Source organism: Impatiens glandulifera, chromosome 2 (genome assembly GCF_907164915.1).
Source record: "Impatiens glandulifera chromosome 2, dImpGla2.1, whole genome shotgun sequence".
Lineage (NCBI taxonomy): Eukaryota > Viridiplantae > Streptophyta > Magnoliopsida > Ericales > Balsaminaceae > Impatiens > Impatiens glandulifera.
Window position 1 is genome coordinate 56851268 of NC_061863.1, and position 61997 is coordinate 56913264.

General features: G+C 31.2%; 8 protein-coding genes across 9 annotated transcripts; 5 read left to right on the forward strand and 3 right to left on the reverse strand.

The window, feature by feature from the left end:
* The first annotated feature begins 2732 nt into the window (after positions 1–2732).
* On the forward strand, positions 2733–9371 carry LOC124925375 (kinesin-like protein KIN-5D). Of its 2 annotated transcripts, none has more exons than XM_047465360.1 (23): positions 2733–2917; positions 3236–3445; positions 3529–3658; positions 3742–3897; positions 3993–4469; positions 4550–4647; positions 4762–4918; positions 5013–5082; positions 5210–5286; positions 5379–5432; positions 5521–5601; positions 5694–5805; positions 5936–6022; positions 6118–6293; positions 6379–6540; positions 6614–6721; positions 6826–6984; positions 7221–7304; positions 8019–8224; positions 8338–8439; positions 8519–8628; positions 8710–8861; positions 8932–9371. In XM_047465360.1, the coding sequence occupies exons 2-23, from the start codon at positions 3264–3266 to the stop codon at positions 9172–9174; spliced, it is 3183 nt and encodes a 1060-aa protein (XP_047321316.1). In that variant the 5' UTR covers positions 2733–2917; positions 3236–3263; the 3' UTR covers positions 9175–9371. The 2 variants fall into 2 exon arrangements, with proteins under 2 accessions (XP_047321316.1, XP_047321317.1); XM_047465361.1 differs by lacking the exon at positions 2733–2917 and adding an exon at positions 3038–3141.
* A 7882-nt stretch (positions 9372–17253) lies between these two features.
* On the forward strand, positions 17254–18696 carry LOC124926156 (putative respiratory burst oxidase homolog protein H). Its single transcript, XM_047466335.1, has 4 exons — positions 17254–17444; positions 17537–17585; positions 17671–17784; positions 17849–18696. Exons 1-4 carry the CDS (start codon positions 17284–17286, stop codon positions 18680–18682), a joined length of 1158 nt encoding a protein of 385 aa, XP_047322291.1. The 5' UTR covers positions 17254–17283; the 3' UTR covers positions 18683–18696.
* Positions 18697–19156: 460 nt separating this feature from the next.
* On the forward strand, positions 19157–21020 carry LOC124925018 (putative respiratory burst oxidase homolog protein H). Its single transcript, XM_047464994.1, has 9 exons — positions 19157–19300; positions 19378–19493; positions 19584–19686; positions 19881–19975; positions 20053–20212; positions 20311–20448; positions 20543–20671; positions 20744–20822; positions 20911–21020. The coding sequence occupies exons 1-9, from the start codon at positions 19157–19159 to the stop codon at positions 21018–21020; spliced, it is 1074 nt and encodes a 357-aa protein (XP_047320950.1).
* Positions 21021–23718: 2698 nt separating this feature from the next.
* LOC124925019 (WUSCHEL-related homeobox 3) lies at positions 23719–24587 on the reverse strand. The gene is made up of 2 exons (XM_047464996.1): positions 24132–24587; positions 23719–24054 (listed from the first exon to the last, which is right to left on the reverse strand). The coding sequence occupies exons 1-2, from the start codon at positions 24585–24587 to the stop codon at positions 23719–23721; spliced, it is 792 nt and encodes a 263-aa protein (XP_047320952.1).
* A 10176-nt stretch (positions 24588–34763) lies between these two features.
* Positions 34764–36678, reverse strand: LOC124926216 (50S ribosomal protein L17, chloroplastic). The gene is made up of 2 exons (XM_047466407.1): positions 36295–36678; positions 34764–35287 (listed from the first exon to the last, which is right to left on the reverse strand). Exons 1-2 carry the CDS (start codon positions 36539–36541, stop codon positions 34878–34880), a joined length of 657 nt encoding a protein of 218 aa, XP_047322363.1. The 5' UTR covers positions 36542–36678; the 3' UTR covers positions 34764–34877.
* Positions 36679–42185: 5507 nt separating this feature from the next.
* Positions 42186–44092, forward strand: LOC124926732 (bifunctional bis(5'-adenosyl)-triphosphatase/adenylylsulfatase FHIT-like). Its single transcript, XM_047467016.1, has 5 exons — positions 42186–42399; positions 42479–42589; positions 43356–43502; positions 43608–43706; positions 43808–44092. Exons 1-5 carry the CDS (start codon positions 42196–42198, stop codon positions 43922–43924), a joined length of 678 nt encoding a protein of 225 aa, XP_047322972.1. The 5' UTR covers positions 42186–42195; the 3' UTR covers positions 43925–44092.
* A 3019-nt stretch (positions 44093–47111) lies between these two features.
* On the forward strand, positions 47112–55541 carry LOC124926271 (ATP-dependent DNA helicase RecQ-like). The gene is made up of 20 exons (XM_047466465.1): positions 47112–47259; positions 47781–47893; positions 48004–48079; positions 48157–48299; positions 48977–49063; positions 49313–49396; positions 49894–50101; positions 50972–51057; positions 51239–51470; positions 51802–51925; positions 52280–52416; positions 52901–53009; positions 53084–53126; positions 53304–53457; positions 53652–53722; positions 53956–54049; positions 54366–54584; positions 54659–54868; positions 54955–55227; positions 55306–55541. The coding sequence occupies exons 1-20, from the start codon at positions 47242–47244 to the stop codon at positions 55429–55431; spliced, it is 2607 nt and encodes an 868-aa protein (XP_047322421.1). The 5' UTR covers positions 47112–47241; the 3' UTR covers positions 55432–55541.
* Positions 55538–56705, reverse strand: LOC124926272 (calcium uniporter protein 5, mitochondrial-like). The gene is made up of 2 exons (XM_047466466.1): positions 56241–56705; positions 55538–56155 (listed from the first exon to the last, which is right to left on the reverse strand). Exons 1-2 carry the CDS (start codon positions 56664–56666, stop codon positions 55697–55699), a joined length of 885 nt encoding a protein of 294 aa, XP_047322422.1. The 5' UTR covers positions 56667–56705; the 3' UTR covers positions 55538–55696.
* Between the last annotated feature and the right edge of the window lie 5292 nt (positions 56706–61997).

Consider the following 61997-nt stretch of genomic DNA (forward strand, 5'->3'; position numbering starts at 1 on the left):
TTTTAATAAAAAAAAAGGGTTAAATTTAGGCCATTTTATTTGTAACACCATTTTGGTAGCATCGTTCATTTTACAAACTACTTTTATTAATATCACTTGCCTCTAAATTTGATAAGGATATATCATTTACTTTCTTGCACTTGAAGGTGTAAGATATAAGTTTAGGCTTTGTTTGACATTTATACCGATGTTGAAATGCATCAACTTCTCTATTCCTCCCTCCCAAGTCCCATCTCACCAAATGAGTGTGTTCTTGGGGTTGTTCATTTGCAGTATTTTGTATTTTAAATCAAATTGTTATAATTTATTAGAGATCCAACTTATTTGGAGGTTCAATAACTGTTTTGTGCTCTCAATTTATTTTATTTTTGTGCATCATAATAAATTTCCTTTTTCAATAATTAAGAAAAAGAAGATTTGTATGAGTGATTTATAAAAAATTAAATTATACGAGTTTAATTTTCACTTAAAACGTCTTAAGTTGAAGTGGAATTTCATTTTTTTAAAAATTATGTTAGTTACTAACGTTTAAAAAAAAAAAGGTGACATATTAGACACATTTTAAATTTTCTTACGTAATGAGATTGCAATAAAAAAATTTCATTTAGCTATGGCTTTTTAAAACACTTTTTTCTCCCGTGTTTTTTTTTTTCTTTCATTCTAAGTATATTTCTAATGTTTAACTATTTTTATTAATATACTAACTTTTTTAAAGAGGTCAAAAGTATTTTTACTTCTTAGCCATTTGGATCACTATTTTTTAGTTACAAAGTTAATTTTGTGATTTGTTTAATGTGACAGGTTATTCATATCAAATCTGTTTGTCATGATTTTTTTTAAATTAAATAATATTTTTAATCTTTAGTGAATTATTTGTTACTCAAAATCTCTTATGTTTGTGCTGGTTTATTTGTTTGTCTTCATTTTACTAACAAACGAGAGTATTTGAATTCAAACTTATTTTTTATTCGTAAATAAATTGAATTATATTTAGAGGAGAATAGTAAAATAGGGGATTACTTTTAATTTGTACAATTCTCATCGATTTTTTTAAGAATATATTTTCATTTATTTGACCAAAGGATTAATCAATTTTCTCAGTTAAATTAGGTCGTATTTGATTTATCTTAGTTTGAAGTTCCGATACAAAATAACTTTGTTACTTAACCAGCAGACTAGGAAATTTGATAACACCTAAATTGGAAAGAAAATGCGCATGTGCTCCTTTTGAATCAATTTTTTTCCCTTTCAAATCGTTAAATTTTCTTTTATTGTAGTTAAAATCTTATACTAAATTTTCTTACATCAAGAAACCACATCAATGAGATATTTTAAAAGATATATATTTATATAATAGTTAAATTTTATATTAGAAAATAATTAGTTAAATCGGGTTCTAATATAAAAAATATAAGATCATAATTCAAACACTATTTTACTTAAGAAGCAAAATGCTACCATCTCCTATCATACTTTCCAAACAAAAAAAATAATAATCTATTTTAATGACAAATTGAACTATTATTATTCAACTATGACAAATTTTTTATTTAGAAAAATAGCATTTTTTAAAATTTTCCTTACATATAGAAATGACATTTGGAAGCAAGACCTACCCACCCCCGCTCCTCCTCTTCCCATCGGCCGGAATATGTGGGCCCACTATTTTGTTGGCTTACCAAATATTATAACAAAAAAAGAAATTTAATTCAATTTCAAAATAATTTGATGATTGGGAAACTGGTATTTTGAATATAGTTCAAATAGTATACTGATCTTTCAAAAGAAGTTAAAATGTCCTATTACATTCAAATTTTCAAATAATTTTTACTTAAAGTCAATTTACTAGAATAATTATGAAATTGTTACATAAATTAAAGAGGAGCTAATGCGAGAATACTATTTTTTTTTTGTTAACGAAAGAGTGTAAACTAATTGATTATACATTCTCAATTGAACTTTATTCGTTCTTAAATTGAACCGAAATGATCTACTATTTTTAAGTAAGATTTTTTCCATTTTAGACTAGGGATTAAGAATGAATAATATTTTGTTAAGTAATTTTTTATTCGAGTGGTCTTATTTGGGACAGTTTTTATTCGATTTGACAGATTAGTTGACTGATGAAAAAGATAAGTATATTATTTATTTGAACACTAATAAGGACAAATAAATATATATATATTTCATTAGTTTTTTTTTTTTTAATAATATGGACTTTTAATATATTAGGCTATATAAAAGATAATTTCATATTAAAAAAAATATAATATATGATTTTTCAAAATCAAAGGAAGACAGGGTTTTGTAGTGAAAAACAATTTCCAAAATAGAATATACAAGGATTGTAATTTGTAAGTTGAACACAGTTGGTAATTTGAATTTTTTTAAAAAGTTCAATTGTCTAATTAGACCTTTCAACAAGTATTTGACTTAATAAATAAGCAATAAATAATACATATTTAGTAATATTAATGGAACTAATGCCGGGCAATTAATGCATAAAACTAATAACTAAATTTCAAAATTTAAGTATTTTGATTAGCATCGGAAGATCTAGTAACTGTAATTAATTAACACCTGATTAAATCATTAAGAACATTAATTAGGAAAATACCTATCAACTTTCAAAAATAAAAAAAAGTTTGTCATCAACGGTCATAATTGATGGTAACGGATTGAAAATTTGAGTTTTTTTGCCCTTTTTAATTCCTACTGGCTTCTTCTTCTTCTCTCTCTAAAAAATATTCACCATTTCAAGTCTTCATCGGATTCAGCTCTCGCTCTAAACACACTCTCGTCTAGACGACGCCATTGTTGATTCTTGTTCAAGATTTTTCAAGCATTTCAAGAACAGAGTCGAGTTTTTTCAGGCATTTCAAGATTAGTATCCGCCGGCCGCCGGCACATCGATTGAGTAAGAATCGAACTTCTGTTTTTGTTTCCAATTAGGATTACGACTGGTCGCTTTCGATCCAACGCTCTTTCTGTCTTTTTTTATCTTTTTGTACATTTTCGATTGCCTTAACATATTGACGTTCCAAGGATGTGAGCTGTGTTATCTTCTTTCTTTTCACTTTCATTTCGTCCTTGATTTGCTTGTTGTCCTGTCTCTCTCATTCTGTTCAGACTTTTCTTCAAGTAATGGCTAGCCGTGATTATTTTCCCTGAAAAATAGGCTATTGCTTTAGTTTATTGCTCAAGTTATAGATTTAATTTGAATCCGTTGTTACAGGTTAGATTTTAGGTAGATCAAATTAGGTATGGATTCAACAATGTCGCAACAAATGAAGAGGGTAGGAGCAGCTATGGTTTCACTTTCACCATCACAGACGCCACGGTCAAGCGATAAGGCGGTAAGAGATACACGATCAGGTGAAGGGAACTATAGTGGTAAGGCTGACAAGGAGAAAGGCGTGAATGTTCAAGTTATTGTTAGATGCAGGTGAGATTGTATTTGAGATTTGCTTATAATCGTATCAATTGAGTTTGATCTTGTGGTTTACTGGTGTATTTGGCATTTTGCAGGCCAATAAGTGAGGATGAAAGTAGATTGCATACTCCGGTGGTGATCACTTGCAATGAGAATAAGAGAGAAGTTGCTGCAATTCAGAATATTGCAAATAAGCAGATTGATAGAACTTTCTACTTCGATAAGGTTTGTTCTTTTCCTTATTATAACCCTGCTTTCAAATTTAGTAAAACCAAAATGTTATATTCATATCTTATAACTTCTTGTAGGTTTTTGGTCCAAATTCAGAACAGAAGGCATTGTTTGATCAGGCAGTCTCCCCCATAGTGTTTGAGGTATTAGAAGGTTATAACTGCACTATTTTCGCCTATGGTCAGACAGGAACAGGAAAGACATACACCATGGAAGGAGGTGCAAGGAAGAAGGTTTGATTCTCTTCTCCCTCCCTACCCATGTAGTTGTGTCATACAGAATGATCTTAATTTGCTATAACTGATCCTTTTCCTTTGACCTTTCTCAGAATGGGGAATTTCCAAATGATGCAGGAGTTATCCCAAGAGCAGTTCGTCAAATTTTTGAAATACTAGAAGCCCAACATGCTGAGTATAATATGAAAGTCACATTTCTAGAGCTATATAATGAGGAAATAACTGATTTATTGGCTCCAGAGGAAATTTCAAAATTCATAGACGACAAATCTAAGAAACCAATAGCTCTCATGGAAGATGGTAAAGGAGGTGTTTTTGTCAGAGGTTTGGAAGAGGAGATAGTTACTACTGCAAATGAAATCTATAAGATCCTAGAGAAAGGTTCTGCTAAGAGACGTACAGCTGAGACTCTACTCAATAAACAAAGCAGTAGATCTCACTCAATTTTCTCTATCACAATTCACATCAAGGAGTCTACTCCAGAGGGAGAAGAGATGATCAAATGTGGGAAGTTGAATCTAGTTGATCTTGCTGGTTCTGAGAACATCTCCCGCTCTGGTGCTAGAGATGTAAGAATAAATATACATGGCTATATAATTTTTTTTCAGTAATTTGAGTTTCAAAATACATGTTCTTATTATATTTGCAGGGGAGAGCAAGAGAAGCTGGTGAGATAAACAAAAGTCTGCTCACACTAGGTCGTGTCATCAATACACTTGTTGAACACTCTGGTCATATACCATATAGGTATTGTATAGTTGTAATAAGTTTTTTGATCAAAAGTTATGTTGACTGCTCTAGGTTTTAGCTATATTTGTGTTTAATTGCTGCTGAAAAGCTTCAACTTACTTGGAATATCAGGGATAGTAAACTCACAAGATTACTGAGAGACTCTTTGGGAGGTAAAACTAAAACATGCATAATTGCAACAATTTCACCCTCCATCCACTGCTTGGAAGAGACACTCAGTACACTAGATTATGCTCATCGTGCCAAAAATATTAAGAACAAGCCTGAGGTCCGTGACCTTCTTAATACATATGCAGATTCTAGTACTGCTGCTTTTCAACATCTAGAATACTATTAAAATTTTATGTTGGATGCTGGTTCAGGTTAACCAGAAGATGATGAAGTCTGCTGTTATCAAGGATCTGTACATTGAAATTGATAGGCTCAAGCAAGGTTAGTAGCTACACCTGGACTCTCTCTATCACATTTAAATCCACAAATGATGCATTTTCATCTAAATGTTTATGCAACTGAAAACTTTTTATGACCCACCCTCGTTATATTTTATATTGATAACCAGAGGTATATGCTGCCCGTGAGAAGAATGGTATCTACATCCCACGAGATCGGTATCTTCAGGACGAAGCTGAGAAGAAGGTTTGGCCTAAGTCACAGAAGTGTTTTCTTTTGAGGGTCTTCTAGGTAACAGTTGAATTACCACTAAAATTTTCTCCTAATCCTATTGTCAGGCAATGTCTGAAAAGATAGAGCGGATGGAACTTGATTTTGACTCCAGGGACAAGGTGCATTAAATATCTGATTTAACTGCAGTATATTTATGTTGGATTCCATTTCTTGAGAACATGACGGTTCCTTTTTTTTTTGTTGCAGCAATTAGTGGATCTTCAAGAACATTACAATTCTCAGCAGCTGTTGACTGCAGAGTTAACTGATAAACTCCAGAAAACTGAGGTAACAAATGACAATCTCTCTTTCTGTGTACCATTTTGTATTTTCATCATTTCCTTTTAGCAACTATTCAACAAAATTTTTGCATCTTTCAGAAAAAGCTACGCGAGACTGAGCACACACTAATTGACCTTGAAGAACGACATAGACAGGCAAATGCAACTATAAAGGAAAAAGAATATTTGATTTCGAATCTTCTCAATTCTGGTAAGTAGTAAAGCACAATAGTGTATTTTCTCATACTGAATTTCTTGGACTTTTTTTTTGCTCTTTCATCCTATTTGGATAGACTGCTACTGCTAGATATCTTAATTTGATGTTTGATCTCATTTAACAGAGAAAGCACTGGTGGAGCGGGCACTTGAACTTCGAGCAGAACTAGAGAATGCTGCGTTGGATGTCTCTGGATTGTTTACTAAGATTGGTCCGTTTGACTGTTAATTGTAAACTTGGCTTGATCCCGCATTATATTTCAACCTAACAATTTTCTATTTTGTCTATATTTTTTTCTTGTCACAGAACGCAAGGATAAAATAGAAGATGGAAACAGAGTTCTTATACATCAATTCCAGTCCCATTTAACTCAACAGCTTGAAATGTTGCACAAAACAGTTGCAACTTCTGTCACACATCAAGAACACCAATTAAAAGATATGGAAGAAGACATGCAGTCATTTGTATCAACTAAAACACAGGTATAATGAAGCTAAATGAAGAAGAGTTTGTTTTGCGATGGAGGATGTACTGATGATTATACGTTCCATTTTTGAATTCTCTTAGGCAACTGATGAACTTCGAGATCGTCTTGCAAAGATGAAAAACATGTATGGATCTGGCATTAAAACATTGGATAATTTAGCTGAAGAGCTTGATGGGAACTCAAGATTGACCTTTGAGCATATGAATTCTGAAGTTTCAAAGCACTCTTCCGCACTTGAGGAGGTAATATAATTTCCACTATAAGCATTTATTTCAGTTTGTTATCTCTAATCTTATATGGACATATTCATCACAGCTCTTCAAAGGAATCATGTTAGAAGCTGAGACGTTGCTTTGTGATCTTCAAAATAGTCTTCAGGATCAAGAACAGAAGATAACTGATTATGCACAACAACAACGAGAGGTTAGACTGCTGAATGATGTATTCTTGAAGTTTCTGAAAAAAAAAACATGGAACTCATCTGAGAATAATAATGTTTTTCTTTTCTGCAAAATCCTATAAAACAGTCTCATGGCAGAGCAATGATGACCACCCGTTCAATATCAGAGATTTCAGTTGACTTTTTCCATACTTTGGACATGCATGCTTCAAAATTGAGCCAAATATTAGAGGAGGGACACATGGTCAATGATCAGAAGTTGACAGAGCTTGAAAAGAAGTTTGAGGTGAGACACATGCATATCTTTTTACCTGATTTAGAGCTTTATAATCTGAAATTTTGGAAAAAAAATAATTTATTTGATGATTTGAATAATATCCTTTGTATTTAATATTTTAAATTGTTGTAAAACTAAAGTAAAGGTATTTTAGTTGATTTGAATGATGAACTCATTGATGATGGAAAAAGGGTTGTTTGAATTAGCAGCAAATGGGTTTCTTATGTGAAATTTTATCGTGTTAGGATTGTGCTGCAAATGAGGAGAAACAGTTGTTGGAAAAGGTTGCAGAGCTACTAGCAAGCTCTAATGAGAGGAAGAAGAAACTGGTAAACCTTTTCTTTATTAGAAATTTTATCTAAATTTCAACAATACATTTCACCCCATTATTCTCCTAAAGAAAATCATTGATAGACAACTAAATCCATTCTGAGTGCAAATAAGATCAGTGTTTTCTTCTACCTACATTGCATGAATCAGTCTGTAGAGAATCACCATCTCCAATACACTATTCTAATTTATCTATATGGTGGATATTCCTTGTCACAATTTGATAATACAACTTATAACTTACCACTACTTTACGGTTAAGTGTGATTAAGTGCTTTTTTGAATTAAGTTCACTTAATAATTGTTACTTGATATCACTTAATTATGTAGATTCATCTCAAATTTAGTTAAAAAGTTAAGCTATAAAATTTGGCTTAATTCGGTAAGTTATTAATGCCTTAAACAGTAAGAGCTTACAAAAGACAGCTTTAAACTTTTCCTTATTTTTTTTTTTTTTATAGAAACAGCTTTAACCTTGTCAATTAATCAAATTAGTTACTATATATATAAAGGTAAAAATAGTATTTACTTTCCCATGATATTAGTTTCACATTTTATCCATCAATTCCATACAAATTACTTCAAATTCAGATAACTTTATTCAGTTTATTCAACATTTTACAAATTTAGTATTTCGCATTCTAACACTTAATTTTTCACATTTATAATGATTGCTCATTTAAGGCGTTTTATGTTCTTCTTACCACCCTCAGGTTCAAACAGCAGTCCATGGACTACGGGAAAGCGCAACAAGTAGAACTAATAGCTTACAGGAAGGGATGACAACTATGAAAGACAGTAGCTGTACCATTAAAGAGCAATGGACAACTTACATGAAGAAGTCAGAAGATCATTATCTTGAGGATACTGCTTCTGTAGAAAAGGGCAAGAATGATTTGGCAGAAGTTCTACAGAGATGGTATAAACCCCATTATAATCCTTTTTTTTTTCTGGTCTTCATATAATATAATATAATATAATATAATCTAACACTTCGTTGGCTTTCTTCTCTCGTATCGTAATTTTGAGTAGCTATGAAAAGGCTAAAATGGGTTCAGAGCAATGGCGGAATGCTCAAGGTTCAGTTTTCAGTCTAGAGAAGAGCAACGTTAACTCTCTGGATGAGATAGTCAGGTAACATGCAAACTGATGAAAAGAAGATGCTCAAATGATTTTTTCTTTTCTTTTTTCTCACTTTTATTAAATGGTGCAGGGGAGGAACAATGGCTAATGAGAAGCTGCGAGCTCGAATTACTTCTGCTGTATCGTCTGCTTTACAGGATGCAGAAGTGGCAAGCAAGGATCTCCTTTCATCCATCGATAGTAAGTATCCATCGAGATTGATATATACAATCCGACTGTTTTTCCCTTATGTTGATTTTCTTATATATTTCATAATGGCAGATTCGTTACAACTCGACCGCGAGGCTTGTGAAAATGTTGACTCCATGGTCGTGCCTTGCTGCGGAGAATTAAGGGAATTGAAGAGCGGGCATTACCACAAAACAGTTGAGATAACCGAGAATGCTGGAAAATGTCTCCATGATGAATATATTGTAAGAAGTTTTTGATTTTATTTGTTAAAAAGGGATTGTTTATTATAATATCATTGCATTTTTTGAACAGGTTGATGAACCGTCTTGCTCAACGCCCAGAAAGAGACCATACAACTTATTGAGCGTGGCATCAATTGAGGATCTGAAAACGCCTTCTTTCGAGGAGCTGGTGAAGTCGTTCTGGGATTCTAATAAACATTCGAAAGAATCATCAAACGGCGAGGTGAAACAGAGTGTTGCAGGATTGTACTATGATGGTGGTAGTGCACATTCTTTGAGAGATCCAAGACTTCCTCTAACTGATATCAACTAACTAACTAATAAACTGAAAAAAATAAACTTGTGTTTTATTGTACAAAAATGATGTATTATTATTATATGTTGGTTGGTTTACCAACTCTTGTTTGTTTCATTAATTGTTTTGTGGAAAAAATATGGTTTTTCCATTATTCGTTGGAAGATAGATATAGTGATTGTATGAATTGAAGTCCCTAAGTCTTGGTTAAGAAATATTTGTTGGTGTTTGTTTCTTCCTTTTATTTACTTAAAATCAGAATAGAAATGAATGGGATTAAATACAATGTCTTTTTATTTATTTTTTATTTCCTAATTCTAGTTTGTACTTTTCATTAGAAAAAGAAAAACCCAATTGGTTTTAAAACATTTTTAAATTGGAATATATTAGTTTTTTTTTATATTAATGATACATTATTTCAAGAGGTAAGATTATAATAAAAATAATTATATATGATTAAAATACAATGGGTTATTCATTCTACTGTTAACAAATTACTTACAAAAATGATAATAATATTTTAAGCAAATAATAATAGATAGTTATAGCATAAAATTATATTGGCATATTAGAGCATTTCCAGCCCCTGCAAAATCACACTCAAAATGAGTTTTCCTCCATAATTATACCCAAATCCAAAATGGGTTTTCTAACCATTTTTTCTCTAACCGACACCCATTCTTAAACCCAAAATGGAGTTTGGGTAATTTTTTTTCTTTTGCAAAAGTAAATATGCGTTTGCACTGTTCACAAACGATATATATATATTTTTTTAATTTAACCCCTAAAGATAGTTTATGTATATTTTATATATTAAACTTATTTATTTTATTTATTTATAATCTTAAAATCTTTTTTATAATAATGAAGAATATTTAATGATATTTTTTTTAATAATGTTTGTTTTATCCAATAGTATTATTTTGTATAATATTTTTTTTATAATATATATATTTTTTATGTATTATTGAATTTTTATAATTAATTTACAATCAAATTTAAAATAATGAGGTATTATTAAAATATTATGGTATAATTTATAACATTGAAAAATATATGAATGATATTAAAAAGTTATAAAAGTTGATGTAAGAAATAATATTATAAGAATATTCTGTTGAATTTGATAATTAGTTTTTCGGTTGGAGAAAAATTACTGTTTGATGTGGCATTTACACCAAAATGAGTTTGAAAATCATTTTTTTTTAACGAAGGAACGTTCTAAAACCGAAAATGAGTCTCTCACCTCTAAACGCAAATATGTGTATTTACTATTCAAATACTAAAAAAACTTTTACAAAAATAAATTAGTCCTCTAATTAGTGATATTAGTTAATTTCGTATATTTAGTTTTTTATATAATTTATTTATATGCTTAACTTTTTATTATTATTCTATATTTTTTATTCATACTTATTTTTATACATCATGAATATATAATAATGAACAACCTTGGTAAAAAAACTTAAAAAATAATCAAATAATTTTATTGAGTTAAATTTGTAAAGTTAATAAATATATATATGTATTATTGAAAAAGTTAAAAAGTTGGTATAAAAAAAATTATTATGAAAATATTTTTGTTGAGTTTGAAAATATTTTTGAAAATATGTTTTTTTGAGATGAAGATAAATTACTATTGATTGATTTGATTTGATGTTATTGTATTTTGAGTTTAAAAATAAGTTTTTGGTTGTAGATGGTCTTAGTCACCCTATAATATTTATATTTGCATATAAAATATTTAATGAATTAAATGTAATAATAATTTAAGTTGAATATTCAAATATTTTATTGCATAATTTAATACGAATTACTTAATCTATATATTATAAAATAAATTAATATAATCCTTAGTGTATGTGAATTTTATTAGTCAAGATTAAATTAAATGTATTCTTTAAAAAATGTGGCAACGAATTAAGTATGTAGCCCGTAAACACACTTAACCATTTAACCAGACGCTGAATAACGAATTAAGTATGTAACCCGCAAACACACTTAACCATTTAATCAGACGTAGAACTTGCCGCCTGACGAGCTCGAACTCAGAATCTTAGGGTTAATATCCATCTCTTGTATTTTTCCCCCAAAATAAAAATAAATGTATTCATTCTTTTTCTTGGTGATAGTCCAAAAAGATGAACTAAATATAATAATTATTATGATATTTAAAATTATATTTTTTTATATATTAATATATCAAAAATTTAATTACTTTTTAGGATGGGTTAAGAGGATGAGAATATGAATAAGATTGTTAGAAAGATTCTACATGATTGATTGCTATTTGGATGGAACTAGTTAATTATTGGGATAAATGACAAATTTAAGATTATGTCCAAAAGTTTTGTCAAATTTAAGACTTTTCTAATTCTTTGTCATTGGAAGAACTATGGTTACATTATTTTGTTATATTTAGAACTCCGAATTAACACCCTATTAACATTGTTAAATTATGTGTTAAATATTTTCATGTCATTTAGTTATTTATTTATTTATTTAATTTAAATATTTTAAATGTCATCAACAAATATGGTAATTTCGATGTTACATGAAAAAAAACTCATTTTGGGTTTTGATTTAGGATCACCGTCCTAATTTAAATGTTTGGAAGGAAGACGAAGCATAATTGACGGAAAAAAACGTAATTCAAAAACTGACAAGCGAAAAATTAGTACGACAAGAAGACAAGAAAGAGATTGTTAATTAATAGTTTAGTATTAGTTTATAGATAAAATAGTTATATTAAATAATAAATAAATTAATTAAATGACATAGTAAATATTTTACGGTATTACTCGGGAGTTCTAAATATAACAAAATATTAAAATGAGTTTTTTCAATGACAAAATAAAAGAGAATCCTAAATTTGATAAAATTCTTGTAGGTCATTTATCCGTTAACTATTACTATAGTGTTGGGTTAAAAAAAATATTAATATTTTTTTATATTTATTTATGATATATAATTTTTTTACCATTTAAATGTTAATTAATTTTAATTAAGATTATTTTATATTATTTATTTATTAATAATATTTTTGATTTATTTATTATTTTAGTAAAGATACCTCAACAAAAATAGTAAAATTATAAAATAAATTTTTTATTAAAAAAATAAATAAATGTATAATATCTCATTTACAATAAAGGATAAATTCTTCTTAGGAATCAGGTTAATGACTTACTTGAATATAACCACTAACATAAAAGAGTGGAGAGTGGATGAAAATGACATCACTATTTTAGAGAATGGACAAACAAATCTACCAAACTTCATTATTTTATTATAGAATCATCAGTAACCCAAATACATTATATATTTTTTACTTTCTTAGAAAAAATTAGAATAATGAAGAAAATATTTTTTTACTTCTTAATAGCAATGCAAACTTACATAAAGAGACTCTTAGACCATTAGGTCTTGAGATCGCATCGTGAAACACACGATGATCACGTATTAGAATCCTTCCATCCAAGTAATACATATATAAATTGTATGTTTGGGCAACACACTTAATACTTTTGTTGAAATACAACATTTTCACGTGCGATATTGAAATTTATTCTCATTAGACTGTGTAACTTTAATTAATGTTCCATCTAATACTCCTAAGCAGCCCTACAAATTAAAGGAGTTTATAATTAACGACCATAGCAAAATTATAGGAAACTAATTATTCACTCAGAATTTTATGAATTATAATAATAAATGTATAATGTTCAATGTGTCACAAATGTGTTAAATGAGCTAAAATGTGTTAAATGAGCCAAAATGTGTTAAACGTATCAAAACCGTGTTAAACGTACCAAAACTGTGTGAAATGAATTAAAATTAACAATATTTATTAAAACTAAAAACGTATTAAGCGAGTCAAAACAGGTCAAACGAATCAAATATTAGTTAAACAAGTTAAAAACATGTTGAATAAGTAAAAAATGTATTAAATTAAGTAAACAAATCAATTAATTATTAAACGGATCAAAATCTGTTAACCATGATAAAAACGTATTAAATATTAAACGAGTCAAAAATGTAATAAATTTGTTACAAACAAAAATTTAGTTTGAGTTATTCAACCCATACTCATCCCATATTATTCATTAATATGGGTTAAATATTGAGCAAATTTAATTTGAATTGAATAATATGGGTGAGTTTACCCATTTGCACATCCCTACCAAAAATAACTTACTCAACATAGTAGTTAAACGACATAAATCAGTGTTTAAGAAACCAAATATTACAATTCGATTATCACTTAAAACTTCTTAAATAAAAGTGGAGGTCATGTCTCATGTGTAAGGGTTGTTCATCGTTTCGGCTTTTGAGTTATTTGGATTGCTCGGTTCAGGTTCATCGAATTTTATTTTAATCAATTGAAAAATCGAACCGAATTCGAATAAGAACATTATTCGATTTTTAATTGTAATTAATTAATTATATGTAATAAATTATATAATATATAGTTAAAATAAATAATAAAAAAATGAATTTGGTTTCAGTTTTCAAGTCGAAACCAACTCCAATCAAAAACCATATTTAAATTTAAATTATTTTAAAATTCGATTAAAAAATTGAAAATAAAAATTTGATTTCGTTCTGATATTCGGTTTACATCAAATATTGAAGACCCTATAACTATGAGATAATATTAGTTTTTTACGCTAAAAAACTTTTCCAAAAATAACTCATTCATACACAATCTAAGGTTACATCAAACTAAAATAAATTGAATATTAGAGCTTCAAGATTATTCACATTTATTTTACATGTTTCGGATAAATTTTAATTTTAATTATGATGATATATTTTCAACATAAATCATGCTTTCAACAAGTGAAAATAAAAATAAAAAATTATATTTTTCGTTCAAAATTATTCTTAGATATTAATCCAAATTTAACTTTCATAGTACACAATAAGTGTTATACTTGGTGAAAAAAAATATTTTATTTATTTTTAAAATTTTATTAGTATAGTTTCAGACAAATTTGAAATACTTCAGCATATATCTTATAATGTCAAAGACATAAAATAACTCACATAATTTTTATTTTTTTTTATCAAATTAGAAAATTAAAAAGAGTACACAATCCTAATGACAATGTATAAAATGTCTCAAATATATAAAATTACAAAAATGAGATAAGTAATCAATAACTACTTTCAAATTTTCTTTTATTAAAAAAATAATATCAAACCTCAAACTCTAAAATTACAAAATTTTATTTATTACAAACTATATTTAATTATTAAAATTTCATTACATAAATATTAAAAATATTATATTATCATTAATAGAAAAACAAATATATATATATTAAATTCAAAATAATTAAAGTAGCAATAAATATCCCAGGAATATGCCTTGTCTATAGTTCCAAAAGGAACGCGCCTTAGTTTAGTTGTACCGGTGTCAAAATACAGTCTGAAATTATTATTATTATTATTTTATTTTTTTAATGTTATAAGTTACTACTATGAGTCTATGAGCTGTATGACCTCACAACCATTTTGATCTTCAAAATATTTATACAGTATATAAAATATAAAAGAAAAAAATTCTATAAATAATCTGTGGGCATACCAAATTACTTATTAAAAATATTCAAACAAAGGTTAATATAAGAGATGCTATTAATCAAATAAAAATGATCAACTACAAACATAACTTTTATCCATGCTTAGTCCTTTTATATTTTATATTTTACCTAAACTATATCTATATATTATTTAAGATTTTTATTAATAAAAAGCTCAATTATATATTTTATGCTTACCATAGAGTTTCAAATTTGGAACCTTTAACTTAAACATAAAATATTATTAGCTATTGTGATGGTTTAAAATTGTATTTGTAAACAAAAATTAAATTAATAAATTAAATATTTTTATTCTCTATTTTATTATTATATCAATTGAAATATTTTTTATTTTTTTAAACTTTTTTATCACTAATTAATATTAAATCACTTCATTCATCGAAATAAATAGAAATCAATATTTTAAAAATAATTTAAGGTTTTTCATACCTATAGAACAAGAGGTCATATTTGTTATCTCACAAACCGTGCCCGTATTACTCAATAAATGTGAATGTGACCCACATTAATTAAGTAATTGTGAGAAAGCGATTTGGAACCAGAAAAATTAAAGACTAACTATATATTTTTTTTTAACTAGATGTGTTTCATTATGAGGTGTACTCAAGTATATAACTATTAGATTTTTTTAATCAAACGTGGAAAAGATATATGTTATTAAACACCTTACTTTAAATCGTCATGCACCATTCATAGGATTAGGTGAAGGAGAAACAAAGGATAATAATAAATATAGATAATTTATAAATTTCTTTTGTTTGACTTTTTGGACAAAATATTTTGTAAGATTTTATTCTTCTTTCTAATTAATTACTAGGAATATTGTAAATAAATAAACACAACATTCAACTATTCCTTAAACTCTTAGATCAATTTAGAAGTAACATACTTGTTCCATGATGAAGATTTTAGTTGTTGGAAAAAAAAAAACTCTTCCAGGAAAATTCATTTAATTTAATTTTAAAAGTTAAATGAGGTGAGATTTGATGATCCAAAGAATTTTAAAATTTGATTGGGATGGAGTTGAAAAATTGGTAAAAAAAAAATTACTTAATAAGTTATCGAGCTCGTAAATTCTCGAGAAAAAAAATTAAATTCTCGACAGACTTTACTGATTTTTTTGAATAAATCTCAGAAAATATCATAATAATATTATAAATGACACATCGAGAACAACTACCATCATTAATATTCAAACAAAATTATAACCTAGAGAAGACGTGTTAATTAGAAGAATACCCACCCAATAAAAGACAATATAAAACTATTGAATGATGGAAACATAATATTTAATAATATGTTTTGTTTGGAAAATGTTAATTAATTGCTCAACAACCTCACAACTCATTGTCCAACATAACACACAAAGATCAAGTTTGACTAAACATGCTAATTTAACAGTTTAAGTAGAAAAATGTTATCAACCTAATAATTAGGGAATATCAATGACATCTCATCAAATAATTTCAATCAAATATTGCCACCTAATTAAACAAATATTGTTGACTATATGAACCCAATCAAATTCCAGTGAAATATTTAAATACATCTCGTGATTTGTCACATTTAATAAATTAATTCAACACATTAAATTAAAACAAAATAAATTCACTAATTAGTATATATATATGTGTGATAATGTGAATGTGTGTACACTATACACCATTATTCCTATGGATGTAATCACCACTACTAATTTAAACAAAGACCCATTGTTGCATCATTCTTTTATTATTAATTTTTTTTACACATGTCATTATTATATAATTCTATTTTAAGGAGCAACAAAACCAAATCCAACCACCCTCTAACAACATTCTTGCGCCTGTTCCCATCTTTTGAAAAAAAAATAAAACATTCTTGTTTTTTGTTTCCTGCATTCTCCATTTGCATGTCCTAAATCTCTCTAGATATATAAACCTAATTCTCCCGCCCTGCTGGAACCTGGAGAATAAATAAGGAGAGGAGCAGGGGAGGAGAAACTAAGCAATGGAATCTAAAGACAATAATGATATTGTGGAGCCAATTAAAGGGGAAAACAAAGTCAGATGGAACCTAGACGATGTGCATGTAATTGACAAGGTAGATGAAAATGTCTCCATTGAAATTAATAATCCACCACCACCAGCAGCTCCAACAACAATTATGAACATGTCTAACAATGGTAAGAGAAACTCAATGAAACATGGAAACGTTCCTAAGATGTCAAGGGTGGAATCCGGTGCTGAAAGGGGGTTCCAGAGCTTAAGGTTTCTCGACACGAAAGCCTGTAAGGAAAGGGACGGTGGCTGGACCAAAATCGAAAGTCAATTTAATCTAAATGCAGACAAAGACAAAGGAAGGCTCTACAAAGATAAGTTTGGAATCTGCATTGGTAATTCATTCATTCATTCATTCATTTAATATGATCATAGATATATAGAGCCTTTTTTTTCTTATTATTCTTATAATAGCTAAATTAACAGTAGTAGTAGTAATTAGTACTCACACATGTTATAATTGATTTATCCCCAAAGGAATGAAAGACAGTAAAGAGTTTGCTGGGGAGTTGTTCCAAGCCTTGGCAAGGCGCAGAGGAATCGACGTTGAAAACGGAATCACCCTTGATGATATGAGACTCTTCTGGGAAGACATGTCCAATAATGATCTCGACACACGTCTACAAATATTCTTCGACATGTATATAAATACATACATACTACCTCCAAGATATCCCCGCTTAAGTACTTAAGCACTTGGATCTAATTAATTTTCTACTTTGTTATGATCAGGTGTGACAAGAATGGTGATGGTCAGCTATCAGAAGAGGAGGTGAAGCAGGTGAGTAGGAGTATGATGCATCCTTTCCCATTTCTTACCTCTAAACTAAACTAAACAACATGCTTTTCCTCCTTTCATGAAGTAGGTCATTATAATGAGTGCAGCAGCTAACAAGCTCTCCACTTTCAATCAAAACGCAGCCATATATGCAGCTTCAATCATGGAAGAGCTTGACCCAGATCATTTAGGATATATAGAGGTAATCAATTATACAGCTAGATAGATTGATAGATAGATAGTTCTAATTATTCTAATTTGAACAGATGAGACACCTAGAGATTTTATTGAGAGAGATGGTGGGAGGATCCTCATCATCAAGCGAAATGCACAAAAAAAACAGTTTGGCCAAGAGAACACGGTCGCTTGCAAAAACCATGATTCCTAGGCAATATAGAAACCCAGTCAGCAAATTCATTGCATTGACCAAAGAGAAGATGCATGACCATTGGAAGAGAATAGTAGTTCTCAATATTTGGATCATTATAAACCTCCTCCTCTTTGTTTTCAAGTTCATGGAATACAAACATAAAGGGGCATTCCATGTCATGGGTTATTGTGTCTGTTTTGCCAAGGGTGCTGCAGAGACTCTCAAGTTCAACATGGCTCTCATTCTATTACCCGTCTGCAGAAAAACCTTGACAAGGCTTCGCGAGACCTTCCTCGGCAATGTCATCCCTTTCGATGATAACATCAATTTCCACAAGATAGTCTCCGTTGCCATTGTCATTGGAACAGCTATTCATACACTCACGCACGTCACGTGTGACTTTCCCAGAATAACCTCATGCTCGCCTCACAAATTCGACAGGATCCTTGGCCCTTCCTTTGACCACAAGCAACCTACTTACGCTGACCTTGTTCGGAGCATTCCGGGTGTAACAGGAATCCTCATGGTTATTATCATGAGTTTTGTCTTCACACTGGCTACTCATTCATTCAGGAAAAATGTTGACAAGTTACCATGGCCCTTGAATTATTTGGGAGGTTTCAATGCCTTTTGGTATGCGCATCACTTGCTGATCTTAGTCTACGTCCTTTTCATCATTCATGGATACTTCTTGTTTCTCACCCACGAATGGTACAAAAAAACGGTATGATATCCTTAGCTCTAGAACTCTATGCTAAATAATGCAATGCAATGCAATTAATTCATCTTTCATTAGGATCCTCAATTTTACTCAAATTGTAATTAGAGATATATCTCTAACTACAATTAATATGGAATTCAAAACACTTATCTCTACAAGTCAATAATCAACTGATACAGTGTTGGAATTTGGAGTGTACGTGTAGCAACTGTATGCTACAAAAAGGTTGAAGGATATCTAGTGTTTGATTTAGGATAGGACTTCTTCAGACAATGTATGAGAAGACTTATGTATGTATTGCTATTTTTTCCTACATCTTTATACAAATGGTGGAGATGAAGACTAGGATTAGGCTTTCTTGAATATATATATATATATATATATATATATATATATATATATATATATGCCAAACTTCATCATACTTCTATATTCTTACACTAGGTTCTAGAATATTCTACATTATTTTGTGACATTCTATAAATGTGTAGCACATTCATCGTCATAAACTTATACTTGTTTACTCTTCAGACATGGATGTATGTGGCAGTTCCTATGCTCTTGTATGCTGCTGAGAGGATCCTTTCATCGACCGATGATAAAGATCAACGTGTTACAGTCCTCAAGGTTTGCATCAAAACCACATTCCCACCTCTAAATTTTTACCTCAGTCAATGTCAGCCTATCTCGGCAAAACTGTGCAGGGTATTGTATATTCAGGAAATGTCTTGGCTTTGCACATGAGCAAACCTAAGGGATTCAAGTATAAAAGTGGAATGTATATCTTTGTCAAGTGCCCAGATATATCTAGTTTTGAATGGTAATAATGAACTAACCATGTGAACTTAATTACTATACACATATATATATCATCAGTCTAAATCTAAATTCTTGTTACAAACCGGTGCAGGCACCCTTTTTCCATCACTTCTGCACCGGGAGATGACTATTTGAGCGTTCACATACGTGCATTAGGCGACTGGACCAACGAGATGAAGAGTCGTTTTGAAAAGGTGAAGATTTTATCCTAGTTCCAACATGCTCACCAGTCACCATACAGTTTTATGGGAATGGCGCACAAATGAAAGGCTCAAATAGTTCATAATGAACCATAGTATCTTATTTATATGTTGTTCTTACATAAATGTAGGTCATAGAACATGACATCTATCACTGATTATATTATATAAAAACAACCAAAATGCAGGTTTGTGAAGCTTCGAGTGCACAGCAAAGGATGGGGCTGGTTAGATTGGAAACAAAGGCATTTAATGACTTAAACCTTGAAGAAAACCAATCAATGTAAATAGAGTATTATGTGAACTAATCATAATTCTTTCTTTTTAAGATTTGGATCTTTAGCTTCATTTATGATGCAGGTACCCAAGAATTCGAATAAAAGGACCTTATGGAGCCCCGGCACAAAGTTATAAGAAGTATGACATTGTTTTGCTTGTTGGCTTGGGGATCGGAGCAACTCCAATGATCAGCATAATCAAAGATATCCTCAACCATGTAAAAAAAAGTGATACGATCACAGTAAGTCGCAAGTATAATAAATCACTATAGTTACATAAGATGAGAGAAATCAACAAAAAAATAAATTAAAAGAACATGTTTTGTTGAAACTAATGCAGGAAATGGAGAATGGACTACCATCAAAAGGCATCAAAAGTGGACCACAAAGAGTATATTTCTATTGGGTGACAAGGGAACAAGGCTCATTTGACTGGTTCAAAGGTGTCATGGATGACATAACAGACTATGATCACGATGTAAGACATTAATGCATGAGAACTGAATGCTCTCCTACTTTTGTTATGCCAGCTCACTACAAATAATCGATTTTGGTACTATTTAATAATGCAGAATATAATAGACATGCACAGTTACTTGACTAGTGTATATGAAGAAGGAGATGTACGGTCTGCTCTCATTTGTTTGGTTCAATCTCTCCATCATGCTAAGAATGGAGTAGATCTCGTATCACAAAGTCGGGTATGAACCAACTTCTTATGAACTAATAGATTGGTGGTCTGTTTTAACTCACTATCTTGGTAAATCTAACAGATAAAAACACATTTTGCAAGACCCAACTGGAGAAAGGTGTTCTCTGATTTGTCAACTACACATGGATCTTCACGAATTGGTGAGTAAAACCATTATTATTAGTATCAGTTTCTGTGAGTCATCTACAAGGTTTCTGACAGTTAGAATTGTGTGTGTGTGTGTTTAAGGTGTCTTCTACTGTGGATCTGCTACCCTTGTTAAAGAGTTGAAAGAGCTCTGCCGAGAATTTAGCCAAAACACAAGCACTCGGTTTCACTTCCACAAAGAAAACTTCTAAATTGAACTAATTGTAGCATATGTATGCAGATACAACAATTTATTTTCTTATTGTAGGTTTGCTCTTTTTTATTTTCCTAGTGACTAATAGACGTTGAACATGATAAAGAATAAAATGCAATTAATGAAGTTAATCATGTATCTTTCTTTGTAAGACAGGACAACTGTTTCTTGACATGATTACATATCCTTGTCAAAACAGAGATAAATAATACAATGAGATTCTGCTCTTATGTATACAGCTAAAAATCAGATTCATAAATCATGCATAATATATCTCAATCACTTATATATGATTGCTGCGAGCATCAAGAAGAATTGATGATTGTTCGACTAGGTTTGATTTTATATAGTATTAATTAGCTAGGTAGTCATAGTAAGAAATCAATTGTTGATTCCAAATAGGATCAATCTTATTTGAAGCTATCATAAATTCAGCTTCGAGATTCCAATTAATGATGTTTAATTAAATTCAGCAATTAGAAGCACATACCTAATTTGTGAAACGAGTAATAGAAACAAGAATCACACACCAGTTGTTTGATAAAATGCACGCATCAAAAGTACTGTATCCTAATGAGAACTGAATGGCAGCCAACTCCAAAATATAATTTATTAATTAGATGAAAATGAAGAATTCATCATTAAACGATGAACATACCGTACAATGGATTTGGATGAAGCGTTTAGGGTTTATCAATCATCAAGTTCCTTCTCCCATATCGTTCATTTTTCATGTAATTTGCTGAACAACTGAGCAAACTCAAACGGCTCTCTCTCTCATTATAAAAGTTGTTTGATTATTTTAAAGTTATTAAAATAATATAATTAATTATATATACTTATTTTATTTATTTAGTTGAGTTACCTATCACAATATTATTATTATTATTTTAAAAAATTAATTTAATTTATCACCTCACTTTTAATTTAATATATTTTAAGTGAAAATTAATTATTTTTTATTTTATGTTTAATATAAATAATTATCATAACCCTTATAAATGAGAATCAAACTTTTATCTTGTTATTTTAAGAATTATTTTAATCATTTAAGCTACCTTAAAGGTTAGAAATAATTCTTATATATTTGTTTTATTATAAAACGTTAGCAACTTAAATTACAACTTATGATTTAGATTATTTAAATAACTCACTATTTCTCATTTTTTTATCAATTAAAATATAGTTCAATATTTGTTCTATTTTTTAACTTACTATGTCTTCCACAATTTCTAAGATTATTTTTCTAAAATCACAAAATTTGTCTAAATTAGTGAGATTTATATTTTGTAATGAGATGGTGAAATATGAAATAGAGCTAATTTTTTCAAAATAATAAAATCTGTTTAAAGAAAAAAAAAATGTAAACAAACCCACATAAGTACACACCTTTTTAATATAAAATCAAGATGCTCCCAATTTGATTCAACTCATTCTATGTAACATAACTTATTTGATAATTATTTCAGTACCTTTGCTAACCAACTCAGTATAATTTTTTGCAGGCTAATTTTATTTGACTTTTCACAACAATAATTTTGATCAAATTATTGTAGAAAACTTATTCACGCAATGGACATTTGAATTTAAACCTTATAAAAATGTTGGTCTTTTATATATGTGAGTTGAGGATTCAAATTAAACTCACTTAATTGTCCTTTAAAAAAATGTTGACAAATAAAAAGAGGTACAACATATGGTAAATTATAATTAAATAAAAAAACAAAAGGAACCCTAAGGGCTTGTGTGAGGAAAATGTTTTTTTTTTTGGGTTTTACTTAATTTTATCCTAAAAATTCTTGTTTGGTAAAAATAAAAAAAAAAATTGTTTTTAAAATTTGAAGATTAATTTACCCTTTAACTTTAGAAGATATGGTGTAAGTGAGAGAATAATGGTTTAAAAAGAAAGAATAAAATTAAAAAATAATTTTAGTATTTAAATGATAAAATTATTTGATTTGATAATTAACAAAATCTTAAAATAAAAACTAAGTTTTATTCCGAAAATCCATTTATCCAATCTTTAAACCTTTGAACGCATAAAGTAAACGAAAGGGAATACCCATTTGGTCATAATCCCCATTTCCAATTCCTATTCCATTTCCCAAGAATGAAGCTAGCAAAATCAATTGCAGGGAAAATCAATCTTTACATGACATGCCTTTTCATGTTTTGACCTGTCTTTAGATCATGAAAGCTGCCTGAATGAATTGCATGGAAAGTCTTGTCAGCCCCTTTCATTTTATTTTTTACAGTAATATATATAAATATTATCAAATTATTTAAAACATTTTCAATCCCGAAATCAAACAATCAACGACGAACTCCAATGCAAATATCATTAATTAGTGAAACACATACAAATTATCTTAAATATTCTAGAAAGAGAGAGACAGAGAAAGAAGACATATCTTCTTTAAACCTAGAACTGACTTACCTCTCTTTCTTTCTCTCTCTCTTGAGCATTTATATTATTATAAATTAAAGAAACATGAAAAACAGAAGAGAATTATTATCAGAGTAATTAACTAGCTAGCCCATAAAATTATAAAATGATAAAAATTATTAGTGAAATCATATCATCAATAAAAGTGCCCTAGCTAGCTAGCTATTTCTAGATAAAATATATTAATTTAGGGCATTTTATTTTGAATTACTCCAATAATAGTTCTTTCAAGAAACAGATGATGATGGGATTAGTTAGAAGAAGAGGAGGAGGTGGATGGTGAGATTTGGTTGAATGTTTTGGTGGAAATGGGATCGCGATCTTCCTTGAAACCTGTAGAAGTGATGGGGAAAAGTTCTAGGGTTTTTAGAGGAGGTCTATTATTATTGCTGCAGCAAATACTTGGGCCCACCAGATCTCCACCGTACGTTCCTCCCATTGTCATATCCAGATACCTCATCTCACCATGATCATCACCATCACCATCATCAATATCATTATCATCATCATCATTCACTTTGCACTTGCAACATGACTTCACGATTTGCCTTGATTTAGGAATTTCCATTCCTAAAGTAGTAGTACCCTGAAACATACATAATCGTGTGACCATTTTGGAGATCTAAATATATGTCAAAATAGAAACTTGAAAAAAACAATTACCTGAGGAAGAAAGGTGTTGTTAAGTGAGGCGGTGGCGGCGGCGGGTCCATTAAAGTAGGAGGGATGTTGATGGAAAAGTAGTGAAGTGGGTGGAGCCCTAAGATAGTCAATTAGGAGATTCTTTTGTTGATGAAGAACAAGGGTATTTCCGTAGTTATAATAGGGTAATACCGGAGGTTGTTGTTGTTGTGGCGGCGGCGGCGGAGGTGGTGGTGGTGTTATTTGGGCCCTGGAGAGCTGTTGTTTCTTACGGAGCTTTTGTCTGTCTCTGGCTTTGTGATTCTGAAACCAGTAGAAAACATTCTTGCCTTCGATCTTTCCGTAATAAGAGAGATGGGCTGTGATCTGTTGTATCTGGGAGGCGTTGGGTGTCCTCATCCCACCCTTGTACATCTCCTCCAAGATCATCAACTGCTCTGGCGTCGGGCACCACCTTGTTGAAGTTGTCGGAGACATAGTGTAGATACTTTTGAAGAAGATGAAGAAGAAGAAGAGAATTATATAATGGGAATGGGGGAATGAGAGTCGACAAAAAAAGAGCAAAAAGGGAAGAAGGGTTAAAAAGATTAAGAAATGAAAGGGACTTATGCTTAAGGGTGGTCATGCTGATGTTTCCCCACAGAGAGGCATTCAGTGATCAAATGCAGAGAAGAGAGAAAAAAAATAAAGAAGAGTTTTTTTAATTAGGGTTTGTTTGATTGAAGAAGAAGAAGATAGGAAGAAGAAAAGGGTCCCGTTTGGTTTAGAATGATTCCGTCATCATCACCTTATAATTAAATTTGGGCATTGACAACAGAATGAATTGGACAGACTGTATATCTGAATAGACTTGTTCCCACCCAGGGACAGAGACACTGCACAAATGCAGACTCATTACACCTGTATTTCTCTTTAAGGCCCTGTTTGTTTGTTTGTTTCCTTCTTACACGCCTTATCTCTCATTATCTTAATCTAGGGCACATTTTCTAAAAGAAAATAAAAAAAAATTGAGATTATATATATCCTAAACTCAAAATGCACATCATATATAATATGTTTATTGCAATTGAATCAAAACCCAAATTTGTAAATACTAAATTTTGTATTTTATTTTTAGAGGTTTTAGCAACATCTTCACGTGCAGACGAAATTGGGAAAGGACATATGTTGTGTCACTTCTAAATTGCAGAAGAAAGTACTCATCCAGAATCAGTACACAACTATTTCTTCTTTTTGCTAGCATAAATATAGCTTTATAATACTATTCCAATGTTAAAAATATTTATGTTTTTTTCTCTCTCCCTAATATATTTATATATCTAATTAATATAACAGTATATAGCCACTACAATTGTACCAATAATATATAAAAAAAAATTAAAAAATATGATTAAAATATGATAATATTTTTAATTTATTTTCACATATATATCTAAATTAATTATAGTTCTCGACCCGACAATTCAAACACCTTGAAAATTAAAATTAATTATTATTATTATTATTATTATATATATATATATATATTAATTAGTTAAAAAATTGAACTTATATTGTTAAGACGTCTCGCGTTCTTTAAATTTAGCGTTGAATTTAAAATATAAAGTCTTATTAGTTTAGTTTGTTAAAATGTTGTACTAGTTTTCTTAGGATGCAAATTCTAAATATATTTTTAATATTTTTAATTTTTTTAACCGTTTTAAGTTTATGGGCAGGTCAACTAATAATTCGACCCAAATATTCATTTATTCAATTTGGAATTAGGAGTGGTTTGTTCTATGTACATAGTGAATTTATTATCTTAAATTTTTATATTTTGAATAATATTCATAACCGTTGATGAAACGTTTATTATTCATAAATTTCAATTATAATGGTGATCATTCCTCAGAAAATAGGCATGTTTTTTCTTACAAAAATAAGATTATGTGGTCAATTTTGTACTATTTTATAGTAAGCTTCATTGGAACTCATAATTTAATCTAAAATACCCTATTACAAATATTTTCTCATGGTATATATTTCACGTTATTTTGAGCAGATGTGAAAATTGTGAGTTAGTATTTGGCATAATATTTTTAACTTTTTTTTTTTTTTGATATGTTATTCAAAATATTTAATTAGTTGAGATTCGTCTAATAATATTTGATTGATTTGTTTGGTTTATATTATTTTATCACTCATATTTTGAAATTCAAACGTGTTTATTTTTTAAATCACTCTCTATAAATTACAGGATTATTAATTTTTTTATTAGATTTTTAATTTTTATAAATTTTATATATCAGTTAACATCTATATTATGTGTAAATAAATTCTATATAACTTTATATTTAAACTGATGGGAATTAAATATTAAAAGGAAACCACTAAATTGAAGACTAAGTTTTTTTTTTTTTTAATTACATAAACATATTTTAGTATTATCCTTAAAATATTAGAAAGCTTTTGTATTTTTTTTTAACAATTTATAATATTTTGTCATACCTCAACTTGTCCTACAGAATTCTAGAAGATGTCCCATTATAACCCATACTGCACAAATATGCCAAACATGTGATATTTATTTATTTTTATATATACTGAGATTTTATCCAAAATTTTTATAAACTTCCTCTTTATTATATAACTATTTTATCGACTATAAATCACTCCTTTCATGCACTAAAATAAAATATTTTTATTAAATTTAATTTTAAATACTATAAAACATTTTAATAATTAAATTAATTAAAACTCCAATAATTTCCTCTTTTATCAAACAAGGTATTTTGGACAAAATTCCAAAAAAATAAATAAATCAAAAACCAAGATCAAACAAGCTCCTAATGATATGTTATTAGAAAAACAAGCTTTTCTTATATAAATGAAATTGTGTTTTTACATATATAGACACATTTATATTATTTTTGAAAACAATTACAATCTAAAATATGTTTTTTTTTATAAAGAAATAATTCTAATTAAATTCAAATAGGTGTTGCATATGATAAATTAATTAGAAATAATACAATATAACGTCTACAAAATCAAAATCAATAATTTGATCTAGATATTAAATTTTATACACAATTTACCAAAATAAAACTCTCATTATAAATAATTCAACAATTATACAATTTGTTGTCCAAAGACGAGCCCATTTGTGTTATTGAACGATGATTGTTGTAACAGAGCAAGCCGAATGAATCAATGAAACGGTGTCAGAAAAATCTTGATCAAAGAACCTGAGCGACAGTTAAATTTATCCTTAACCCGAGACTTAGTAAGCAATTTACATTGTCAAAATAATGAAAAATTCATACAAATAGTTGAGCAACTTATCTAAAAAGTATTAATGGTCTATAATATATATATATTAATTTTATTTGTATTTAACTTTTTTTTAAATGCATTAGAATGGAAAATGAGTTGTTTACATGCAAACATTTAATGACATAACAAAATGTGGAAACAAGTTTTTATTTTTTGCATTTTAATTACAATTTGTTGAAGTCATATTGTTTTCAATTTTTAAAGTAATTAATAAAAATTAAATAAGGATTAGGTTAAAGGTATTTCCCATGTACACTACACTAACCTTTTTTTATTAACTTCTACTATATATATTCTATATAATATTAAACCGATCACATGTTTCAAAGAGGATGTTTTTGTTCTTTTTGCCTCTCTCCTACTTGTTCCTTTTTTTAAGAAATTGAGAAAGATTATTATTATTATTATTATTATTATTATTATTATTAGATGAGTTACAAGTTTGATAGAATTAATGAATCATGCGAGAAAAGTGTCTCTGTTGGAAGATTAAAGGATCCAGCTAAACATTAATTGGTCTATAGTGTGAATACGTAGTTATTTAAACTAGGAAGATTTACCTAAGTGCAATGCACACGGATAACAATTTAAATAAAATAAATTTAATTATAAATAATAATAATTAAATGTTAAAAATTCTTAATAAATTATGAATAATGTATTAAAATATTAAAATAGATTTTTTTCCGAATAAACCTCTCATCTCGTGATCTTACACTTTCACGTTGATTAATCAAATATTTGATTCATATTTTTTAATATTAACATGTGACCTCACACTTTGGTCAATCAAATACTTGATTCATATTTTTGTAACCACTTTCAATTGATACCGGTTTATTATCCCTCCACAAACCACATCTCAATCACACTTGGTTAAAGGGTTGTACTTGTTTTGTTAGGTTACAAGTTCGAATGATTCTTTGTATACGCGAGCTGAAATTGAGAATCATATATATAACATTTTTAATTTTATTTTTAACCGTTTTAAATTTATGTGCGGGTCAACCCACAATCTGACCCAAATATCCATTTACTCTCATATATATATCCAAATTAACCACAGTTATCGACCCGACAATTCGGACACTAAAAAAATTAAGCATCATTATATATAGATATATTTAGAAGGTATGGGAAGTGAGTTTTTTTTAGGTTATTTAAATAAAATGCTTCAATTGTAATGTAATGATATGATAGTAATTATTTTTAAAATTGAAACCATTTATAATTAAAAAAGAAAAAGAAAAAGAAGAAGAAGAGAAGAAGTTAAAAAATAGCTGCGATGAATTGAATGTGGGTTAAAAGGAATTGGAGGTCAGTGTTTGTCTGATTTGTCTTTACTTATAAGCTAGCTAGGTAAATGTTGACTTTCCTATTCCCAATTGTTTAATTTATTTATTTTATTTTATTTATAAAAAATGGGTTTTATCATTCAGGGCCTCTAGTAATTAACCCTATCTAGCTAGCTAGGTAGGTAGCATAAAGGCATCTTATTTCTCTCTCATCATTGATTCATCAGAAGAGAGAAGAGGAGGGGCATGCTGATCAGACCTGAGAAGCCATAACTCTTCTTTGCAGATCATCGATGATCGATTCAAAGGCCTTCCTTCCCTTCTTCTTATCTGAACCCTCATTTATCTAGCCCTAGCTCTAGCTAGCTAGCAAGCTAGCTAATATTTAAACTCTACCCATGGTCCACACCCTGCATGCAAACTATTATTATTATTTTCAAAAAAAATATTTATAAATTAAACCAGCTTCCAACTAAAAGCTTTGTCCTCCTGTCATTCTTATTTTGTATGGTCGACAATGTGGAGAGAATGCACCTATGCTATTTGTCGGTGGTTATAATATATATACTTGTTTAAAGCATTATATATATATAGTTCCTGTCTATTCGATCTTTTGTTTAATAAATTTAATAATTAATTGACTGTTTAAATGACAAAAAGAAAAAAGAAAAAGTACTACAATAAATTAATTAGTTAAGATCAACTTGAAGCTTAATTAATTTTCTGAATGACAAAATTTAATTACGAAATTAAATGGTTTTGGTTTTATGAAAGAGAAGTTGCTTTATATGTCTGCATCCTTTGTCGACCATGAACATTAATAACTTTGGGTTATTTATGAACTATGAACCACTTTGTTTGAACCATAGCAAAGGATTTGGAACGTTACATACTAATTAAACTTCTTCCCTTCCTTTTTTCATATGATTTTTGTTTATTCATCGATATCATGTTTTCTCGAAAGATCGACCCGAGCAAACAAATTTCTCAATTATGGTTTGAGACAACATACCATGTTTTTGGATAAGTTCTTATATCCCATCTTCCTATACACATCTACCTCTTCCTCAACATCTTGATTGAATGTAATTATATATTGTTTTGAGTTTCTATATATACATATTTCAAACATATAATAATAGTGATCACTTGAGTTGGTCAATAAAAAACATTGATGTCACTTGTTTAAAATGTTGTATAAATATAATATTACTTAATGAGTTATTGAATGAAATGATGGTTTAATTTCAGTTTGTTTGATATGAGATTATTTGAAATAATTTATTATTTAATAGAAAAGGCCATATTTAGATTACTCTTAAATTAATATTTAAAGTTATGAAGAGAGATATGGATAAATTTATAATATTAATAAATGAAATGAAATATGAAGGAGTTAGCTATATAATATGTCGTGTAGATAGGCATAGGCATAGCCATAGTCAATAGAGAGAAGAAGCATGGATTCTATAGACATACGAGCAGACCCCTTAACTGTCCCGTCACTTTTCACTACTTTCTTTCTAACCCTAGGCCTTGTTTGGAATACACTTCTATTCATATAATTAAAATTTACTCATCATTTTTTTATACAATATATAGAATATATATATATTTAGATATGTTTCGTATTATAAAAATGTATGAAAATCAATTCAATATGCTTCAAATTATGTCACTTTTAAGTATTTGTATAATGATCCAACGGCTAGTAGTAGATATTCTTAATTATGGCCATTTATTTGGAGACTTCACCAAGGTGAAATTCCATTGGACAATAGTTGACACATTTTTGTAGGTGTATCTAATATATAATTAATCTAGATCGATCTTAATTAGTCTAACTAAGTCACATCATTTAACATTATGAATTTAATGAAAAATAATTTGATGGGTGTTCTTTGTTTTTGAGTTATTCTCAAATAATATTGTTTCTCTACACAATAAAAAAAAGAATGATTACTTTATAGTTAGTGTTGATGAAAATATATTTATTTTTTCTCTATATTTGAATTAAATAAGTGTAGATTTTTTATATTTTGATAAATAAAAAAAATAATTAAATGATGAAATGATAGTTGAAATTTAGGTAAAAAATCCTTAAAACCCAAAGAACTCAAAGATGAAGTGATTCATTAATATATTTATTTAAATTTATTGTTTATTCAAATAATTTTAAACAACATTTTTCAAATTAATCCCATAAAAAAACTCAAATCAAACAAGCTCAAGTTGAATGGTGATGTGACTCTACACATTGTTATTGTCTTCGTCCTTATCTGTCTACCTGTCATTCTGTCCATTTTGTTAAATATAAAATGATATTTTTATTAATTTTAATTTATTTATTTTTTCAAATTATTATTATAAGTAATGTTTAACTATATGAAAATTTTAATATTGCTATTTATTTGCATTTGAGAAACATTTTTTATTTCTTAATCAAATTAAATATTATTTATAATAAAGTGAAAATGAATCATTTTAATTTAATATATTTGTAGAATAAATAGTATCTCCCCTAGTCCAGGCCCCCCCTTAGGTACTGTTTGGATTTGAAGGCCACACCTTGTTTGAGATAAATTTATTTTTTAGCTAGAAATATTAGAATAATTAGCTGTAAATCATGAACAAAAAGGAAAGAAATAGTTATAAAAAAGAATAATTTAAATAGCTATGATAAAAGGTAAGTGAGCAAAAATGTCAACCTTACATAAATAAAAAAGTGGTCCTTGTGATGTTAACTTATCAATAGAGACAAAGTAATATTCATTGCTTGAGAAAATGATGCATCGATGATCATATTGCATTTAACTTGTAATTTAATTTCCATAATTTAATGTGGAGTTCAGTAACCACTACTTTGTCCCCTATAAAAGTTTATACAATAAAGATGTTTAATTAAACCACTTCAATTATGCCTCTGATCATCCCATGTATGCCCTGCAAATTTCCCAGCTTTTCACAACCCCATATAAATATCGTTATTGGTCTATTAATCATTGACATGTCACAACTAAAATTTTGATAATTCAAATCGATCCAAACCAATAAAAAATAATATTTTAGTGTGATTAGTTAACGTTGTTTAGTATATTTAATTAACTAGAACATCTATTGCATAACCAGATCTTCGGTTAAACAAACACTCTATGTGCCTGTGCCTTCTCACAGGGAAATACATTTTTGACTCATCTCTTCAGAGCAGGACTTTTGCTCTCAAATTACTGTGCTCCCTATGTTCCCTCTCACAATGGGAAGGAAAATACCGTGTTCTCTCATAATGAGATAGGCAATATCGTAAATAAAAGAATTCTTTTACTTATGATATTGCCCCTCCCATTGTGAGAGAGAACCGAGGGAGCACGGTAATTTGGGAGAAGAGAATCCCAACTACCTGTGAAAGGCAAATGAAAAAAAAAAGTTTGGTAAGTGGGGTTCCCAACTGTCTATAACAGCATATTAACCTAATGTAATGCATGTTCTATTCATTCCATATCTTGAGATGTTTGAAATGACCGATAATTTATTATATAAAAGTTAAACATTTTAAAAAGTATTTTCCTTTTAAATGGTAAAAAGAGTAACCTCCATACATTAAAATATTGTTTATTAAAAAAATTATTTAAAATTTTAATTAGTTAAATTATTATATAGACATTTATATTTAAATTTTATAAAAATAAGTTAGGAGGATTTCAGTATTTTATCAATTGTAAAAAGAAGGTAAAATGTGATTAACCCGGTGCCAACTGTTGAACATTGTGAATTCAATTCAACTAGAATCAATTGAAGTAATTGATACATGTTTCTATTCTAATTATTTTAAAAAACGTATTAATATATATTGATAATTATTTTTTAAAAAAGAAATATATAATGATTTAGTATTTTAATTAATAAAATGAGGGATATAATTGATAAGGGAATAATGAAATTAAGGGTGTAAGCGACGGTTCGGTCCATTGAATTTAAACGGTTAAAAGATCGATTTCAATTTAATTGGTTTGAACTAATGACAAATTTTTTAAATACATTTAATATATATATCAATAACAACCTATACTTAGTTTTATGTATATTAGCAAATATAAATATTATTAATAAGATCGGATAACACAATTAATGAATCACATCATAATTTTCAAAAACTCAAATGCATTATACTAAATTGTTTTTTTTACTAAAATCACTAAAAATTAAACAACAATTTTAAAATTAAATTTGTATACTACTAATAATAATTAATATTTTTGAGCAGTCTATATTCATTGTGAGGATGATTCTTCGATCAGTTTTAAGAACGACATTTAGTGTAGTGTCAAAAGTCTAACTACAATATATCATTAACATATCATTAGTTTGATTCCATTATTATATGTAGAAATTTTATAGTTAACATGTTTGATTATCAGTTTAGTGGTTTCGCTAATCGAATTAGATATAAAAAGAGATTAAATATTATAAAGAGTTCATCTCATAATAAAAGCTTTATTTTTGATAGGACGCAAGTAAGTGTCTCTGTTTAAACAAGACATTATACGCAATACATTGATAATTTTCTTGTGGGGCATTACTACAAGTTATTCGCTAGGATGATTCATATAATATTTGTTGTGAGAAAATTTGGGAATCAAATATTCCATATAAATTCTTATTCTTTGGATGAAGCGTTATTCATGGTGAATTCTTACGGATGATATGTGCATGAAAAAAGTTTATATTTTGGTTAGTCGTATATATATATGTAATGAGGAGGTTGAATCAGTAACTCGCTTATTTTGCATTGTCGAAGGATTACTAGTATCTGAAGTCTTTTATGGAGTATGATGTCTGAGTATTTGAGTAATTACTAAGAAGTTTGGATTGATGCAGCTAATATAACAAACCTACATATTTAGATTGACGTTCAATTATTTTTTAGTGAACTATCAGGTTGTAGAGAAATCGTCGAACTTTTAATGATCGTAGTTGTCCGATATGTAACATTTATAATGTTATTATTATAATGCTTTTTGAGATTCGATCCAAAAAATCAGTAGAGTTCGTCGGAGAGTTAATCGTTTAGGACTTACGAGCTTGATAACTTATTGAGTAACGTTTTTTATTTTTATGTCATGTTTTGTCGTTATGTTTAAACGATTTTTGATTATTTAATATACATGGACATTTAAAAAAAAAATTAATATTTTTGATAGTTTACTAACAAGTTTTTTTAATTTATGATATTTCATTATTATTAGTTTAAATTTATGTTACGATATAATTTATTGTCGATGTAAAGTTCAATTTTTGTTCACGTCTTATTTAAATATTATTTTTTAAATATTTAGTCGGTTTGAGTGGCGTTGAACTGATAAATCGAACCGTTGTGATCGATTTTGTAAAAAAAATTGTAATGAATTCGGTTTGACCGGTTCAGTTTGATATTCGGTTGGTTTGAACGATTTGGTCAGTTACTTACCCTCTAAATGAAATGATATTTGATTTTAACAATGTCTAAGGCATAACTTATATTATGTGGTTAATTTAATTAATTAATTTATTACATATAAGTGTTTTGAATCAATGTGCAAAGTATATAATCCAAATGTGACACAAAACAAAATGAATATTTCAAAAGCATGGGCCAACATAACCCAAATAAAGAAGGGCCAAAAATATATGTTAAATGTCGTGGTCCATACCTGTGACTTTGATTAATGATATATATTCCATTGATAAACTTTGGAAGCAATACATAAAATTTGTTTATCTCAAAAACCACTTGACTACAAATTTATTATAAATTTTTAAAAATTTTGATACATAAATATTTAGGAGATAATAATACATTCTTTTGGGCTGAACTATATCCCCTATATGTATCCGCCACAAGAACCAATTGCAAAGATTATACAAGAAGATGAACCTTACTTATTAGATGCAAGAATTCAAGGTTCTATCAACACCAATTGCTACTCACTTCAAGTTCTCATCCGTAGAGATGATGAAGATCTCATATGCAACAAACAGTGAAATCATAAGAATCACTGGAAAGGCGGGCAAGAAAGATACAAGGATTCTGCATTTTAAAAATAGACAATAACTATTCTCAACTCAAATACAGCAAACCATACCAATAAACATGACTCAAAATACATTGTGTGGTGGTGGACTAGACGAGTTCAATATATGACATGGGTGCATTGTCCCCACGTCTTGGCAGGGTTCTTATGATTCTCGTGTATCCTCCATTTCGTTCTCCATACCTCTCTGGGGCTTCAGCAAACAAAGCATGAACAATTTGTTTCTCGTAAATAAAGCCAAGGGCCTGTCTTCTCTTGTGTAGAGATCCCTCCTTCGCTAGGGTAACCATCTTGTCAACATACTTCCTCACAGCTTTAGCCCTTGCTCTGGTAGTCTTGATTCGTCCATGTTTCAGAAGTTGTGTTGTCAGGCCACGCAACAGTGCCTTTCGCTGGTCAGGAGGTCGGTTCAGTTTAGGCACTCTCCTTCCATGTCTCATTGCATACACTCGACCGCCATTGTCAATTATCGTGAATGTGTGGCAACCATTGTCCAATCCTAAAACAAATCATACTATTATTAGAAGAAAATTTGCAGGTGAGCAAAAGAGCCAATCTTTTCCAAATTCAAAAATACATAGGTTAAAATTTTCTTTTTGAGACCAGGTAGAAGGCTAGCACAAAATTCCACCGACATGTTCCCGCTTCAATCAAGGTGTTTGGAATTGAACTTGAGACCGACATCTCGAGTTCAAAACCTTTTTCACTTCAGCTACCCTTGGTGGGTCACAAGGTTAAGTTTTTAAGGCCGAAAAGGAGACATACTGCTAACCAAAAGAACAATGAGAACTAGAATATGCAGAACTATAGAACCAACTAACTAATAACTGGCTACACCACAGCTTCAACAAAGAGACACATAATATTCTACTACAGAAACATTATTCAATCCTTTTGTTCAAACATCAAAGGGCATTAGACAAATACACCATATTGAAGAAATGTGAAGATAGAACACAAAAAACTAGGCTTAGATGCCAAAACCATACGATCAATGAAAACATGTGGGTTTCTTATATTAGCCCACACAACAAATTGGTTGCTGCACAAATCTTGAAACCACAAAATAGCCAAACAGGGTCAAATGAAGGCATACCCATGAACTCAATCAATGTGTGCCAAAATAGCCAGAAAAAACAAGGAAACTTTTTCTCAATCAGATAACTCCCCAGACCAGCTTTACAACAGTCAAATAAGAAACAATAGGAACATGAAAACTGATCTAAACCCTAAATCAACTAGACTCATAACAGTAGAGCCTTAACAAACACTGAGCAAATTTGTAAATGATTAATAATACAGTGTGGTACACTAGGATAAACTTGAATTTCCAGAGTTTTAATTTGAATACATTAAACTACTACAATTTGAACAAGCAAATCTAAATCCTTTCTAATGTGAAAAATTGAATACTTCAATTATTATCTACATGTTAGAGTTACAAATAAACCTACACAAATTAAATAAAGGGAATCAATTCTATTACGAGTTGAAGCAAGTCTGTACCTTCAGAGCCGAGAGATAGAAGGGGTTGAAATGGAGTGAGGCCAACAAAGGATCGTAAATGTGTAGATTTCATGATAGATGTTCTGTGATGGGAATAAGAAGAAGAAACGGTGGAAGGAGTTGAGAATCGGATCGAAGGTGGTGAAATCGATGAGTTAATGGACAAGGAAGGAGAAGTGGGTAAGGCCGAACGGAGAGAAGCCATACTCCAAGTGGAACTCGCCGTAATGCTCACACAAACGGCCATTTTGTTTCGATTGAGAAGCAGACGGAGGAATCCGGCGGCCGAAAACTGTATACAATGTTTCTCTCTCACGAACTTCACTCACGGCCGAGAATCTATGGTTGTAGGATGATGTTTCGTGCCTAAAGAAGAGGATGTGGATAATTAGAAATTTAGAATTGGCCCCTTTACTCTCAAATACAATTTCAGAAATAAGGGTTTTTTATACAATTTTTTTAAATATATATATATTAATAACAATGCTTAATTTTAAAATATCTAGATGTTAATTTTAATATCTATTTGAGAGTAAAAGAATATTTAGGTCGAATTATGGGAGAATTTGAGCATGTGACCCTAAAAATAGGCTGAATTGAGGGAAGTGAGGGTGACTAATTTAAATAGCGCTGGTGACCCTCTTTTTTTTAATGACAATTATACCCTTGCGTAACGCAACTCCAGTTACGTGACGCAACCGAATTTTTTTTTTTTTTTTTTAAATTTTTTTTTTTTTCAAATCTTCCGTCTCGCGTTTGCGTGACGCACCTGGGGTTGCGTGACGCAACTGAAGTTGCGTGACGCGATTGCGTAACGCAACTGGGGCATTTTCGTCCAAAAATTTCATAATTAAAATTTTTTGAAAAATAAAAAATTGCGTCACGCAACCTGAGGATGCGTGACGCAATAGGGGCATTTTCGTCAGAAAAAAAGAGGGTCACCAGCGCTATTTAAATTAGTCACCCTCACCAAATGCATTTAGGCCTCTTTTTAGGGTCATTTGCTCAAATTTCCCGAATTATGAGTAGACCGTCCACAAATTTAAAACAGTTAAAAATAAAATTAAAAATTGTTATATGTATGTTTCGAACTTGTAACATAACAAAAATAAATATAATTTTTAACCAAATGTGATTGTGATCCTATTTGTCAAGGGATAATAGGCCGATATAAATTAAAAGTGGTTAAAAAATATTAATCAAATATTTGATTGACCAAAGTGAAAGTGTAAGGTCACAAGATAAGAGATTCATTCAGAAAAAATATGTGACGAGATATGTGAGAAATACGTTGTTTTACCGAATGAATAAAATGTAAAATTATAGTGTGCTATTTTTTATTTTAATATACTATTAGTGATTTATTAAAAAATTTAAATATAGAATACATATTATTATTATTTATATTTTTATCCGTGTGCATTGCACAAAAATTTTCTATATCTATATATCTATATATATATATATTTATATATATATCTATATATCTATATATCTATATATATATATATATATATAACTCATATTTATGATAGATGATTCTATTTTCTATGGTAGTTTAACTACAATTCTGGAAGATCAACTTGTTTGTATACCTTGAGATTCTTCCAGTGAGAGACCTTCAGACAGGGGCGGAGACAGGATGAAAAATTACCTGGGGCTGACTTCAACTTGTATCTCAGATTTAACTTTCTATGTTCCTCTTTTTTTTTTCAATAAAATTTTCATGATTATTAGAAGATGGAAACTCGTCATGCCCTCTCAATGCACACGTTTGCAAAGTGAGCCACCGAGTGCTTTCAATAGTTGTTGTAAGCCATAATCTGTTATTTTGTTTTTCATCTGAAGACTATGCATTTAGTATTTTGTCAATATGACAAAGATATTCATTAGATTATCAAGATATTCAACTGACCTAATATGTGGTGAAATATTATATCCTATATGCATAACAAAAGAACATTTATCCTCATCATTAAATCGTTTTCAATATTTGAATCCATCTATTGTAAATGTAGGTTTTTGGGGTTGCTTATGTTAAAACAAGAAAATGGGAAACAAAAAGCAGCATTTTTCAAATGAGAGTATTCTAACCAAGTAAATTTCTTAAACCAATGACTTTGGAACCGTCGATTTTGATTTCCAAATTTGGTCGGCGGGTACTCATCCTTCATAGGTTGATATGATCTCATCTTGATATAAGCTCGTCTAATTTCAACCCTTTGATTAAAATGATATTTCCATATCAGAATACGTAATGTTGGATCAAGTTTAAGAGAACTTACATCAACATCAATTTTAGGAGATTTGTTAAGTTCTTGAGTTGGGATATCAAATTCTTTATTTTAACTTGTGTATTAATATTAATTTATATTTTACTTAAAAAATTTTGAAATAGTTTAAAATTAAGAAATATAAAACACTATTATTATTATTATAATTTTTATATTTTACCCTTATAAATAATTTGTATTATTAATTATATTGAAATAAATAAAAAATAATGTATAATTATTATATAAATATAATTTTAAAATAAATAATATTATTATATAATTTACAAAATTTTATATATAAAAAAAATAAGTTAAAGATGAGGCCAGGGTTTAATCACCTGACCTCATATTCACATTTCAATAATGTAGCCAACTAAACTAAGCCTCATATGTCAAATAAATATGTAAACAAATTTCTTTTAGCATTTTAATTTAGGTGGGGCTGGAGCCCACCCTAGCCCATGGGTGGCTCCGCCCTGCCTTCAGACCAAAGCATTGCCATTGCACGCCCATCCTAGAACTTGATCCAGTCTCCCATGTCCAGACGTCCGGGCGATTAAGATTAAGAAGTGAAGCATCGTATAGCCCAACTTGTGACTATAGCTACCAAAAAGATAAAAAAAAAGGGGGGATGTATAAAACCGGTACTCACTGATAAGAGTCGACTTCCGGTCGTATCTGAGAAAAGCAATCTAGACAACGCTATTTATATATATATATATATATATATATATATATATATATTAGCAATAGTCGACTACGTAGGCGCTTAGAGAGGGGAAGAGGTCCCAGAATCAGAGGTAGTAGCAGCAGTAACACTGTACATCAACAGGTTCTATCCTGATCTGCTTTCGGTTAAGTAATCTTTCACTATTCATTAGATTTCGTTTGTCAACCGTTCATGCTTTCATTACTGATCTTTCCTTTCATATAACAGGATGCTCGCGGAGATTCCTCTATTACACCACTTGTGAAGCGTACTGGAGATATTGTGGATAGCCTCAGCAGAAGTTATTTCAACTCAAAGAATAGGGAAAACCTAAACTTCTTTCCTTTACCTACCCTATCTTAGTCAAAGAAAGTTTATTCCCCAAGCCTAAGCGAATATTCTTTTTCTAGGCCTAGTGCTACTCGCAGTAGATTCAACCATCTGCCTAGATCGGAAAGAGGGGAGGAATGAAATGTCGACTTTCTCTTTTAGAAAAGATCTCAGTGACTCCCCATAAACAAAGACTTAAGAATATAAAAAGAAGACACTGAAGGGGATGCTTTAGAATGTGCTCTTACTGTACTCCAGTATATATGTCTACTTTTAGGAATCACGAACTTCAAGCGTCGAAAGGATTACACTTCCTAAGGTAAATACGCAAACTGACACTAGGCAAAGAAAAAGAGTAAAACGAATACCTTAAAAAAGATCCAATCTGACTGCACCGGAAGAATGTCTGCCCTTCTCACCCATGTGACAGATGGTGACTCCTTCATCGCATCCTTTGTTGACTTGTCTTTTGAGTATTCCATTTTTGATTATTAAGATGAATCTTCGCTATGTGATTTGTACTTCTTCTTTCTTTGTCTTGCTATTGCATCAACAAAACAGCCCTTCCATATAGATCGTTGTGGCATGAACTCAGAATTTCTTCGCTTCGATTTTGCCCCTACTTCAATTAAAGCTAGCTCCTACTCCTGCTCCTTCTCCCTGTTGATAGGATCGTCGTTGGTCCTTCTGCTTGATCCGTTCATTATATATATATATATATATATATATATATATATATATATATATATATATATATAGATAAATGATATATACAACACTCTTATATTTTTTTTTCACCAAATCAGATAAGTATTGTATGAAGGTGTTGTATAAGGGTGTTGTATATATCATTTCTCATATATAATGGTCGAGAACTGTGGTTAATTTGGATATATATGTGAGATTAATTGATATTTGGGTTGAATTGTGGGTTGACCCGCATATATATACTTAAAACGGTTAAAAATAAAATTTAAAATGTTATTTGTGTGTTTCGAATTTGCAACCTAACAAAACAAGTACAGCCCTTTAACCAATTAGGCTAATAAGACTTTATATTTCAAATTCAACACCAATTTTGATGAACGCGAGACATTTTAACAATATAAATTCAATTTTTTAACTAATTAATGTATAATATGAATCAAATATTTGATATACCAAAGTGAAAGTGTAAGGTCACGAAATGAGAAGTTCATTTAGAAAAAATATGTGATAAAATATGTGAGAAGATAAGTTATTTTACCGAAGTAAATAAAATGTGGAATTGAAATATTCTTTTTTTATCCGTAATTTATATATAATTTTAAAAATTAAATACATATTATTATTTTTTTTATTAAATTTATTTTAATTATATTTTTATCCTTATGCCTAGTATAGAAATTTTCCTAGTTTTAATAACGATTAAATAAAGTTAGTCAAAATCCGTTAACTTATTATTTAAGTGATATTTATAAATAAATAATTAATATTACTAATTTAACTATAGAATTTTAACGAATTATAAATTTTAATTACAAGAGGAAAGGTTTTGACTAACTAATTTTAAAGAAATAATACCTTTTTCATGGACTGAATCCGGATTTCCTTTTCAGGGCAAATAATTTAATCTTTTAACATTGAAACTTGTTTTATTAAAGCTTAAGATATTTTAGTCATTTGCATAAAACTCAAACTTCCAGGTTGAGGAGCAAAAGGAGAAATTTACCTGAGGAGGACTCGCGTCTAATTAGCTAGTTGACTAGTATTTTTAGAAGAACTAGCATGTATCCCGTGCATTTGTACGAGTAATAATATAAAAAAACGTGAAAAAATATTACGGTAAAAATTTTATGGGCGGGTCAACCCACAATCCAACCAAGTATCCATTTATTCTCACATATATCCAAATTAACCACAGCTCTCGACCCGGCAATCCGGTCACTTTAAAAATTAAGCATCATTATATATATATATATATATATATATAGATTAGTTAGTTAAAAAGTTAAACTTATATTGTTAAAAAGTTACGCTTTTATTAAATATTTGGTTGAATTTAAAATATAAAGTGTTATTAGCTTAGTTGGTTAAAAGGTTGTACTTATTTTTTTAGGTTGCAAGTTCGAACCATACCTATAGCATTTTTAATTTTATTTTTAACCGTTTTAAGTTTATGGGCGGGTCAACCCACAATCCGACCCAAGTATCTATTTACACTCACATATATCCAAATTAACCACAGCTCTCGACCCGGCAATCCGGACACTTTAAAAATTAAGCATCATTATATATATATATATATATAGATATGTCATTCGTTTGATAAGAAATAAAAAGGAATATAAAAAATTCGAGTAACTATAATTTAAGTAAAGACTACAATTTTATAAACTTCCTGATCGTTCTATTTATTTATTTATAAATAATCACAACATATAATCAGTTATAAATTATAGGGTTTGAAATCGTTAACCAAACTTCATTCAAATAAATTGTAAAAAAATTGTGATGTTAAAAAGGACAGGTCTGAAATTAAATTATTCAAACAAATTTGACCTAATATTTATTAAAAAAGAAAGAAAAGAAAAGAAAGACTAATCGATGGAGAAGGTCGTGAAGCTTTTGGTTCCTTCTCTTTCCTGCTACTACAAGAGCTTCCCTGCGATCTTTCACCATTTCAAATTCTATTCTCCGATCACCTCCATTTCCATTTCCATTTCCAACGCAATTTTGGCCTCGAGAATTCCTGATAATCGCTTCCGCATAGCCAAAGCTTCGTATTCATCCAATTCTTCACGCTCTAAGGTAATCGTTGGCACTCTCAACTTTTCCGTTCTCCTCTCACTCACTCATCTATCCCAGAACATTCACTATTTTGAAACAGATGGACTTGGATTTCTTCGCATTTGGACCTCATAAGATACACAAGGAGGAAGTCTTCTACACATCTGATCTTTCCTTTGTCATGGTCAATCTTCGTCCTGTTGTTCCTGGTGAGTTTACTTTATCAGCATCTAATTGTTCCAATTATTTCTCAATGTCTGTCGCTGAGTCTGTTATAGGAGCTAGTTATACGTGTTTCAGAGCCTGATTGAATCCATCAAGTGGACTTTCTTTAGATATAGGAGCTAGTAGTAATGCGTCTATCTATATACTTGTAGAAGCTAGTAGAGAAAGAATTTACTGATAAAATTGGAAGTATTGAACACAAGAGAGTCTTCTCAAGATCATTAAGGAGGATTCTCATACAATCCACTAGGCTGGTTCTTGGTAGCATCATGAGTTTTCTTATCCATTGGTTGGGCCCTGGGGGCTTTAATCATTCAGCTCCTAAGTTGTTTGGTTGAAATATGTGCTGAATCCATGAACAAGGTCTTCTTTCTCTTGTGTATTCTAAGTACAAAATCCCATTTCATTGCTATGATGGATATTTTTCCCTAGAGGACTTGGATATACACTTGTATCTATTTGTGGCCTGATTACTTAAAATCATGTGATACTATGATTCCTACCTAGCACCTTAATACTATGATTACTCCCCTTTATTGTTAATAATGCATCACATTTATTAGCACTACTAAATATAATTTCCATTGTTTTGCAGGTCATATCCTTGTTCATGTGAAATTGCCTGTTTTCTTTATCTGAATTTGACAAAGTTTAACCATAGCTAGTTAAATATTTATGAGTTTCTTTGTTCACTTGGTTGTTGAGCCTTTTCATTATTATTATTATCATTAATGTTGGCTTAACAATACACAAATGTCCTCGTCTGCCCAAGGCGTGTGGTGAAGCGGGTTCCTGATCTGACTAACGAGGAGATAATTGATCTATGGCTTAGTGCCAAGAAGGTTGGCAAGATGCTTGAGGACTACCACAAAACAACATCATTAACCTTTACAATCCAAGTAAGATAATTGTGTGTTTTAATTGAAAGGATTCTTGGAAGACACCAATTAGGGATTCTAGAATGGCCATAAAACATGATTTTGTTGATGGAAACTACTGATCAGGATGGTCCAGAGGCAGGACAGAGTGTGCCTCATGTTCACATCCACATCCTTCCCAGGAAAGTGGGCGACTTTGAGAGAAATGACGATGTATATGATGCTGTAAGTGAGATAGCACATTGTTCAGTTATGGTGTAGCATAACCATTCATTTGTTTGTTGTTCTTAGCATTAAGAATTGCTTGTTTTGCATTTATGATTTAGATTGATAAGGAGGAGAAGGAACTAAAGAAGAAGCTTGACTTGGATCAGGAAAGAAAAGACAGGAGTCTCGACGAAAGGACTGACGAAGCAGGTGAATATAGGAAACTTCTCAACTAGATAGATGTCCATAACCTACTTTGATTCAGACCATTCATCGTTGCTATTTGAATATTTGAAATTCAATGGATCGCCCTTGAAAGATGAATATGAAACATGAGACATTATCTTCAATGATGGTCCGAAAACTATCATTATAATTTATATGCTATTTTTGTTGTTGCTATACAAAGCCTTTTGTGTTTTTACGAAATCTAATCGGGTTATAATGATAATAATATAAAGTAAGCAAAATTTAGGTTATTTGGGCCACACATGTAGATCTTTCATATTTGCGGATCAATCATTTAAACTATATTTATTTGCAGATTAGTCAAATTATTAGTTAAAGCTTTAATATGTATATTTCTTACAATTATAAGGATAAATATTAATAAAATATGCCTATACTCTATATGTAATTAAAAGTTTATTATGTTCAAAATGGGACTTTAAACTATGAAACATTCATATTAACATTATAACATTGTGGGGGGTTAGTTGTTTTTTTTTACTTTTTGTAACAAACAAAACGTCATTACAAACATTGAATTGCATAGATATGACCTAAAAGAGTCACCTTTATTTTAAATAGCCCATATGCCTTTTTATTATTAATACTTTTACATTTTTCGTTGTAGGCATTGAATAAACAATATTACTTAGGAGACTCCTATATTAATTGGTCGATCAATAAGTCAATTTAAGTCGAAGAAGACTAACAATATTATTATTTAAGTTATTTTTTTAGATATTTATCACTACTATTACTATATATTAAATATATTGCTATAGTATTCAGATTTGATGATAGGTTGGATAAATCAAATATTAAGTTTTAAAAATGATTTTGCTTTACTTTCAATTTATACAAATAAATAAATAAATTATTATCATTCAAAAAGTGTTGTTTTAAAAAAAAGATAAAAATTTATAATAATATATATAGGAAACTAATGCTGTGAACACAATGAATAGAAAATATTACTTGTTATATTTGTCAAATAAAACAAAAAAAAATATTAAAAAATCATCAGCCAGCTAAATAACATATTTGAAGTGTGCCAATAATATTTTTTAATTGTCCATATTCCATTTAAATATAAATTAATATATATATATATATTTTTTAAGAAGTCAGTATATTAAAAATAATTTTTTTTGACATAAAAATAAAGTAATAAAATAAAAAATAACGGTACTCAATAAGTTATCGAGCTCGTAAATCTTCGAGAGAAACAATTAACTTTTTAATTCTTTCCTGAACGAATCTCAAAAAACGTCGTATTATGAAAAATACGTATCGAACGACTATGATCGTTGAAAGTTCGACAATTTCTCCTCATGTAGATAGTCCGCCAAAAAATAGTTGGGATGATAACCCAAATATGTAAGTCTGTCACATCAACAACATTAATTAAAATTTCTCAGCAATTACCCAAAGATTCGGGCATTACCCAATGAATCATAGTAATACTAAACAAAATACTTCAAATACTAGTCATTCATCGATAGTACAAAAGTAAGTGAGTTATCGATTTCACATCTTTGTGACAAATATGACTAGCCATAATACAACATTTGTATGCACATATCATCCGTAAGAATTTCACCGTGAATAACGCTTCATCCAAAAAACGAGATATTAAATTAAATATTTTACTCCCAATATTTTTTCCCAACAAAATTATATTTAATTATTTTAGCGAACAATTTGTAACAATGCTCCACATTAAAATTATTCATATATTGCCAACACATAACGTTTTGTTTAGACGAGACACTTACTTGCGTCCTACCTAAAATAACTTAATTATGGGACGAAATCTCCATAAATGTTGAATCTTCTTCTATATCTAATTCGAACTAGCGAAATCACTAGACCGATGATCAAACATGTCATTAACTATAACATTTCTACATATAGCAATGGAAACAAACTAATGATACATTGTAGCTAGACTTTTGACACTACCAAATGTCGTCACAAAAATTAATCGAAAAATCATCACCACAATGAATCTAGACTATTCACAAACAAATTTCCACATAGAATAAACCTCCCTCTAAATGCTACACTCCACTAGATAATTAGACATTTTGGTGAACTAACTAGACCAATCATGATTATACTTACATCTGATTATCGATACTCAAAGACTATTCGGCTCCATTGTAAATTTACTACACAATTTTGATAAAATAGACTTATTAAAATATATAAGATCTCGAATATCCAATCTCATTGATTTTTAAAATATTTAACTTTATCTCAATTAATTAGATGACAAAACAATGAGTTAGAAGATCCTCATAGATATTTACACATTATCTTCTCTATTTTCACCGTCACACTCTTGAAATAATGAATAACGACATCATATATGTGGACACATATGACAACACACTTTTAATAATGATTAGTTAACCCTCTTTCTAGATTATTTTACTTTTTTTCATCTAAATAATTTACATTCAATTTTAGTGATAATTGAGTTCCAAAATGACCTATGATCTTAATTAACACTAAGATATATTGACGGAAGATCACAAATTCCAAACACCAACACATTTATCAAGCTCATCATTCTTCTATTCAAAATATAATCTGAAAAAAAAAAATGTCTATCTTATTAAAATTAACTCAAAATAAAAAATGTACCGAATAATCATAAAATATCTCAATATCAATATAGGTAACTTAATCATGCCAATTAATAATTATGAGTGAGTTAACATTTTTTGTTTTTTAAATTTTATTTTTAATAATTATATATTCTTGAATTTCATTATTGTTTTTAGGTTTTGAAAACTAAAATAAATATATTTAATTTTTTTTAGGCCTTATTTGGATTGGAGTTATTATAATAATCTAGAGGAGAAATGAATAATGATTGGTGATAATTTTGATGAGATCAAAATATTTTTAATAAAATTACTTAAAAAACATTAATATATAATAATAAATAAATAATAATTTAAAATAAAATGTATTTTAATATTTTGAGTAATAAATAAATTGATGTGATAAGATGAAAGAGGGAATAAAATGATGTTTAAACAATCCAATAAAACCTTAATTTCGTAAACATAAGTTTTACAAAGTTAACTGAAAAATGTTTTTCTCCTTATATATATAATAATAATTCATTATCTAACATATTATTAAACTTTGGAGAATTATTTAATTCTAGGAGAATCCTAACGAAGACAAAGCTCTCAGTTCTTAAAGGCGGGAGCGACAAGCCGTGCGGCTTCTTTGAGTCCTCACACTTCATTTCGTTTCTTCTTCTTCTTCTTCTGATCAACTGTTCGTCGGACGCTCGGCGACGAAGACAATGGAGTCCACTCTCAAGGTGCTTTCGTTTTTCATTGTCTTTTTCTCCTTAATTTCTGAACGACAAAACCTTTTTCTAGTGGTTGGTTCTCGCACTTGTTACCAAAATCCAAACGTTATTCTTTACGACAAATGCAGTAATTAAACCTGAAAAGGGTTACATGACTCTTCTGCAACTTTGTTTGTATCTATAGACATAGTTTGGTGGTCATGGATATATACATATACCTGAATGGTAAATATAAATGCTTTGGCCTTATGAGTTTCACAGAATCATGGGTTTCATGTTCTATTGGCGTAAATCTAGTTTTACGACTTACCATTGAAAAGACACGGAGATCTTTAAGTTTGAATCTCACAACAGTTAATTTCCCTATTTCCGTACTTTATATATTCTATTATTTGATTCATCTCTTTATTTGCAAATGAAATGTGCTTGCATTCGACAGGGGAAGTCAGCTTCATGTGGGATCCTCTTGCATGTAGCTTAAGGATTATCTTAAGTTAGTAAGCCTAACTGTGTATATTTTTCTGTTACAGAAATACTTTGGGCATCCAGCTTTCAGACCATACCAGAGAGAAATCATTGAGAAAATTTTAGAGGGTAGAGATTCCTTGGTTGTCATGGCCACTGGAAGTGGTAAATCGCTGTGGTAAATTTTACGATTTTTCCCTTAGTGTTTATGCTTCAGGTTTGACATTATACAACTGATATATGCGGTTGTAACTGTGGATGGCTCACACTTTTCTTTCTGTGATGTAGCTATCAGGTCCCTCCCTTGGTTACCAATAAGACTGCAATTGTTATTAGCCCTCTTCTATCCTTGATGCAAGATCAGGTATGCATATTTCCATCTATTTCTCCATTTCCTTTTATGCAATTCCTTTATTTTTAAACGCAACTTTTGATGTGTAGGTTATGGCTTTGAGACAAAGAGACATCAGAGTTGAGCATCTCTCTAGTGCCCAAATCGATGCTAGTGTACAAAGTCGTGCTGCTGATGGGCAGTTTGATATTTTGTATATGACTCCTGAAAAGGCGTGTTCAATTTCTACAGGGTAAAAGTATTGTGTATTTTGACCATTGGAAGTTTCGGATTGTCATCTGTCTGCTTGTATTAGCTTTGGTGATGAATTTTTCAACCTCTCCATGAACTAATGATATGAAAGCCTCCTAGAACATGGACTAGATTTTTGGTGGTAATGTGGTCTTAGAACTGTATAATTGCTAAATGATCACTAAACTACAAAAATGTATTAGAAAACCAGTTAGTAAGAACATCCAATTAAAGAGTTCTTCTAGCCACAAATCCTACTTAGTTCACTGAATGTCTTTTGGTGTTCCAAAAGTGTCATTTCTGTTCATATAAGAGTAAACTTTTAATAATACCACAACTTTCAAGTCCATGACACTTTTGTACTAAGTATAAGCAGTCATTTCCAGTTGAGGATACTCAATGCCATCTTCTGAGAAAAGTTGCAGTTATGTCCAAATGACAATGATCTCATTTACAAACAATATCTGCACAGTCAGCTCTCCATTATGAATGTTATGCAAAGATTATGAATCACTATATTGATATGAATATACAAATTAATGTGTACTTTTAAGATCTCAATAATTTTTTCCGAGCCATAGGTCCAAGAGTTTTTTGGGAGTCACCTTTGGACTTCATTCACCTTCTTATTTGTATTTGCACATTATTAATAATCAGAATTTAATGTCTCTGATGCAGCTTCTGGTCGAGTTTGTTAAACAAAGGAATTTGTCTTGTGGCTGTTGATGAAGCACATTGCATTTCAGAATGGGGTCATGATTTCAGGTTAGCCAGCAATATGAGGATCCTTTAGTCTTGGGCTCTTCTTAGCACATTCTTAACATGTGCGTAGATACTGGAGAAACAGAATTTTGGTTTATTTGTCATTTGTCAATTATAAAGCAAAATTATTAGTTTTTGTTCTGACTTGTTCCTCTATATCTAGATATAAGATTGGGTCCATTGGTTTGTTTGTATTGTGATTCTTATTGTTGTCAGACATCTTATCTAGATTATATGAACTGTTATGTACAGGACGGAGTACAAGCAGCTAGACAAGCTACGCAATGTTCTTTTAAGTGTTCCATTTGTAGCCTTAACGGCAACTGCAACTGAAAAGTTAGTACTTCTGCTGCTACTTATATATTGAACTGTCTCCAACAAACTAGAAGTTATCATTAAGCATTAATATACTGGCAAAAATTAAACCTTCCTTAGAAGGCCTATATTGAGATATTGTAATATGAGTTCATGTTAACATCCAACTGAGAGTCTGCAAAAATTGTTCATTTTTGTTTCTACTAGACCCTTTACTCAACTATGTATAGTTTCACCTTTTTTTTTTATTTCCCCAACCTGGTCAGTATATTTCAGTTTCAGTATTGCAAGAAACATCACGGAGCATGGATTTGTTTGCTTCTTATTTCTTTGTATTGTGATTGGAACACTAAACTTAGTTCTTTACAACTTGAGTTTTCCTTATTTTGCACATTTTGGTTAGTGCATGATGTATATGATGACTGTCTTCTTTTATCAAGTGATAGATGAATCATCTAATGGGAATTGCTTCATTACTCCTGTTCAAGAGCATTATTTTATCATTTTCATTGTTCCAGGGTTAAGGGCGACGTCATAAATTCCTTAAAGATGAGAAATCCATATATTTCTATTGGATCATTTGACCGCAAGAATCTCTTCTATAGTGTCAAACCATTAAATCATACTTCTACCGCTATACATGAGTTGGTAGAAGAAATCTCTAAACGTGTGGCAAATGCTGGATCAACAATTGTATATTGTACAACCATCAAAGATGCTGAGCAGGTTATTATCCTTTGCTTAATATGTTCCTTTTTTTTTCCTTTTATATTTTATATTTCCTTTCATATAGTGAGTTGGTTGTACAATAGGTTGTCCTTTGAAAAAAGAGAGCCTATTGAGTGCTAAATGCCAATCCAATACTAAAAGTTTAGACGGTCATATTGAAGCTAAAGTTGGTTGATTTACTCAAACTAGGTTCAAATTAATGATGATTCTCTATGTTATTAGATAATCAATTGATGTATTGTCAAAAATTCGTTTTAGGGTCTAAAGGTGTAGAGTTATTCAAATTTAAATCTAGAGTTTATATGTAATCAGTATAAGTCAGAATACTAAACGATATTTTAAAAACAAAAAATTAAGAGCTCATTTTTAAAGGTGTTATTATTATATTATGGAACTCATTTTTTAAAATTCAAACCAATTTTAGAAAGATTCAAGAGATCTATAATTTTTTTTATAGAAAATAAATGTATTAAAACCTTTAAAGTTATTATTGCTATTTCTATTATTATTATTTTGTTATATTTTTACTACTGTTATTATTGTTGTTATTATCATTATTATATTGTAGTATTGAAAAGTTAAAGCTTGTAAAAAATTGAATTGTCGCAAAATACAATTACATACAAGATGTAGCCACTAAACATATCAACACAAAGAAGCACCCAAATAATATAATTTGGACGTTTTGTAACTGAATCTCATTTTGAACACAAAATATCTTATATCTCGAATTGAGTATCTCATAAAACACAAGGATCCAACATGAGTTTTTGGTCAATAAGACAACACAATTAATATTACATCTCTTTGGTTTTCTACAGTATTAAAATGTTTTGTCTGACATGGCAGTTCTCATCTCATCTTTAGATTTTCTCATCACTTCTGAATGCTGGACTCAAAGCTGGAATGTATCATGGTCGAATGTCTAATAAGACAAAGGAGGAATCCCACAGGTATATGTGTCATATATCAATCATTGTCTTCAATGTTTCTTTGTTGCTTCCAAGGCAATGCCATATTTTATAATGCACTGAAAATTGAAACTTTTACCATTGATCTACTAAAGTTTTCTATTCCTTTCCATGACATTTGGTATTGTTTTTGTATAAAGCTTTATTAAACTTATCTTTGCAGATTGTTCATAAGAGATGAGTTGAATGTCATGGTTGCAACTATTGCTTTTGGTATGGGTATAGATAAGCCAGATATAAGGCTTGTGATACATTATGGCTGCCCCAAGAGTCTTGAATCATATTACCAGGAAAGTGGACGATGTGGTAGAGATGGTGTCCCTTCTCACTGCTGGCTTTATTATTCTAGAAGTGACTTCAGCAAAACTGACTTTTACTGCAAAGAAGCAAGTTCTGTAAGTGTTTGATGCAGGGTTATTTGAAAAAGAAATCTCGTTTGATGAAAAAGTGGATAATTTGCGTTTATATGTGGGTTAAATAACTAAAATATCCTTGCATTTGCTATTTTAAAATGATATTAAAATTAAAGTAAGGGTATTTTAGTACTTTTGTTGATGATGGGATAAGGGGCTATTTGAATTTGGTTAAATCCAAATAATCCATCATTAAACAAGGCCTTAACTGGTTCTGTATTGTAAAATTTGTATCATTCTGGACTTTACTTGTTGAATATTGAACAGTTAATATGGAGTCACTTTTTCCATCTTTTGCACATTGATTTGCCAGGAAAAACAAAGAAAAGCAATAGCAGAGTCACTTATTGCGGCACAACGCTACTGCATGCTGACAACTTGCAGAAGAAAATCTTTGCTGAACTATTTTGGAGAAGATTATACATCTGAGAAATGTGGTATGAACATTGCTTGAATTATTTCATTCTCAAAGGGCTTTGGGTTTCCTTTCCCCAATCTCTTACAATGTATTCATTAAAACTTGGAGGCCTGATCCACACATATTGTCATCTGCAAGGGGATATAAACTAAAAATAGTTACCAAGAAAAATGGTATTACTCTCTTAAGTCTAGGTGCCTTGCAAATTTTAATTCCAATCTTTGTAAAAAGTTATAGTATTATCGAGCATCTCTTAGTATCTGAAGTTGGATGCAATTTATTTATTTTTTCCTCTGGTATCCCAGTCCAGAAGAATCTGTTGTATGCCTTTTGATATGTATGCATATATTGCTTACTCTGAAATGTCCTGCAGGAAATTGTGACAACTGCATTGTCTCAAAGAAGGAGCGTGACATGTCTAAAGAAGCGTTTCTTTTAATGGTTTGTGTGCGCTCATGTGGAGGTAACTGGGGCCTAAACATGCCCATAGATGTTCTTCGTGGATCTCGGGTAAGTTTCCCTATGCTGAGTGTCCACAATCTCATTTCCTAGATTTTATTGTGAATTCTAGTGCCACAGGTTTGTGTACTCTGTTGTATAGACTCATTGATTTTTCGTTTAGTGACTTGCTTGTAGAGTAATGCTGAAGTTGGAAGTAGACAATGACTCCAGTCTTGGTTAGCAAAAAAAGTTCTGAAAAAGGATAATTAGTTTGAGCTTAATCCAGCACAATAATTTGTACACCACCATTTTGTCTCCTGAAGAGAGGGAAATGAATTTCCCGCCAAAACGTATAGAATTTAAACTAATATGTTTTATTTTTTCGTGAAAAGGCTTTATCTTTTGATTGAATAAATAATAATTCAAAAGTTTTTGAAATGATCAATATTTGATGATTATTAGCATGTTTTAATGCCTAATTAAACTTATTTATGCCATTTTCATTTTTGCCTTAATTTCTGCTTTTAATTTCTCTATCCTCAAATTGTTACAGTCCAAAAAAATTGTTGATGCTCAGTTTGACAAACTCCCTTATCATGGGCATGGGAAAGATTTGTCTGCAGATTGGTGGAAAGAGCTGGGACACCTCTTGATTGTTCATGGTACACTTAGGAATTTGTTTGTGCAATTTCATTATAGCGTATTACTAACATGTGAGTATCATCTACCTTTGCAGGTTATTTGAAAGAAACTGTTAAAGATATATACAGAATGGTGAGGTAAATAATCTGTTATATATGGGGAAATAAATTTTCTCCTAGTCCTGGAGGCAGTTACTGTTTATTCACTAACTTCAAAATCTTTCTTAATAAGGATTTCCTTGTTAGTTTACTTAACATAAATTAGATTCCTTGAGGAGGCTTAAAATTATATATAATTTTTTTCCTATCCATCAGTGTCAGTCCTAAAGGTTCGCAGTTTTTGAACTCTTCCAAACCTGACCATCAACCATCACTTGTTCTTCCATTGATGGGGGAAATGCTGGATGATGAAGATCACAAAGAAAAACTAGGTGAAACTTCTCCTTTGCAACATGATAGCCTTTCACAGGTATGTACAGCTGACCTTGTTTTTAGATTCAGCCAGCTCTTCTTCTATTCTAGAAGCTGCTTATAGTATCTTGACTTGACTCTTTCTTTTATTTGTCTAGAGTGGTACATAGAGTATTTTGTTTCTTGTCAAATATCCTTCTTTGAGTTTTTGATGCATTATCATGACTCAGAAGACATTCTTTCATGGCTTAGGTTGAGGCACAAATCTACAAAATGCTCTATGACAGGAGAGTGGAGCTTGCAAGAGATGTTGGTACTGCACCGTAAGTTTTTTTATGCTTATTTGGAAATTGGTATTTTGTTACAATCACGATCCCACTGAAAACTCGCCAAAGTTAAAATGGATTGTTTTTTTCCGTTTGGTATAAGATTTTTCTATATCATGCTCCAAGTTATATTGTTGGGTCTTGATCAACATTAAAAAAAAGTGTATAACAAAATAGCTTGTTATTTTTCTCCTCTTTCTCTCTAATTTAACTCTTCATTTCTCCTTCAGGTATGCTATATGTAGTGATGAAACATTGAAAAGGTTAGCATTGACAAGACCATCTACCAAGGCAAGGCTAGCAAACATTGATGGTGTTAATCAGGTATTTAATGTACTGCTATTAATCATTTGTTTATCCTAAAAAAATCCAGTACAGAAGCTTAATAGTTATGAAAATTTAAGTTAAACTTTATTTTTGACGATTTTCATCTATTTTAACTCATGACGACCCTTCCCTTATCATGACTTGTATTGTATTGTATTGTTTTTGTTGGGTTGTTTTCACCACGGTGACCATAGAGTAAATGTGGACTGAAAAAAAGGAAAAAGTTAAACTACCTATGTGTACAATATGATTTTCCATTTCTCGTGTTGAGGATGATGAATGTGTCTCGCTGATATTATTATTATTATTGCAGCACTTTGTGAAAACATATGGAGATCATATTCTGCAAAGCATTGAACATATGTCACAAGAACTGAACCTTAGTCTTGATGGAAAAGTATGCGCCCCACCACCCATCACTACCAGGAGGCCAGCTGTAACAATACCAAATGGAGATAAAAAACTGGCACCTGCAAAAACTGAAGCTTGGAAGATGTGGTATGAAGATGGCCTGTCAGCTCAGCAAATTGCTGTGAGTTATCTTTCCTTGAATTCCAAACTCCCATAAAAGATCTTTTACTTATCCTATCTTTGATGGTCCTCTAGAATTTCCCTGGTAGATCAGCTCCCATAAAAGAGGAAACCGTTCTTAGTTATCTGCTGGAGGCAGCAACACAGGGATATGAATTTGATTGGAACAGGTTTTGTCAAGAAATTGAATTATCGCCTCAGATCTATGAAGCTGTTCATGAGGCCATCATGAAGGTTGGTGCAAGAGACAAGTTAAAGCCCATAAAAACCGAGTTACCAGAAGAGGTATGTATTTTTTTTTCCATCTAATTAATGACACTGACATTACTTCAAATTCTGAATGCAATTCTTTCACACTTAATTGATTCCAGATCAGTTATTTCCATATCAAGTCGTGTTTGACGATACAAGATTTGGGGATATCCGCCGAAATATTTCCTTCAAGTCTCGACCCCAATCATCAGTGCAAATTGGAAGAAGAAAGCATCGGAGGCGAGAACACGGAAAATTGTGATGCAACAGACACAGACCAAATGTCGCCAAATAAGCGCCGAAAAATTGGACATGAAGAAGACAATGCCCTTCCCCTTCTTCTTGCAACAGAAAGCTCAATATTGAGCTGGCTTGGGAACCATGTTAATGGGGTTAGTGGCAATAACTTCATCTCAGTAATAAGGAGATCCGAAAACTTGACAGTAATATCTAATAAATAATCTTTGCAGGTTTCTTTATCTGAAATCTTGGTCCACTTCAAGGGAACTGAAGAACAGTCTATTGTTGAAATGCTGAGCTGTCTCGAAAGTGAGTTTTCCATATTTAAGAAGGGCGACTTGTATAGACTAATGTGATTTTCCATGTATTCATCCATACCCTATAATCTATTCTCTGGCAACTTGAACCAGTTTAGGATGCCTAATTCTAAGTGTTAAGTTTGTTTAAACTGAAAATTTGAAGTGTTGAATGATATTAAGTCTATAAAGTTGGTTTGATAAAATATGAACCGAGTTACATAGTAAGATAAAACATGCAATCCCTGTCTATAAGATAAAATGAAGGGACTGGATGTGGGGTTACAATGAAAGTTGAAAAGGTGTACACAAAATAGATCTAATTCTAATGCATAGGTTTTTCTTGTTGTTTTTGTTCTGGTTCTGAGTGCTTGCAGTTCCTTTGTAATTCGGTAAACCTGTTAAGATCGAAATTGTGTTTCTGGATGAGCTTCTTCTGTCTGGACGAAAAGAGCCTTTGCATAAAGTCTCGGTAAGTTGGGTCTCTTGAAGTGAACAAGAAATAGGCGTAGCCTATTACTATGCCGGTTGCAGTGCTGAAAAAAGCTATGGGTTCCATAACATCCCACGAATATTCCCAAAAGGTTAGACGAAAGAAGAGCCCAACTTGCATTATACCCAGACCCAATCCAATCCATAGAATTGATCTAACTTGCTTGTGAGCAAGAATGTCAATTTCTTCCTTCTTTTCTTCAAGCTTCTTAAACTCACCCATTCTCGGATCATCTTCTTCTTGTAAAGTTAGAACTAAAGGAACAACAGCTTTTCTTATCGAATTCAACACCTGTAACATTCCAAACAAGGGCAATGAATTAGAGATAGAGATGAACTTGCAGTCTTGCAGACAGAGTAGATAGTAGAGGTTAAACCTTGTGAGGATGAAGATGAACTTTATCTCTGAACAGAAGAATGACGCCTGCATTGTCAAGAACGCGAGCAAATGAGGCCGCCTCTTCTTTTGAATTCGCGACTCCTATTTTCTCGCAAGCTTCAAGCAGCGATGTATAGCTGATGACCTCCTTATCCTTCCCTTCAATCCCTAGCTTCATCTTTAGCTCATCAACATTGACTAATCTCATAAGCTTCTTCGCCTCTTCAGATGAAACAATACATCCATCGATTCCATCTTCTGACCGTCCTCCGCCGGGAGAAACAGTATCAGACAGCATTCGACGACACAAACAACCATAGTTCCCGTCGGAGCCCCAAAGCGCCCTGACTGGTAACGGAGGTTTCGGCTGGTAGCGGACCGCCGACGTGATGCTTTTGAGGAAAATGGTAGAATGTCTCCACATGGATTGGACCGCCGACGTGATGTTTCTCACTATCCAATAGATTTCTCTTTCTATGTGGTGGTTCTGGATTGGGCCACTGAATTATCTTGATAGGGACAAGACGACATTATTTAATGAATTATCTTCTTACAATATTTTATTTATTTCTTTCTTGTTTTTTTCAAGTTTATTTTCTTTTTCATTATCTCATAAATATATAATGTATATATAATAAATATTTGATATACCAAATATACATAACTTACCGGGAAATTTGAGGAAATGACCCCAAAATAGTGTCAAATAGCCGATGGTGCGGGCCCAAGATTTTTATAGCGCTGGTGACCCCCAAATTTTTTAATGACCATTTTACCCATGCGTCACGCACCCTCCAGGTGCGTGACGCACCCCGAACCCTATAAAGGCTTAATTTTTTTTCATTTTCGTTTCAGTTTCTCTCTCATCCAGCCCCTTTCTTCCCGTCTTCTCCGCCGTGAAACCCTAATGGTGGCGGAGAAGATTTTCTCTTCTTTCTCAGCGATGAAGAACGAATCGAAGAGGCACCGTCGACCATGGCACCATATTCAACGGCCTATAGCTTCGAAGAACATCCAATGGAGACGAGTTTGCACAGCGCTGAGGATTTCGAACAAATTGACATTTCATTCGGCCATTCCACTATATTTTGTGTTTATTTCGTTATTGTTTGTTTCGTGTTTGTTTGTTCCTCATTGATTCGCTGATTCCTTTACTGATTCGTTGAATGCAGATTGTTTGTTTGGTAGGATGCGTCACGTTGGATGCGTCAAGATGGATGCGTCAAGATGGATGCGTCAAGATGGATGCGTCAAGATGGATGCGTCAAGATGGATGCGTCAACTCGGATGCGTCAAGATGGATGCGTCAACTCGGATGCGTCAAGTAGGATGCGTCAACTCGGATGCGTCAACTCGGATGCGTCAACTCGGATGCGTCAACTCCGATGCGTCAACTCGGATGCGTCAAGTAGGAGACGATGCGTCACATTTATTTTTATTTTATATAAAAACCCAAATAAGCCTCGACCACTATTCATGCTCTCTCTCTCTTTCTCGCACCCGACGACGCACCTGCCTCGACGACGCACCTGCCTCGACGTCTCTTCCTGCTCGTCTTCGTCTTCATCTTCTCGTTCATTCATTGACTTCTTGAGGTTAGTTTTAGTTATGTTTGTTTATGTTCATGTTAGGTTTTAGGGTTGGTTGCTTCTTGTTTGCAAATGGTTCATTCATGGTTTATGTTAGGGTTTTAGGGTTGGTTGCTTCTTGCTTGCAAATGCTTCATGCATGTTTTATGTTATGTTTTTAGGGTTGCTTCTTGCTTTCAAAAAGTTCATGCATGTTTTATGTTAGGGTTTTAGGGTAGGTTGCTTCCTGCTTTCAAACGGTTCATGCATGTTTTATGTTAGGAATTAGGGTAGGATGCTTCTTGATTTCAAATGGTTCATGCACGGTTTATGGGTTGGGTTGCGTCAAGCAGCTGCGTCAAGCAGCTGCGTCAAGCAGCTGCGTCAAGCAGCTGCTTGACGCATCTGACAGTTGTTTCTAGCTATTTTGTCGGTTGCTTTTCTTCTCGTTTGTTTATATTTGTTGTGAAATGTTTTCTCAAACATTGTTGTTTTTCTTTTCCCTTTGTAGATGGCAGACTTCACGGTTCATGATTTTCCTGGTAGGATTTCATTGAAATCTGTCCTAGCCTTGAAAAAAGTATCTGATAGGTTTGAAGCGCTGGGTCTTATGGAGAGGACTCTAAATTCTCAATTTCAGTATTTATTGAGAGGAGTCCCAGACTTGTTGTTCTCAGGGACCATTTTACATCAGTTGCTGGTTCGGAAGGTGAAGGCCAATTTGAATAGGATGATTTTCAACTTTAATGGGGAGGAATATACTTTTGGTCTGAAAGAGTACGCATTGATTACAGGCCTCAACTTCGACAGATTGCCTGAATACAAAGATGAATGCCGAGGTTGTCCACCCTTGCTGATAAAATATTTCAAAAGGAATACGTCAATTCGAATGATGGATTTGGAATCTATATTCATGAAATGCACCGATAAGGAAGATGCATGGAAGATCGGGTTGATCTGCTTGATTAACCAGTACCTCTTCTCATATGACCCAAAACGGCTTTTAAATCTCAAAATCATCCATATGGTTGAAGATGTTGAAGACTTCCTCCGATTTCCATGGGGGAAGGTGTCCTTTAGATTCACCATGAGGGGTCTTGACCAGGACATGAAACACCACAGGTCCGTATATATGTCCAGGAAAGGGAGTGGAGTTACTAATTCCTTTGCTTATAACGTGTATGGGTTTGTACTAGCACTACAAGTGTGGAGCTATGAGATCATTCAAAACTTGGTCCCTAAATTCGCCACAAGGAAAGACGTTGATGGCCCTTTTCGCCCAAGGATACTGTTGTATCAATCGAAAAGGAAGAATACATTTCAGGAGATGCAATCTGCCTTTAACAGCGCTGTGTTTTCTAAGATGCAAGAGTCCTCCGAGGAGACGAGTTTGTACAGTGGGGAGGATTTTGAACACATTAACAATTCATACGATGATTTGTTTGAGGGAGTTACTGATGGGGGAAAAAAGAGAAAGGCTGATGAAGATGTTGCTGAAGATGATGATGATGAAGATGTTGATGAAGAACCTACTACTGTCCAACCTTCCAAGAGGAAGAGAAATGTTGAATATGATGATATATCCCCCCCCAGCAAAGCAGCCATCAAGCGTCGTAGCCTGCGTAACATGACTCCCCCATCCGCAACTTCAACACCTCCATCATCACCTCCACGTGAACCTGCACCGGCATCTCATGTTCAGATAAAGGATGCCGAAGTGATAAAGAAGGATGTCGAGGAGATAAAGAAAGATGTCGAAGAAATCAAGAGAGACATAAGAGACATCAAATTGAATCAACAAATCTACTTTACGAGGTTTGAAAAGATGATTCTCAGTTTAAGCAGCCAGTTCGCCAGCCATGTCACCAACCAGGTAATTCTGTTAGAGCTTTCTGTTTTTTACTACTTTATGTATTTGACGCGGCTGCTTGACGCAGCTGCTTGCTTGACGCAGCTGCTTGCTTGACGCAGCTGCTTGCTTGACGCAGCTGCTTGCTTGACGCAGCTGCTTGACGCATCCTTAATTTAAATTCTTTTCACTTTTGTAGCAGGAGCAGAAGGAGAATGACATCGGTCTGAATGACAATCGTGACAATGAAGAGGAAGAAAAGCAGAATCATATTCGTGTTGAAGAAGAGGAAGAAAAGCAGATTGACATTCGTGACGAAGAAGATGAGAATGCCATTGGTCTGAATGACATTCTCGATGAAGAAGAGGAGCAAAAGGAGAATGAGAAGGTTAATAATGTTGAATTGGAGCAAGACAATGTTGAATTACCAGGGGAGAAAGAGGATGTTGAGGCTGTTCAACCGATAGAGAATGTTGAGGCTGTTGTCGAGAAAGAGGCCGTTGTCGAGAAAGAGGTCGTTGTTGAAGAAGGGGAGAAGAAAGAAGAAGGGGAGATTGAAGAAGAAGGGGAGAAGAAAGAAGAAGTGGAGAAGAAAGAAGAAGGGGAGAAGAAAGAAGAAGGGGAGAAGAAAGAAGAAGTGAAGAGAAAACCGATTCAAAAGACTTTTAAGAAGAAGGTTGGGAAGAAGAAAGACCAAAATGACGAAGATGAACTGGAAATAGTGAATACTCCTCCTCCTCTTCCTAAGAAAGTCGTATTGGTCACGCGAAGGAATAGGAGGCCGAAGAATGATCCAGATTTCACCGACCCCAATCTGAAACAGCCCAAGTTGAAAGATCCTATCACCGTCAATCCTCTTCTAAAATATGACGATCAACTTCTTCATCAATTGCAAACATGGCTTAAAGATCCAAACACTGACAACAACAAAATTGAGCTCCATACTATATTAGGTGATAAGGCATTATTTCGCAGAATGCTAAAAAGGTTCACCTGGCTGACTGATGATGTAAGTAATATTTATGTTAGAATAATTTTAGATTTGCAGATTGTATTTTAAATGTGTTTCTCTTGTGTAGGAAATCGATGCAGGTTGCTTCATTCTGAGAAGAAGAGCTTGGGTATATCCAAAGACATATAAGAAGAACTTCTTTATTGGAGATTGTTGGCTCCACACCAGGTTCACTGCTGAGTACGCTGCGTTTAACAAAAGTCGTATTGAGTTTGACATTGACAACTTCTTCGAATACTTCTTGGGCGATGAAAGCAAGTATAGGAATAGTTGGAAAGTATGCGATGATATATATATTCCTTTGAACATCAAAGACGTCCACTGGGTACTTTGTGTTGTCCGTCTACAGCAATGGCGCGTAGACGTATATGACTGCGATCCTGGATGTTATGCTAATCTTGATGAGTTTGTGCTACCGATGTGCCAAATGATTCCGGTTATATTTGACAAGGCATTGCCTCTAGAAGATAAACAACGATTTCCAATGCTCAACCCTGATTCCGTTTTGCCATACACAAGACGTCCAGAGTCAGAAGTTCCCAAAGCAACAAAGAGTGGAGATTGTGGTGTATTTGTACTTATGTATATTGAGTACTTGACTGCAGGTCTGAATCTATCAGAAGTGACCTCAAATGAGATGAAAGCTTGGAGAGAAAAGTGGGCAGTGAGGTTATTTCATGGTATTGTAGATCCATAGGTTATTTATGAAACTTTTGTACTGTACTGATATCAAATTTGGGGTTATTAATGTTAATCTCAAACCTTTGTAATATGGTTGATTTAATGATATAAAATGTTGTTTATGATATATATGTTATTGTAATTAATTAAATGCCTGAAGTACACAGTTATATAAATCATGTCTAATGTAATAGGTTCTGCACTAATGTAAACCATGTTTCGTCAAGCAGTTTCGTCAAGCAGCTGCGTCAAGCAGTTTCGTCAAGCAGCTGCGTCAAGCAGTTTCGTCAAGCAGTTGCGTCAAGCAGCTGCGTCAAGCAGCTGCGTCTAGAAAAACACTTGGTAGAAAAACCCTGTCCCTGTATTACATTCACCAGAAAATACCAGAAAACAACATTAACACCATTAACAATACAATACACTTTATTGAATCCTTGAATCTTGAATCCTTGATGCAAAAACAACATTAACACCTCCACACAAGACATTTGGTAATAAGTCTAGAAAAACAACATTAACACCACAACACAACACTAACAAGTTCATTCTAAGCTAATGGCTCGTAAGATTGAGTTGATGGCTCGTAGAGCTGAGATGAGGGCTCGTACAGTTGAGATGATGATGGCTCATTCTGCTGAGATGATG

Coding starts and splice junctions, on each gene's coding strand:
- LOC124925375 (XM_047465360.1), top strand. CDS start 3,264: ATGGATTCAACAATGTCGCAACAAATGAAGAGGGTAGGAGCAGCTATG. Junction 6,722..6,825: donor ATGCACAACAACAACGAGAG/GTTAGACTGCTG, acceptor CCTATAAAACAG/TCTCATGGCAGAGCAATGAT. Junction 7,305..8,018: donor ATGAGAGGAAGAAGAAACTG/GTAAACCTTTTC, acceptor TACCACCCTCAG/GTTCAAACAGCAGTCCATGG.
- LOC124926156 (XM_047466335.1), top strand. CDS start 17,284: ATGAAAGACAGTAAAGAGTTTGCTGGGGAGTTGTTCCAAGCCTTGGCA. Junction 17,445..17,536: donor CTACAAATATTCTTCGACAT/GTATATAAATAC, acceptor TGTTATGATCAG/GTGTGACAAGAATGGTGATG. Junction 17,785..17,848: donor ATCATTTAGGATATATAGAG/GTAATCAATTAT, acceptor TAATTTGAACAG/ATGAGACACCTAGAGATTTT.
- LOC124925018 (XM_047464994.1), top strand. CDS start 19,157: ATGTGTAGCACATTCATCGTCATAAACTTATACTTGTTTACTCTTCAG. Junction 19,976..20,052: donor CTTGAAGAAAACCAATCAAT/GTAAATAGAGTA, acceptor TTTATGATGCAG/GTACCCAAGAATTCGAATAA. Junction 20,823..20,910: donor ACATGGATCTTCACGAATTG/GTGAGTAAAACC, acceptor TGTGTGTTTAAG/GTGTCTTCTACTGTGGATCT.
- LOC124925019 (XM_047464996.1), bottom strand. CDS start 24,587: ATGTCTCCGACAACTTCAACAAGGTGGTGCCCGACGCCAGAGCAGTTG. Junction 24,055..24,131: donor ACAACACCTTTCTTCCTCAG/GTAATTGTTTTT, acceptor TGTATGTTTCAG/GGTACTACTACTTTAGGAAT.
- LOC124926216 (XM_047466407.1), bottom strand. CDS start 36,541: ATGGCCGTTTGTGTGAGCATTACGGCGAGTTCCACTTGGAGTATGGCT. Junction 35,288..36,294: donor TCTATCTCTCGGCTCTGAAG/GTACAGACTTGC, acceptor GATTTGTTTTAG/GATTGGACAATGGTTGCCAC.
- LOC124926732 (XM_047467016.1), top strand. CDS start 42,196: ATGGAGAAGGTCGTGAAGCTTTTGGTTCCTTCTCTTTCCTGCTACTAC. Junction 42,590..43,355: donor TTCGTCCTGTTGTTCCTGGT/GAGTTTACTTTA, acceptor TAACAATACACA/AATGTCCTCGTCTGCCCAAG. Junction 43,503..43,607: donor CATTAACCTTTACAATCCAA/GTAAGATAATTG, acceptor ACTACTGATCAG/GATGGTCCAGAGGCAGGACA.
- LOC124926271 (XM_047466465.1), top strand. Junction 47,894..48,003: donor GGAAGTGGTAAATCGCTGTG/GTAAATTTTACG, acceptor TCTGTGATGTAG/CTATCAGGTCCCTCCCTTGG. Junction 51,471..51,801: donor ACTGCAAAGAAGCAAGTTCT/GTAAGTGTTTGA, acceptor TTGATTTGCCAG/GAAAAACAAAGAAAAGCAAT.
- LOC124926272 (XM_047466466.1), bottom strand. CDS start 56,666: ATGTGGAGACATTCTACCATTTTCCTCAAAAGCATCACGTCGGCGGTC. Junction 56,156..56,240: donor TTCATCTTCATCCTCACAAG/GTTTAACCTCTA, acceptor GGAATGTTACAG/GTGTTGAATTCGATAAGAAA.